The 71,404-nt window shown below is 41.4% G+C and overlaps 3 protein-coding genes across 4 annotated transcripts; 2 read left to right on the forward strand and 1 right to left on the reverse strand.

The window, feature by feature from the left end:
• The first annotated feature begins 478 nt into the window (after positions 1-478).
• XPC (XPC complex subunit, DNA damage recognition and repair factor) lies at positions 479-16,115 on the forward strand. 2 transcript variants are annotated; one of them, XM_024207523.3, is made up of 15 exons: positions 479-683; positions 1,749-1,870; positions 3,460-3,583; positions 4,984-5,068; positions 6,576-6,733; positions 6,959-7,079; positions 8,716-8,805; positions 9,623-10,516; positions 11,015-11,175; positions 11,312-11,393; positions 11,889-12,023; positions 12,704-12,873; positions 13,270-13,363; positions 14,155-14,244; positions 15,693-16,115. In XM_024207523.3, exons 1-15 carry the CDS (start codon positions 502-504, stop codon positions 15,903-15,905), a joined length of 2,721 nt encoding a protein of 906 aa, XP_024063291.1. In that variant the 5' UTR covers positions 479-501; the 3' UTR covers positions 15,906-16,115. The 2 variants fall into 2 exon arrangements, with proteins under 2 accessions (XP_024063291.1, XP_024063293.1); XM_024207525.2 differs by lacking the exon at positions 8,716-8,805 and having other exon boundaries at positions 496-683.
• A 2,870-nt stretch (positions 16,116-18,985) lies between these two features.
• TMEM43 (transmembrane protein 43) lies at positions 18,986-36,221 on the reverse strand. The gene is made up of 12 exons (XM_024207510.2): positions 36,006-36,221; positions 34,933-35,082; positions 33,068-33,202; positions 32,018-32,112; positions 29,531-29,580; positions 28,066-28,135; positions 25,771-25,841; positions 25,433-25,554; positions 24,605-24,679; positions 24,411-24,512; positions 22,508-22,625; positions 18,986-21,110 (listed from the first exon to the last, which is right to left on the reverse strand). Exons 1-12 carry the CDS (start codon positions 36,015-36,017, stop codon positions 20,908-20,910), a joined length of 1,203 nt encoding a protein of 400 aa, XP_024063278.1. The 5' UTR covers positions 36,018-36,221; the 3' UTR covers positions 18,986-20,907.
• A 382-nt stretch (positions 36,222-36,603) lies between these two features.
• Positions 36,604-56,238, forward strand: CHCHD4 (coiled-coil-helix-coiled-coil-helix domain containing 4). The gene is made up of 3 exons (XM_024207526.2): positions 36,604-36,743; positions 43,362-43,460; positions 55,058-56,238. The coding sequence occupies exons 1-3, from the start codon at positions 36,722-36,724 to the stop codon at positions 55,348-55,350; spliced, it is 414 nt and encodes a 137-aa protein (XP_024063294.1). The 5' UTR covers positions 36,604-36,721; the 3' UTR covers positions 55,351-56,238.
• The last annotated feature ends 15,166 nt before the right edge of the window (positions 56,239-71,404 follow it).

The raw sequence follows: 71,404 nt of genomic DNA on the forward strand, positions 1-71,404 counted from the left end.
CATTTGTGTATAATGCACCCATCACAGTGGGCACAGTGGTTTCACCCAGGTGTGATGAGGAAAGCGTCTTGCTATTGTTACGGGAGAATCTTCAGAAAAGAGGTGCTTTAAATCAGTCTTGCTAAATTCCACTTGTCTGGGGAAAAAAGCCTTTTGCAATAGGTGATTACAATATTTGTTTTTCATCCACCATCAAAGGTGAGGGTAGGTATTGTCTATCTTGTGTATTTTGGGCTGCCAAATTTCCCTGATGGGGGTTTTGCTTCAAATGTACTTTTTGGAAAACACTTCACATTTGTTATGAAAATATTCTCATAGGCAGTATGTTCATTTTAAGCCTTCATTTTTCCCTGCAGCCTGTGAGTGATATGCTGGCTCCCTTGAAGTTGTTGGGAGTTTTATTATTATTGACTGAGTTCTGTGGAGCTAGGATTTCACTCTTTGACATGTATTTTTCCCCTCTGATCCATTGCAGATGATTTTGAAGAGGAAAAGCCCAGTATGAAGAAGAATCTCTCAAAAGTTTCTGGTAGAAATAAGAAGAAGAAAGGAGATTGTGACACTGAAGTTCATAGCCTACCAGGTAGATCTTCAAGGCAAAAAGGAGCAAAATCAGTAGCGAAAGAGGAAAATAACATAGATGTAAAAAACAAAGGGAATCGTAACAAAGGGGAAATGTGCAGGTAAGTTAATCTACAGCATCAGCATAACAGTCTGGAACAATATTGTATTCACTGTTAAATGTGTTTAGTTAGAGCCTGATTTTGCACATACGCACAGGTTCCTTTACTCACACTATAACCTCATAGTTCCAATATGCACTTGAGCATAATTATTCAGGTGCATGGTTGTTTGCAGGATCAGGCTGTTGGAATTCATTTTGGGTGGAAAGCTAATATTTGAGACATTTCCAAGTTTTAGTGCAAATAATTGTAATTTTATATGGAAGTTGTCAAGTAATTTAGGTCAAAAATTCAGGTTTGTTTGTCTTTAAATGAGGGTAGGGAGGAGGAATGTAACCTATGACAAGAAGAAATGGGCTTAAACTGCAACAAAGGAAGTAATAATCCTGCCTTCTGTGCAGGGGACTGGACTAGATGACCTATTGAGGTCCCTTCCAGTCCTACACTTCTATGATTCTATGACATTTTGTATTTAAAAATGTCAATAGAAGCTTTTGTATGGACTAATAGCAGGAAGTGAAACTGATCAGTCTTGTTTCACTGGCCAACCTGAACAAAATTTACTAAAATAGCAAAACAGACACCGTTCTAATTCCTATTCTTTTTATACTGATGAGGCTTCAGCAAGGTTAACAGTTCAGTGCATGAATTCAGTAAGGCCATGATCCTGCAAAATGTTATATGGAGACAGAACCTCTGCATCTATGTAGAGCCCCGTTGATTTCCCTGGGATCTTTTGAGGGTGCAGGTATCCATCTCCATGAAGATCCTTACAAGATGGGGACCTAACATTACATACTGCACTGGGAAGAATATTTCCCCATATTTACTGTTCTCCCTCTATTTATGGCAGAGATGTTTTACTTTACAAGTACAGATACATTCTTTGCATTTGTGCTTTGCTTGTCAAATATTTTAAGGCTTTGCAGCTGTTATTTTTAATACAGATACATTGTATTTGTTTTTCTATTTTAATGTTGTTTTCCTCCAATTTTTAAACAAACTAGCAAACTACACACTGCAACTCTTAAAGCCTTTTTTTGTTGTCTTTTGTAATCTTTATAGTGCTTTACCGAGCCCCTCTCAGAAGGAGATGACTTTGAAGAGACAATCAACTATTAAAAAAGAAATGGATGAAGATGATGATGATGGAGATGGAAGTGAGGATGAGTGGGAGGATGTGGAAGGTAACAGTCTTTTACAGTGGCCTTATCAACTATTCTGCTCTAAATATTGTCATATACTGTTCTCCGTGATGATTTATTTGATTTTGGTGCAACCTCTCTTGGATTCAGATAGTTTCTACAGTCACTATTACAGCTATAGATTTTTTTTATTGAATCTCTTATATAAATATTTATAAAGGATCTAATCTAATATACAGATCAAGATTTTGAACATCCCAGTGTTCATGGGTGTTTAAAGATGGGTCCAAACTAAAATCAATATACTTACCAGCAGGTGGCATTTTAGCCTCATATTATTCATGCACAAACAGTGGATAAAGGGGCAGCCTTACCCCTTTTCTGGAATTTCCTTTACTGCTTACTTAAATAACACAAGGTTCCTAGCAGAATTTGCCCCTGAGTTTAGGATTGCTCCCTGCAGAACCTCTGTCTTGGCCCTCATTCAGTCTGCCTCAGAAAGACAGTAGGGACCCTTTTATGTATGGTAGTTGGTGTTACTAAGACCCACCTAGTTTGGCTGCCAGTGTCTGTGAGCAGAACAGCTCTGCATCTTTATGCACCTGATACCTATTAACATGTGTAGCAATGCTGCTACCCAATATGTGGCACTCTGAACTATTTGTAAATATGAAATATCACCTTATGCCGAGAGAAGCTTAGAATGAGTCCAACAGAAGAATCAGACTGTGATTTCCTAGAGATGGGGACTGGGCAAGTTAAGTCATTCAGTCAGATACCAGTTAGTTGGCCATCAAACCAGGCTGTGAAGACCAGAATTGTATTGTAGCTGTAAATGTATGCCTACTGAAGTGAACTCCCTACTTAAAAACACTCCTGAGTCTTGCCAGTCCTTTTGAACTGATACATTCAGGCTAAATCTTTCACTAAGACTAAGGCAGCAAGGGAAGAGGAGCTCCAAAAGCCAGAGGGTGAAGTCGAGAATACCAAGGCTATGGTAGAATTTTGACATTGTTACCGTACGTAATAATATCTCTCTACCACAGGACACATGGTAGAGTCCCAGAACATGTTACTTTAAATAGGGCTGCAGTGCTGTAGAGAAGGCTGCATTCTCAGCTCCTACCTAATGTGGAGCACCCAGTCCACAAAAATATTAATGAAGATTATTTTACAAATAACTGTCTACATGTAGTGTTCCTGTAAGGTGCCATAGAGACAGATCTGAAACCCAAGTGCTTTGTCCCCACAATGAACGCAGCATGGCCCATAGCAATGCAAAGCTTCCCTTATGCTGCTCCACCAATGTTCCTCAACCCACTTCGGAAGTAATTATTTGTTCTTTCGACTTTTTGCTAAAGTGATGTGACTGTGATGGTAGTGTAGTGAAAGGGAGACCTGTCTGCTAGAAACTGGACTGAGTCAATACCTTGATACTAAAGCGACTGGCATTCCATGAATACCTTAGATACAGAATATCCGCTCATTTAACATAGGTTACTGAAAAGACACCAAATGGCAGCGACTTTTGGCAGTCTAACTTTGGCTATGTTTGAACAGATGAACTTGAGAGGAGAGACTCCCCAGGGCCATTGATTCCATGGGTATTAATTTTAACTTTACATTTCCAGAGCTCGAAGATCCTGTCCTGGATAAGTCAGGAGAAGCTGCTGCCCTTCCTGCACTGATGTTGCCCAGCAAACCAGTTGAGATAGAAATTGAAACTCCAGAGCAGGCAAAGAAGAGAGAGAGAAGGTAAGATCAGTTATACAGGGGAGGCAGCATAGGCCAGTGGGTAGAGCAGGAGGGGCAGGAGTTGGGAGACCTCTCAGGTTCCAACTCTGGTCACTGTCTGGCTGTATGACTTTATCATCAGCTGGGGTAAGTAAATGGTCATAGCTCCAGTGACTTGAAGTCACTGGAGTTATGACCATTTAGACCATCTGAGGATCTGTCCCCTGATCTTTAGATGTGCTGAGCATCCAAAACTTGAACTGAAGTCAATGGGAACTCAGGGTGCACAGCACCTTAGAAAAATCAAGCCCTTAACTTTACTGTGCCTTTGTGTGTCCCCATGTGTAAAATAGGGATAAGGATACTTTTGTAAAGCGGTTTGAGATCTGTGGCTGTTGTAATGTAATTATACAGTACTATAACTGTATATATCAGGGGTGGCCAACCTGAGCCTGAGAAGGAGCCAGAATTTACAAATGTACATTGCCAAAGAGCCACAGTAATACGTCAGCAGCCCCCCATCACTTACTCCCGCTCCTAGCGCCTCCCACCCACTGGCAGCTCCCAGCGCCTCCCGCTCCCTCCCCGCACCTTCCGATCAGCTGTTCTGTGGTGTGCAGGAGGCTCTGCGGGGGAGGAGCGAGGGCACTGCAGACTCCGGGGAGGGTACCGGAAGGGTGGAGTGAGGGCAGGACCTGTGGCAGAGCCGGGGTTGAGCAATGAGCATCCCCCGGCACATTGGAAAGTTGGCGCCTGTAGCTCCAGCCCCAGAGTCAGTGCCTATACAAGGAGCCGCATATTAACTTCTGAAGAGCCACGTGGCTCCGGAGCCAGAGGTTGGCCACCCCTGGTATATATCTCCTTTGTCTTTTCCCATTTCCATAAGATTTTTTTTTTAATATAGTAGTACCCCGTCAGTAAATTCAGTTAGGAACAGCCCTCTTAGATCCTGTCACAAATTTGGGTAGCCAGGCTAAGAATTTACATCTGGTCTTATAGATCTATGAATACTAGTTACAGGTAGAATCTTGTTACCTGTATGCTGAATTTTTCTTTCCTAATTCACATGGGTATTGGGAGAAATGAGTAGTTAGTTAGTTAATGAAAAGTGCTAAATAAGTACTAAGTATTTTTTATTGTTAGTTTGCTGTACCCCCTTACACTGACAGCTCTTTAAATTAAGGCACTAAGTTTCAGTAGTGAGGTAGGTAGAGCTCACGGTTTTTTAATCACATCTGCACCTCATGACTGTTTGCATAGAATTGACTGAATTCTCCCAAAGCATGCACGGGTCTCCGTGTAAAACCTGGAATTGGTTCTCTGACACATTTTTTTTGATTTATTCAGAGTCCTGGTCAGAAACCTGGAATGGTAGGTCCATAGGGCATTACAGCATTCATTTATTTTATAACACTTTGCAGAGAGAAAAGGAAAGCCGAGTTTGAGACTTATCTCCGGAGAATGATGAAACGCTTCAGCAAGGCGGTTCATGAAGATACGCATAAGGTGAGGGTCACAGAAGCAACATGGCAGAGAGGGTACAGATCATGAAGACTTCAGAACAGTTGTGGTATGTGATTGAAAAGGCACAATGACATTTGGAGCCAATTCTAATCTGTATGATCCATGGACATGCCTAGAAATTAAAAGGAAAAAGGAAAGCAAAGTTCCAATCAAATTCACATACAGGTTTCTCTCTGACCATCATTTGGAATGCCCTGCCGCTTGGACAATCTGCATTACTGGAATTCAGGAACAAAATAGATGTCAGTGGTGTATATAGGATTAGCTACTGAACTGGGGTGATTCCTGCTCATATTCGTGGAGTTAAACTGTTCATCCCATTTGGGGCTGGCGATACTGATGAGCACCAAAGGGATTTTGATCCAGATCCTCAAAGGTATGTAGGCACCTAACTTCTATTTACATCAATGGGAGTTAAGTACTTGCATACCTTTGAGGATCAGGGCCTTTATCACCTTCCTCTGGAGCACTGAAGGGTAAGATGGCCTTGTGTTCAAGGCACTGGGGCTCAGGAGATCTGGGTTCAATTTCTGTTTTGACACAGATTTCCTCTATGCCTCAGGTCCCTATTCCTAGATCCAAGGATATGACTTTCCTACTTCACTAGAGTGTTGCAAGAATAAACTCATTATTGTGTAGTGCACAGGTATGGTGAAGGTAGCCAGATAAGTACCTAGATACATTGAGTTAAATTAGGAAGGCATATGTACATGATTTTATCATTGTTTTGTTATTGGCGGATCTCCTTCCAGCTTCTGTTTCCGTACTGGCTATGGGAAAAGGGTGGGAAATCCAGTACAATGAAAAGTATTTAAAATAAGGACTAGCTTTTGACATTGAAATTGTCTTTGGAACTGAATATTGCTTCTGCTCTCAGGTGAAGCAATGACAGTTGTTTCAAATGAACAAGACACAAAGTTGGTTTTGTATCTGTTTTGTGCCTAGTCCTAGAAAACAAACGATGGGAAGTGTTTAAATCAAAGCTCATCAGTGTTTCCAGATGGTAGATGGATGCATGGCTGTCAAAAAGGGAACTTAACTGGCATTTCATTTTGCATTAATTTCAGGTATAGTTTAAAATCTGCTCCTCCTATTTTAGCTATCGTTATTTCACTTCCCTAATAATTGTGTCATGGAGAGGGAATTGAAACAAAGATCTTAGAACTGATCATTTGAAAGACAGAATTTATGCTGTTCCAACGGAGGCTACAGAAATTGTAGTCACAAAAGGCCACGTTCTCCTCTGGCTTACATGGCCACAACTCCTTTGAGAATCTTGGCATCTCCTTCCTCATATAGCTATCGGGTCAGATTCATGCTGGTATGTTAACTGTAATGGTGTTGCACCTGAATTAATATGGCTTGTTGTATTAGCTGAAGAGCCTTTGTATTTGCCCTATCCCTGGCTGTTGATGGAGGAGTAAAGTCATTAACTGTACCAAAAACACTGGCTGTTTCAATCTTAAAACCTATTTTCTATCTCCTCCAGGTTCACCTACTATGTTTGCTAGCAAATGGTTTCTATAGGAACAGGGTCTGCAACCAGCCAGATCTTCAGGCTATTGGCCTTTCCATCATCCCCACCCACTTCACTAAAGTGCCTGCAGGTCGTGTAGACCTTCTCTACCTCTCCAACTTGGTGAAATGGTAAGAATCTCCCTTATAATCCAGCTCTCTCATGTTAATTTTTGATGCAGCACAAGGAGAGAGATCAAGGTTGATGAGTGTAGTCACCCAAGCTCAAGTGATTTATCTTGTTAAATACTAGTTTGGGGAAAATCCGCCCCCCCCCCTTTTTTTTTTAAGGGGGGGTGAACTATGAAGAAGTTATTCATTAAACTGAACACTAAGGTGAATTTGTCATTCTTCAAGGTTTGTTGCAACCTTCACTATCAACACTGAACTCTCTGTTGATGATCGAGAGAGCCTGCAGTCCACTTTAGAGAGACGCTTCGCCATCTACGCTGCAAGAGATGATGAAGAGTTGGTCCATGTGAGTGACTTGAAGTCTGGAAGCTCCCGAGGTTGCTTGCTGGGTTTGGATGCCAGATCACTGGGGCAGTATTGCTGCTGTAGAGGTCGCAGGTTAGGCTCAAGGGGTGGGGCTGGATTTGAAGAAAACTGATAGATCATCTCTGGGCCTCGGCTTTCTCTTTATTTTTTTCTGTTTTGAACGTAGCCTCTGTGCTTTGAATGACATATGTGCCTTATAACCTGAACAAGCACCCACTGGGGTTCTGCTGTGATTAGGCCCTGGTTCTAAGCTGTACCCAACTGAAGGCCTGGTGATTTTGACCCTCTGTTCTAGGCAATATCCAAGTGGGTTAATGTGTAATTGGTCCTGATGCTGGTGGCTTCACAGATAAGTATGTGCATTTGTTCAAAATCATTACCCCCGAGTCTGCTCTGGCAGTGCAAAGCAACTACAGAGACAAATTAACCAGCTCCCGAAGGATTCCTCTTTTGTAAAGCGATTCCTGGGGTCACACAGCCCCTTCTTGGTCCCTGGTTTAAGGGGTTTACCTGAAAAAAGAGTTGTGATCAAGGTGTCACTGCATTGAGGCAATCCTCAGCAGTCAGAATGACCCCTTGAGGCCAAGGCAGCCAGGTGTGATTTAGAGCAGCCTGAAGGCTTTAACTGACAACTGTTTTTTAAGGCATCTGGCAATAAATCAGCCTGTGACTTTGGAACTGGGGTAGGGGGGCAAACTAGAGTCATGTCTTTCCAGTTCACATAGGGGTTGCTGGTTAAAGAAAAATAATTCATGAGTATAAAACTGAACATTGAGGGAAGGTTTCCCATTCTTTGGGAGAGCAGCACGTGAACTGCCATTTTGCAGGCATTCTGCCCACAAGTCCATCATGGTCCTTGGAAACCTGGGAAACTGCAGCCTTGGTCTAGTTGTAGAATGTCTTCGCTGTGGCTGGAGATGTAGAAGTACCTCTAGCTAGGAACTGAGGAATCCTGCTTGCATACATTGGCGGGAGAGGAGCACAGACAAAGTGAACCATGCCTAAGTTTGAACGCTTCTGGTTTGAATTTATCTGTTCTTGCCCATTTCTGCTGAACTCCCACATAACAAAACAGTCAGCGGGTCACCACTGATACTAGGTTACAGTTACTAAATTACCATTGCAGTGTCCACATGAATGGCAGATGTTTCTGTAGAGTAACATCTTGTTAGCATACATAATTTACTCAATCCGTCCTTGAAAGAGGTGCCACTCTGTCTTCTTTAGCTCCGTTTACCTCAGGAATGAGGAACAACGGTTCAGTTTTGGAGCACTAGACTAGGACCTGGGAGAACAGGGTGCAAGGCCCTGCTCCACCACAGACTTCCTTTATAATCTTGGGCAAGTTATTTAACCTCTTTGTGCCTCTGTTCCCCATCTATAACATGAGTATAAACACATATATTGTGAGACATTGACGTTGTGGTAATGGGCTCAGTGTAATTACCAGAAATGAATCTTTATCAGCACACATTGAAAGATCTGGATGAAACTCACTTTTGGGTTAAAATCTGGCTCCAATGTGGTTTTAAGCTGGCTGTTTATACTTAAAAAAACCAACCCCCTCTCCCCACCCTCCACCCCCAAACTCAAGTCTTTTCTTTTTTCTTAAATAGATGTTTTTACTTATTCTACGAGCGTTACAGTTGCTGTGCCGGCTTGTGCTGTCTCTGCGACCCATTCCCCTGAAAGAGCCAGCGGGAAAGGTAGGGTTCATTGGGATTGTGAAAGAAAGGAATTGACTATTTTAGGGGTCCACACTCTGGCCCAGAGGATGATCGTTTGGAGTCACATGATGTTAATGAAGAAGAAAAAATTAGGCTGAATATCAGAAAAATCTTTGACAATGAGTTGTATTAGGGCAGAGTTGCCAGGGTTTACCTTAAGGTGTGATGTTAAACTGATTTAGCTAACAGTAAAGGCTGTGTGGACACTCTTATTTTGGTTTGAATGTCTTATTTCAGTTTAGCTTATACATGTTTCTATTCAAATTAAGATGAATAGAAATAAGCCAGGTTTAAACTGAAGTAAGAGTGTCCACACAGCCTTTGCACCAGTATAAATTAAATCAGTTTAAAGCCACACCTCAAGTTGAACTGGTGCGATTGAGACAAGGATTTAAGCTGTAGAATGTCTTCCACCACTTTTCTTTGGAGACCAAGTTGCTTGGGACTTTTAAAACTAGGCTGGATGAAACACTAGAGTTGGACTGAATGATTGAATAGGTTTTTTCCATCTCTGACATCTGTGATGGAGACTAATTAAGAAGCTCAGATCCTTTAAAGCCAGCCAGCCCGTGTATCTAGCCAGTGTTTTCTTCTCTGGGGTTAGGAACACAGAGTACAGCCTCTTGAAGCTCACAAATGGCCCTCCCCAGCTGTTTGACTTATGGTTCCCTAAAACCTGCATATTAACAGCAGTGTACTGTACTCACAAAGCTTTGTTCCGCTTCCACCTACCCCAGTTAGTAGAAGTTGGAGTTATTTACTCTAGAAAAATCAAGATCGCCTCTTTTGTTTTCAGGGCAAGAGCTCCTGCAAGAAGCACTCTGCCAAAAAACCTAAGGCTCCATCAAGAAAAAGCTCCTGCAAAGGAGCCAAGCAACAGGAGACTCTATCAGGGAGTGAAGGAGCTGACAAGGAATCAAACACCTCTGGAACCAAAAGGAAAAGTAAGTCAAAGGTGATCAAGGATTGCCAGGAACAAAAGGAATCCAGTGATGATGAAAGCAACCTGGGGGAAGAGGAAGGAGCACACAGGCCCAGAAACAATTGCCGACGAAGAGTGACCTTGAAAGTGTCTTACAAAGAGGAGAGTGGAAGTGATGAGGGCAGTGATTCTGAGTTTGAGGCTTCGGAGGAGGAGGACAGTCATTTCTCTGATGAGGATTTTGAAACTGTGTCTAAGAAGCAGAAAAGATCATCGGGGCCCCATAAAGCAAGGTTAGCGGTTGAAAACAGCAGGAAAAACAGGTCTCTGGAATCAAAGGGGCCCAAGAATTCAGATGGAAATGAGCAATTGCTGGCAAAAGCAGCTTCTCCAGGCTCTTCTAATACACCCAGGAAGAGGAACAAAATCATATCTAGTGACGATGATGGGGAGCAGGAGGTGGTGAAAGTGACAGGCACAGATCAGTGGTTGGAAATCTTTGTTGAGCGGGAAGACAGGTGGGTGTGTGTGGACTGCGTTCGTGGCATCGTTGGCCAGCCCTCTATGTGTTTCAAATATGCCACCAAGCCAGTTTCCTATATTGTGGGGATTGACAGCAACGGGCACGTAAAGGACGTAACACAAAGGTACGACCCAGCATGGATGACTTCGACAAGGAAATGTCGTGTGGATCCCCAGTGGTGGGAAGACACGATGGAACCATATAGAAGCCCCTTTGTGGAAAGAGAGAAGAAGGAAGAAAGGGAGGTAAATGAACACCAGATATTCGGGTCATTTCATACCAAGAGCCAAATCCTGACATCCTGAATCTGGCAAAACTCCCTGGGAGATTTTCCCTGAGAAGGGATGCTGGGATTTGGTGCCAGAATATTTGCTGTATTCATATGTGGGTGTTTTAAATCTGGGATCACTAAGGGGAACATATATATGTTAGTTACAAGAAATAAAATAAAAAGGAGGCTGTTTAGGAGAGAACAAATGCAGAGGACAGACCCATTTGTAATTTGTCGCATAGAACAGCATTGCCCTTGTCGTTAAACACTTTGGACCAAGTTCATCTGTGGTGTAATTCCATCAACACCAAAGGAGATACACCAGGGATGCCTTTGGTCATTTGGATTACCTGCTTTTGTATGGGTTTCTGATTCTTTTTGGGATCAAGTTTATAATACAATCTTTCTTCTTTTTGTAAAATGCTGGTGCAAAAGACCATTGAATTCACTATTATTTGCATGGGTCATGCAGTTTCTAGTTAAGCTTCAAGACCAACCGCTGCCGACAGCCATTGGAGAGTACAAAAATCACCCTCTTTATGCATTGAAGAGGCATATCCTGAAATATGAGGCCATCTATCCTGAGAGTGCTGCTATCCTAGGATACTGCAGAGGAGAGGCAGTATATTCCAGGTGAGACATACATGCTTGTCCTATTGTAAAAATTATATAGGTAGCTAAATCGATTGAACATCAGCAAGACAGTTCTGTGTATTTTTGCAATCCATTGAAAGAGTGTAGACAGTTGCTTTTGTTCTGGCCTCTTTAGAGACTGTGTGCACACACTGCACTCCCGGGACACCTGGCTGAAGCAAGCTCGAGTGGTGAGGATTGGGGAAGTGCCCTATAAGGTAAGGGAGCTTGGAATCACGTCATTGCACTGCCCTCTCTGGATAAATAGTCATTGCTTTTATACCTTTTACACAGACAAGATTTGCACTGGGGGGCGGGATTCTTTCTCTCCAGGCTGCAGGGAGATGCCTTGCTGCTGTGGATCCATCAGCCAGCCATGCGCCAGCTCTAACCAGAACTCCACTATGTGCTCTTCACACTCTCAGGGACCATCCCTGTTTGGAGGCCTTCCGCCTAGCAGAACTGCACTCGTTAGATTCTGTTCAGAGCCTTCCAGGATCCTTCCTTGAATTGGAGGATTTGGCCCCAACTTGCTCACAACGTGCCTAGGTGCATCAAGCATAAGCTATAAGTTACAGATGTCAAAGCTATAGAATGAGCGCTCCTTTCCTCCCATACCCTTCTCTTTCGGTCTCCCAAATAAAATCGGAGATCCCTGATTAGTGTCTGTTTGTTTCTAAAGTGTGACAAATGCAGCCATTGTGTTTACACAGATGGTGAAAGGATTTTCCAACCAGGCAAGGAAAGCACGACTGGCAGAGCCTTCAAACAGGGAGAAAGACGATTTGGGGCTGTTTGGCCTGTGGCAGACAGAGGAGTACCAGCCTCCTGTGGCAGTGGATGGAAGGGTAGGCAGGAGGGAAGAGAGGGTGGTGTGTGTGGGGTGAATGCAAAAATCTGGAATGAAGGCACAGGCTTTATTTTTCTAGAGCATCTTTATGTGTTAGAGGTAGATCAGTCTGCAGCTTCTGGATCCCAGAGTTCTGGGATTTGTAGATTATATTGGTTAACTGCCCAAATTTTAGTCACATCTTAAGTAGGCCTCCATTTTTATGATTGGAAATAATTATGGAGTTCTGTGCCTGCAATTCAGGGCTTGCAAACATGGGGAGTTATTCTCGATGAACTTCGGAAGTGAATTAAGTTAATTTGGAATAAGGCACTCTTGTTCTGGTGTAAGAGCATCCACCTATGGAGAAAATTGGAAATCGTTAATCTGCTTGAAATTCACACCCCACCATATTCTGGATTAATTTTAATTTTTAATTTTCAAGCCCTTAGTTACGAAGCACAGATGGTAACCATAAACCAGGGTTGTCAGTGTAGTTGCAAAGTGTAGGCCAATGCCTGAAAATATGGCTTGTGTCCTGAATATTAAAGAATTGTTGCCAGAGTGTTGCTAATCTGACATTCAGAATAAGGATAACTAAGCAGACACTTGTATCTATTTCTGAATAAGAGGAGAAATTTCCATTCATCTTCTGACTGAGCATGAGCTTCACTTTTTATTTTCATTTTTCAAAAACAGGTTCCCCGGAATGAATATGGAAACGTGTATCTCTTCCTGCCCTGTATGTTACCAATAGGCTGTGTGCAGCTAAAGCTTCCCAACCTGCATAGAGTGGCACGGAAACTGGACATTGACTGTGTTCAAGCCATCACTGGATTTGATTTTCACGGTGGCTACTCACACCCAGTGTATGTGATGTGCCTGCTTTCTGGTTTGTTTGATTTGTGAGGATTTTGTAAACTGCATGGTGGGTGCTCCATGCTAAGGGGCTATCCCATGCCATTTTCACTGTCAGCTGCTGTAGAGGCAGAACACCTCAGAGCAAGCTGTGGCACGTGATATCACAGAATTCAGCTCAACAGCCTGTCCTTTCATTTCCATTAGCAGCCTGCTCTTGCTCTGGAAGAGTAGGGAAACCACCCTTGCAGATGCGTCATGTGAGATACTCTGCTTTCTCTGTCAATACTCAGTAGTCTTCTGTCTATGATGCATCAATATGTATTGGCTGGCTTCCTTTCTTCCTCTAGCACTTGGCCTGTTTTGCGGGTGCATAAACTGATAGATGAATGTATTCTCCTTTTCAGTACTGATGGCTACATAGTCTGTGAAGAATACAAAGAGGTGCTCATCGCAGCCTGGAAGAATGAACAGGCGGAGATAGAAAAGAGGGAAAAGGAGGTGAGAATTATTTTCACAGGGTCTTTATTTTTATATTGAACAATAAGTTACCTTCACTTAGTTATTTAAAGTAACAGTCAAACGTGGGGGCTATGCAAGCATTAAACACAGAGCTGAGCCAATGTAAATGTGTAGTGGTCATAATCTTACATTTCAATAGAACCACTTGTCCAGCTGGATCCCAAAGCACTTTACTCTGTCCATACCCTGGGCTAAATTTTAGGCACAATATAATTATCCAAGTTGGAATTTGCCAGGGAACGAGGGCCAGCATCCCTGCTCATTCAAAAATAGTTATAAATGGCCATGACATCAGTGTTATATTTAATCCAAATGACGGCCCCTCCAGCAGTCCTGGTTAGTGGGGCATTGATTCAGTACTTACTTTGAGAAAAGTGCCCAATTCAGTATTGACTCAGAGATGAATGCCCCATATCCTGCAGCATCTATTGACATGTTCTTTTGGGGCTTCCTATATAAGTACTGGCCAATCCTGACACTGCTGGGCTTGTGAGATGTGACATTGCAAAAAGCCATACTGGCTGCTGATAGTGAGTAAAATGGTATAAAGTTATATGATGGAATAAATACAATGATTCCTGTACAGATACCTCTTAAAATATAATGATGATTGGTTAATAGTGAATGCTCGGGAGTGATGCAATACATTTAAATTAATATACAGAATTTTTCTGTTTTGTTTAAACACCAAAGACTGTTTATATGGTTCTGAATATATCAGAATTCCTGACTTTAAGGATTTATTTTTTTGAAATAATAATTGCACATAGAAAAGAGAGAAGAGAGCACTGGGGAACTGGAAATTGCTGGCAAAAGGACTTCTCATAAGAGAGAGACTGAAGCAACGCTACTGCAGAAAGGTAAGAATCTGTGTGTATATCTGCTACTAGTAAAGACTAAGGAAAATGATAGCAGTAGAATTTGCACTGGATTCTTGAGTCAATTTTTTTTCTTTCTCATTTCTTACAATCTCTTCTTGCTCATGGGACAGCTCAAATGATTAATGTGAGCAGGCTTTGACCCTTCTGAATGTCAAAGGTGGGGAGGGGCAAGAAGCCCAACTAAATGCTTCCTCGATTCATTTTAAAATATATCTAACATTGTAATTTGTCTAGTGCTCCCTTTGGCCTTTCCATGTGTTAGTTGCAGCCTGTGAAAACACTTCTGGGCTTCTCATAGCAGATGAAGCTAACTGAGCACCATTGCTGTCCTCTCTATTAATGCAGCCTAATTACATCTCTTTCAACACAGCTACTGGTGGTCAAGATCACTACATGCTTAGTCATTTGATGGATGACGCATGTAATCTTTAGCAGCGTTTGACCGTGTCTTGCTTTATACCCAAAATCTTAAATTTTCAATTGATACATCAGAGAACTTCCAAAATCTCTTCACGCAAAGCTCTCTTCCCCTCTTCTCACACTAACTTTGAATAGGAGCTCATACTGGGTTTTGAACAAGAATTCAGCTCGATCATGTCAGTTGAAATCTCATCCCTATTTAACATCAGATGAGCACTCCGCAACCAGGCAACATGGTTTTATATTATGGCCCTATTCTTCTGACTGACATCCACTTCATATTTTGGATTTCTTAGTCCAAACCACACATGTAGTTTTCAGAGGAGCAAAGTGACCTGTGTTGGTTTGGGTTATGAAGTGAAATGATTCTGTCCTTAAATATGTTTTTCCTCATGCTTGGTGATAAGTCAGATTTTAAAGCCGGTTTATTCTTACAGGCTCTTGACTAGTGAATATTCTTTCTGAACTTGAATTAATGCTGCACATATGAGACATGGACTGATACTGCTTTGTGTAGAGAATTACATAAAATGTACCGCTTGTCTGTTATAGATAACTCCTGCTAACTACAGCAGCATGTTTCATGGTGATAAGACTATATTATGACAAAAAAGGACCCTTAAAAAACACCACCTAACCACAGTTGCCAACTTCACGTGGTAAATAAGCACCCAGACTTTCACAATAAGCCAAAAAATCAAGCTAATCCCATTTCAAAACAAGGCCCAAACAAGCCAATCCCTAAGAACCCCAATACTCTGTGACTAGATTTCCCCGCCCCCAGGGTGCAGTGTGGGACTGTGGTGGGCCTGCATCCCAGATACTCTCCCGCTCCTTACCAGGAGCCGATCAAAAAAAAAAAAAAGCTACAAGCCAAACAAGCTACAAGCCAAAAACTAGCCAACAACAACTCACAAGCCAATTAAGCCAAAAACAAACCCAATTTCTGTGGGTTTTTTTGTGGGTTTGGCATGTCTGCCCCTAATATTCATGCTTATTTTTTCCAGAGTGAGGCATCCGGCTCCATGATGGAGAAAGGAGCTGGATTTTCTTCTGATGAAGAAGGGGAGCCAAGTTCAGAGACTCCAGCCGAAGATGTGGTTGTTTCTTGGCCTCAGAATCGGCAAGTGGATGAACAAAGAAAAGAGAAAAAAGGCAGAAAGAGCAAGCGTGAAAAGAAAGGAGAAGTAGCGCACTTGTTCCCCTTTGAGAAGTTGTGACCAGAACTGAGTGCTAAACTCTTTGCATTCAATTTCCCGATGCAAGGACGAAGGTGGTTGGTTTCTTTAAAACCATCTTGTAAATAATTTCAGAGCTAGAAAATGTTTGATGTTTTCTACTAGCTGTCTACTTGAGACTGAATGAGTCATAATTATATAATTAGAGCAAAGAGCAGATGTGGCAGTAGATAAAAATACATCACAACAGGAGCATACCAGCCGGTGTGTGTTTTCAGCCCTCCAGTGTATAAGCATATCTGGTGGTCAGAGGTGGACTCTCTCCATAGTGTAATCTCAAGCCTCTCTCGCTGATCCAGCATTAAGAGCTCTAAAAATATGAAACTGGATTTATCATTTCTTTTTGCAGTCATGGGTAACCTTTTTATTTGTGGAGTTTTGAGGAACAGACTTGTAGCTATCGTATACCTTCTGAGAAGAGTGACCCATTGCAGCTGTTCTTCCCCTTTGACAAGTATTGTCACCCCTGCAGTATACCTATTTCTGCATCACTTTCACGATCTCCTTCCCCCAAGTCTTGTTTACTGACAAACAGAAGCATGTGTAGCTGCTATTCAGGAGTCCCCTGTGTACTCTATTATTGGCCTATTATCGCTATAGGTAGTTAACCCATATTGTTTCAAATCAGCAGTGCAATAGATTTTTATTCACATTTGTAGTCCATCACAAGGGAGGAAATGTAAAGAATCAAGTAGCACCTCAGAGCCTGGCAGATCCCTCATATTTACATGTTTTGCAAAGGACAGAGATTTCTTAAGCGTAGTTTTGACTTATTTTACTTTCCCTGCCTCCATAATCCTTTCTAGAGAGAAAAGTCTTGAGATAATTTGGGACACTGTCATGTTGCATTTTTTAAAGATTTTTTTATATTGTCACCACCTTATCATTAAACTAAAATAACTAACTTGTCACCCTTAATGTTTATTCACTGTCTGCATATGGCATAGCTTAGACAATGAAAGCAGACAAGGAACGTTTAGTGTGGTGCAAAATTTGCAAGAGCACCATTGCCAGAAGTAAAAGTCTGTGGTACTTGGGCACTTTTGAAACTTACCCATTGTTTATAGCAAGTTTCACTTTCTCTGCAGCACAGTGTTGGGTTTGTATTCTAAACACTGTAAGGGAATGTTTAAATCCATGCAAACTTTTTATGGGATTTTTTTAAAAAAATGAAATGATACTGTAATTATTTTTTAGAAAACCTATAGTTGGGCTTAAATGGACCTAAATTTCTCTTTAAGAAAACTCCTAGTTATGGTGGGAATACAGTAATGTTAAGAGCCTGCTGCTTCCTTGCCTTATGCCACAAGTTCAAACTCATTGTAATCCTAGTGGAGAGGCTAAAAATGCAAGAAAAAAAGCTTTAGTACTTATGTATATTTAGAAAAATATTTTTATACTGAATTTTTGGAAAAAAAAGTGTTTGCAAAGATCAATCTTGTGTATGGTCCCTCTTATTGCTATGGGTCATTTATCTGTATTCCTAATGAACAATTATTAAAGGGAAAAAGCAGTGACCTCAGGTAGCTTAGTTTTCACACTTTTGTATTACATCAGCAGTATCACCAGTCCTAAGTGTTCAAAACATGTAAATTTGGGTTTCTTTACATTCTGCTCTTGAAGCTTTTAGGGTTCATATTAAGCTTTTTTAATGAAAAAACAAAGATTAAAAACTTTTTTTAAATGAAAGCTGACATTCTCAGGTAATTACTTGACTGCAGATGAGGCTTCAAGAAAAACTCTACGTATGGCAAGATTTGACAATACTGCAGTAATTACCAGAGGGCCCCTTCAGGGTCTGGCTCCTCCTGTGCAAATACATACGAGGACATGCTCATACCCTGAACCATTTTCAGTGTAAGGGCCAGAATCCAACTCTAACTGAAATTTTGGCATCTTTCCATTGCTTTAAATGGGTCTGAAATGGAGTGACAGCTAGGCATAAATGGAAGATTGAATTTTGGACTGTATCACTGGTGGAGGTTCCTAGCCTGTACAACCAGCATACGAGAAGTTTTATTGCTGCAGTTGTTACTATAGAAACCTTGGTTGTATAGATGCAATGAAAGCACCAATTCTGGCTATGTTGCTTAAAAAGAAAATGCACCTTCCATTACATGGAGTTTTGCTTCACGTTATTTGTGTACAAAGTAAGCTATTGGGGATTCATACTTAAAATTGTTCTGATTGTAGAATTAAGCCCAAAGCCCTTAAATATTTAATCCAATAGAACTAGAACCATTACAGTAGTTCTAGTTCCATTGTATAATGCCTTTCAAAGAGTTGTGGTGGAGATAGAAATGTTGCTGCAGTTAAATAAGGAAATGTATGCCAAGGTTTAAGCAACTTGCTCAAGGCCTCACAGCAAGTCTGTGGCAAACTAGGAAACAGACCCTGTCTCCAAGTTCTAGTGCTCTTAAACCACTCCACCATGCTGCCTCTAGTATAAAGTACCTTACCATGGATATTAGTAATTCAGTTAATATGAACATGCCTCCTGCTAGTGAAATATTTGAATGCAAATCTACAATTAAACAGTTGCCTTTTTCTTCAGTTTAGTTTTAGTAATGAGCTCGTTTGTCTGCAAGCTGTATATCTCACTGTATTTAACAGTCTCCAGAAGAGTTTGGACCAGCTGTGGTTACAGCATCTTTAGCACCAAAGCCCAGTTACAAAACCCAAACACACACTTAACCATCTGAGAAACTTTTTTTAATAAAACATACAAAAATTCAGCACTTTGACAGAAAACTGTTTCAAGAGTCTCCATTGTACAGTAGCTGAATGCTGGTTGGGGTTTAAGTTTTAATATATGGAGATATACTTATCTCATAGAACTGGAAGGGACCCCAAAAGGTCATCGAGTCCAGCCCCCACCTTCATGAGCAAGACCAAGTACTGATTTTTGCCCCAGATCCCTAAGTGGCCCCCCCTCAAGGATTGAACTCACAATCCTGCGTTTAGCAGGCTAATGCTTAAACCACTGAGCATTGTTAAACACATTGTTCCCTAAAAGGAAAAACACAATTTGAGGTACTGGAAGATATACTGCAATGATTAAATAGCAGACAAACACTGCATACGTTTATTAATAGACTATTTGTATATCCAGGCAACCTGCCTAAGAGCCTGTTCCAATTGACTTCATTGGGAGCAGAAGAGGGTCCTAGAGACTTGAAACTGAACCAACACTGGCTGGATACCAACAGGAATAAAAGGGCACCACTTAACAATGATTATTGTTCATTCAAGAAGTAGCAACTGTCCAAAGTTATGTTTTACAAGCCATTCTATTTTTAATAGTTTTGTGGAAAAAAAAAAAACACTTTCACAAATTGCCCCATCACTAAAGCCTTGAGAATCTTGTACAAAATGACTACATCTCATAGTCAACTTTTAAATAGTCCTTGGGCTGTTAGATAAGTTACTAATGCTAATAAATCTAGTACCTACAGAAATTGATTTTAAAAATCACATGGCCTGATTCCTTAAACATGTCACCTGTATGTGTTAAGTGGATTTAAGGACTATGCCTTCCACATTCCTCAGCTTTGGTGTAGTTTCTCCTGTATAAGATCCCAAGCAAGCAAAATCCCCTTCTCCATCTGTTAGATATATTCAAGTAAAATATTGTAGCAAGGGGAAGGAAGCTTTCTTGAAGTTCTTAACTGGACTTTAAGGGATACGATTTTGAAAACCAAGGTTGAGGTCAGTGAGCTGCCACGTTCCCGCTTTGTGCATGGAATTAGGTATTCTTAAACATCAGTTGTGCTTACAAAAGTAGAAGCATAGGAAAAGGCAGGCTGAAAGACAGCCCCAAGTTGTTAGAAGCAAATGCACTTTTTAAAATAATACAGAAGAGGTTAGCAGAAAAATGTAAACATGAATCAGTGAGAGGTTAAATGTGGAGTTACTTCCCCCCCTAACATGACAAAGCTGAACATTTAGGTTACTAAAGTTTACAAAACATTAACTAATTTTGTAATGATTTAATTTCAATTAAGGTGTTTAAGTATGAGGCAGTTGCAAACCCTGCAAGAGTGTTTAAATCCAAACACTACAGCTTATACAAGTACTCAGTTTGTCTCTGATGCAGCTTTCATTAGCCAAATGAAGTGAAATAAATGGGAAAACATTACATCAGTTTTTAAGTACAGGAGTTTACACTAGTTTTACAGGTTACATCAGTTCTTAGTTTCAAGCTGTTATGATTTTTGACATTAGACTATCCCTTTAAGCAGGAGGAATTTGAAATCAGTTTTAAAGTTTTACAAAACAAGGTAGACATGCTAGCAACTTGAAGCTGTCTCATTTGGGCACCCAAAGGGTTCTGATTCTGAGTAGGTGAAGGCTTTCTGAAAATCAGGCCCCTTTAAAATGTAACAAGTTGAGCAGCCAAAATCACTAATTACTTTTGAAAACCTTACACATTATACATGGCTTTTTAACTACTGAAAACAAATTAAATGCATAACACAGCTTTCACTCAGATGCAAGCAGCATTGTCTATGAACACGCATTTCAAAACATTGTCAACATAAGTATATTTCTCTGTGTACATAAGAAAATAGAGGGAATAGTTAAATGAGAGGCAGGCACACAAAATCTGCTAGAGATTGCACATCATGGATTGCTTAATTAAATCTGTCCCTATTCCCATGTAAATAGCACACACCATTGTTCTTTTAACAAGTAAGGATTGGTAAATAATTAAGTAACAAATGCTGTTTCCTCCTCTAAATACACAGAATATCACCCACTCCAAACTGCAGCTTCTACAGTTACATTTTCTCATGGATGTATAAGCATAAAAAAACTGCATCTTGGTCTTCTACTGGACTCGCTGGTGCAGGGAGTCAAGATTCTGAACTGTAATGTGCCTTAAGCATGTTGTAATAGCTTGAAACATGATAAATGCCCTCGGCTTCAAAGGATTAAAAAAACAGGATTCAAGTGCAAGGGAAAAAAAGGAATTCTTCCATCTTCACTGATGCTTCTTTGGTGGAACCCGGGATTTTGCAATCACAATAGGAACGGCAGACAGCAACCCAATCAGTAGAGCCCATAGTGGGCGGTAGAAGAGCCACCCCACAGAAATAGTTAGCAGGGAGAGTGAGGTGGCTATACAAAAAGCAAAAGCTTTAAGTCCAATATTAACCAGATCTCGAACAACAGGAAACCAATCCACTGTGGTTAGGAAGAAAAATTAAACAGAAAATGAAACATTCGACAATGTGAATAGCTGTAAGATTTAATACTGCTAAAAAATTGTGGTTAGAGTCCCCATACAGCTGCCAGTGAAATCAACGGAAAGACTCCCATCCACTTCAATGAACAATGGATAAGGTCTTTCCACAGTCCTTTCAACCAGAGGATCTCAGATCACTTTACAAACATGGACAAGGAAAGCCTCAACATCTCTGGGCGGCAGTTAAGGGTCATTCCCCTTCTCTTCAGATAGGGAAAGTCAGGCAAAGTAGTTAAATACCTGTTCCAAGATACAACAGTAATTGTATGGCAGAGCTGGGAATAGAATCCAAAGCCTCCTAATAGCCAAGCCTGTCCCATATCTAAATTAAATTAATGGAAGTATCCTATCTCCTAGAACTGGAAGGGACCTTGAAAGATCATCAAGTCCAGCCCCCTGCCTTCACTAGCAGGACCAAGTACTGATTTTGCCCCAGATCCTTAAGTGGCCCCCTCAAGGATTGAACTCACAACCCTGGGTTTAACAGGCCACTACTCAAACCACTGAGCTATCCCTCCTCCCTCTACAAGGCCATCCTTCTGCTTATGTTTAATATACATAGAATAGATGTGTGTGAAAGTCACAAGAGGAAAGACTAGGTATAACTGGTCACATTTCACTGAGAACTGGAAATTGCATAAACTTCCCTGAAGAGTCTCAAGTACCATGAATGTTTTTTTCAAAATATGGGATAGATGCTATTTCAGAGCAAGAGGTAGCTCTGGAATTCAATTTATGCAAGTTTAATGTAAAAAACGCTCTTTTGCCACGTTTCTCCTTGTAACATTTGCCTTAAACTAAAATACAAATAATTCAAGGCCCATCTTTTTGTTCTGTGTTTGTACCGCGCCTAGCACAGTGGTGGCCTGGGACTCAAGGCATTACTGCAATACAAATAATCACAACAAGTCGGACTTCAGACATGGCAGTTCTGTATTTGGAAACAATAGCAGGTCTGATAGAGATGCATGGGGAAAGTCTTTAAAGAACCTGCCCAGCTTGTGTTATCAGTCTCTGACTTTGGTAAGCACCCGCTGGGGACTAGACTGAGAGACGAGACCATGAATTGTGACCTAATCCACGTTTTAAATTACATGGGTTCAAGTCTCAAAGTTCTGATCCAGATTTCATACACCCACAAAGCAGACGTTTGGATCTGGGATTTTGGGTCTGATCATTATCAATTTAGAGGCCAATAGCAAAGTTCAGATCCCGATTCAAATTCTCCTCCCTCCAAAAATTCATTTGTGTGTGTCGGTCATTTTATCATTAGGATCCAGTGTTTTGAGTCAGGTCCAATCTCCAAACCGAGCTCTGTTTCTAGTAACTGACTTACCCAAAGTGTAAAGGATTCTGGTCATAAGGTTGATGCCTACAAACATCGCCAGCCAGCCAGCTGCACGGAGACCCCAGGTCTTCATGGTGTTACTTTCATGCTCTTTTTGAAACACCTCCTGAAACCCAAACACTGTTACACATTGCCCATTTCTGGGTTCCTCCAAGCCCCAAATCCTGCTGCTTCCTGAACCTTATGAATAAATACATCACAGCTGATCATGCTTGGAAATATTAATGCTTCCCAAGAGATACAGGGCCATTTGCAATACTATCTTGGCTGCTAAAAGTGTGGCTTTTTTTCCTCCCTCAACAGCAGCCCAACATGTTACAGCAGTGGCCAAACAGCAGGGCCAAGGGCATCTTTGTGGAGTCCTAACTTGGTCCCCAAAATTTTCTGTCACACCTGTAACTAAAGGTGAGGACACACCTGAAAAGTGCACAATTGTTGTTGCTGATGAACTCAAATAAGGAGCATCCATTTCCCTATCAAGAAAGAATCAGATAACCATTTAATCAAAAACTAGTGTGCTTACACCTCTGTAAAGATTGCTGCCTTCTCTCTTTCCTTATTCAAACACATGCACTAAAATCAGCAACCTCCATTGGGACCAGGGGAAATTGTAAAAGAGCTGCATATAAATTAATTTTGTTGTTTTTATTCAGAAGAGATATGTGTGTTTTGCTGACTAGAAATGTGAGCATGTTTCAAAAACAAGACACTGCCTAGCAAACAGTTTTAGTAAAGGAGATTTTCAGAACCACATGTACTACATTAATGAATTAAGTTCACACATGCTTTGAGATGCTCTGCAACTGCTTATAAAGATTTTATAGTAGTAAGACACCTCCTGGAAACTACTTGTATCCTGTTTGGACCAATTTCTACATTGGTGGTGTCTCTGTTTCTGCTGAAGTAAAAATATATTAAGGTTCACATCTTACAACGGAAGTTGTTACTATTTCTTATCTCTTTCCAGATCAGCCTGAAGCAAGAGCCAGTTCACTTGCTTTTGGAAACTCAAATACTTGGCATCAAGGATCTTTGCAGCAGGGCACAAAACAATCACTAATGGAAGCCAACCTGCCAGGGGAGTAAGTGAATCACCAAACTGCTGGAACATGCAGGGTTTATTGGAACCCAGTTAGTTGCCTGAGGGTTCCTACCCAACTTTACTAACAAATTGTGTTTAATGTCTAGGTCCCTTAAAAGGGAAGGATTTTGGAAGGGGTGGGGGTGGAATTACAGGCTTTAATTAAAGAACTAACTTTTTAAAATATCACCTTTAGAAAGTATTTGGGTGATCATGAAACAAACAGATGGCAAACAATGGGGTGGGGGCAAAGAATTTACAACAGAGTTGTTGTAGCTGAGTTGGTCTCAGGACATGAGAGAGGCAAGGTGGGTGAGGTAATCTCTTTGGTCCACTAACAGACATTACTGTACCCACAGTCACACTCTCATTTACAGCAGAAGTAAGCAGTAGCAGAAGGAAGTTATTTTGTGTGGTAACTTTAGCCACAAATCACTATTTAATGAGCAAGAATGAAACAGCCAAACTGGCTACTGCTAATAGGGTAAGAGTACACAGAGTTTGCATTCTTCTGAGACAGAGCAAAGGTTAGGCATACACAAAGACCAGGGTGGGGGGGGATGAGGGAGGTGGACACAGGCTCACAACTTTCTTGCCCTCCAGCAGTGAGATTAGAGGCAGGAAAGGCAATACTCAGACCAGATTTCTCCTGTCCAGTAGCAGACTGGTAACTTACCACCCGATCTTTCCCCTGCAAATGGAACGTGAAGAGGGAGGAAACTCACTGTCCCATTCCCTGCTTCTTGCTACCTCCTCCAGTTTCAATGCTAGCTGTCTCCAATAGTTTACTCATGCTGCGGGATAACTCACCTCAGCAGAGAGATCGCCAGGATAAAGAATCTGCAGAATGTCTCCAGATTTGGTTTGGTACGAAACCAACTGGTCCCCTCGCTGACGAGCAATCACAGTCACCTTACAAGAGGCAAAGGAACCAATCAAAGAGCTTTACTTATTACAGCACTGGGGCCTTAGGGAGAAAATTACTGGAGAACCTGAAGATTTACCACATCTGCTGGGCCCCGGTGGGACTTGTCTCCACTCAGACCCGCATAGAAGAATGAAACACGAAGGTCTCCCACCTGAAAATAGGGAAATCATCATAAGTTCATAAAGATTTACTTCAACAAAAGATTCCCAGCGAAGCCACTCTGCACGGGAATGTCATGGGAGGATGCTGTGCCATAAGGCTTTGCACCAACATGTGAGACAGCCAGGTAGATTCCTGGGTTGTGATTTTTCCAGGCTGGGTTGGCAGAAGGGGAGGGCTGCAGAGACAGCACAGCTCAAGTCCCAAAGGAGAGCAAGCTTTATGCCACTTTCCTCTCGGTCTGATTTAGGAGTAGCAAGGATGGGCTCCCAAAGAGAGTTAGTTAGCTCTCCTCAGCCACAGGCAGGCCGTGCCAGCCAGCATCGACCTGGCTCACTCATTACTGCGCTCAGTTCACTTGCGCTGAGCAGACCTAACTCAGACAGACCAGTTAGACACCGATGAAACCCACCTATGCGAGAATAGCAGTAGCCCTGCTCCTGTTTCTTTAAATTTAAAAGCATCTACTTAGCCTGTCAGTCTAAGACAGGAAGAAGACACTCGAGAAGAGAAAGAGGAGGGTGAGGGCAGGATCAGAAGTTCCTTTGATACACAGAAATTAATCACTCTTCCATTAGCTCTGCAGTCAGAGCTAAGTTGGCAAGCCGCTCAGCCCTATGACTTCCATTGATTTCAATGGGAGACGAGAGTGGCGTGCAGCTTGCAGGATAAAACCCTACTTTTTCTTCGATGAATAGATTTTAGTTGCTGCCTTGATGGTCTTTGCAAAGCCCCTTCATCTTACTTCTGGACGCCCGGGATTCTCGCTGTGATAAAAGTAATCTCCTCTTCGAGTAATGTCAGCATGCGGATCCTCCAATTTCGACAGGCTCATCTGCTTAAAACTGTCAATTTTCTCAACAAGACCTGAGCAGAATAAAGAGCCAAATGTAGGTCTCAGGTGGCGCATTGACTCCAGGATCCATTTTGTTAGCCCTAGACAGCCATTTAAAAGTCCGCCATCCCAAAAGATAATGAACCAAAAGCCATCCGCAGTGCAATGCCAGTGAGCTTAATGGTGTTACACCATTGATGTACTTGACCCAGTGTGTATTTGTTATATAAGTAAAAAACATCCCTTACCTTTTGAAAGAAAGAAACTGCCCACCTGGACATCAGGAGCAATTGCAGTGAAAGATTCCACAGCCATGGCACTTGGGGGAAAGAAATAACCTCTGTATAAATTCTAGTATTATGAGCACACTCTTGACCAACAATATAGAATACACAGAAGCACAAAATACTGTACGCATGCTGATAGAGACAAACAGACAAAGACGAGTGAGAGTGTCCCTGTGAGTTAAATAACTGCCATGATGTAAGGATAAATACATTAGAAGATTGTTAGGTGCTCAGATACTACAGTAATAGGACCATTAGTAGTTACTAAGGTTAGAAGGGGCAATTATGATCATCTGGTCTCATTCCTGCATAACACAGGTCAGAGAATTATACCAGGTGATTTTTCACATCTAGCCCATAACTTCTAGTTGAGCTAGAGCATCTCTTTTAGAAAGCCATTTAAGACTTCACATGATGAAGAATCCATCACATCCCTAGGTAACTTGGTCCAAGGGTTAATTACCATTATGGTTTAAAAAATGAATCTTATTTCTAAGTCTGAATTTGCCTAGCTTTAGCTTCCAGCCACTGGATCTTGCTATGCCTTTGTGTCTGGTAAATTAAAGAGCCCTCTATCAGAAATCTTCTCCCCAAGTTGGGACTTAAAAACCATGATCAAGTTATAGTAGTAGCTGAAGCCCCAGTAGTTCTGGAAGCACTTACACATGTGCTTAACTTTACTACCATAAATAGTTCCATTGATAACTCAAGGTAGTAAAGCAAACAAACATGCATAATAAGTGTTTGAAGGATCAAAGCCCAAGATACATATAGAGAGAGCACCCTATAAAAGAAAGAATAAATTCAAAGACCATATCTTTTCCCTACAAACGGTTTCTTAGAATTTGAGTCTCTTACACTTATAATAGCTAATGAGGGGATAAGGCACTTTGACACATTTAAAATGGACTTGAAAGACATAGGTTCCCATCAGAAAGGCATGAACTGTAAATTTTAGTGTTCAAATTGGTGGGTTTCAGTCAGGCATGTAACTCATTTACAATGGCATTCACAGCTTTTATGGCTTGCACCATTTGACTCTGGGCTGCTACATATTTTATTTCAGAGTAGCAGCCGTGTTAGTCTGTATCCGCAAAAAGAACAGGAGTACTTGTGGCACCTTAGAGACTAACAAATTTATTAGAGCATAAGCTTTCATGGGCTACAACCCACTTCTTCGGATGCATATAGAGTGAAACATATATTTTATTGTTATTCCTGTGGCAGCCCTACAAGCAGAATGTGATTTGCTTTCAAATAATAATCTTAATGGTAGATCTGGTTGGAAAATGTCAATAAAAAAAATAAAAGAAAACTGACACAACAGTCCCTCCACCCTGCCATGTTTTCTGACCAGCTCTAAGTTATTCGCATTGCTCATGGTGCCAATTTGTTAAAAATACATTGAATATATTGGAAACAAAATTCCACTTGCATAAAAATGCTTCAGTTTATGGGACATTTGTGAAAGTCCAAATCTCCAAAGCAAAGACGCAGAGATTTTGCAAAATCCCAAATGCCCGTTTTCCCACCTATCCTTATAGACATTCTTTGCCACATCACACCACTGGAAAATGCTCAGCTACTACCCTAAACATGGTAGTATAAGAACCTGTATGTAATATTATTTGTATTACCATAGTGCTTAGGAGCTTCTAAATCAGAACCCCACTGTGCTAGGCACTGTACAAACACAGGACAAAAAGAAGGTCCATAACCCAAGGATCTTACAAGAATAACTCAAAAGTTAATAACTCAATAAGTCAAAATGTGGCAGCAAGGAGTAATTAAAAATAAATTATGCCTTGAGTGACTGACACAAACCAATCTGTGATCTTGCATATGCGCTGTCAAAAGATGCGTGCACTATTGCATCTGGCATGACAATCACACGGGATGTCATTCTATTTTTGTATTTTTAATAGCTCCATGCTTCACTGATGGATTATGAAAGTCAGAAAGGAATCCTTTCTAGTTTTCATACTTGGAGGCAGCACACTCCAGGGGCACAATACAGTTGAAGTCAGGAAGACCCCCTGCCTATTAATTATTAGCTATAATATAAATAACTTAATCTTGGCTCCACTGTTGATTCACTGTGGTACCCTTGAGCAAATCCCCTCCCCCGCCGTGTCTGTACTTCAGTTTCCCCACCTATAAAACAACAATAATTTTCACTACCTCACAGAGTGCTGTAAGGATTAGTCGGTTAGCATGTGTATCAAATTCAAAATATTATATTAAAGTCAGAATTACCTGGGGTTTTTATGGCCAATCTCTCGATCAAAGTTTCTGCTGTTCACAACTTCTGATTTCCATTCAGTGTCTAAGGAAAATGGGACAGAAGTTGGGAAGAGAAGAGTTAAAAACACTAAAATCAGGAATGTTCTGCTTAAATGCCACAGATGGAGACGACAAGCTTTAGGCAAGGTGCCTTATACTTGCAGTAACAGTCTTTACACCAAGATGTACATTTAAAAAGGTTCCCTATATACACCTACGTCTCATGACATATTTATAAAGGAATGGAAGGATTTAGGGAAAGACTACCTGGTGTGAAATCCTGGCTCCTCTAAAGTCAATGGGAGTTTTGACACTGACTTTAGTAGAGCCAGGATTCCACCCCGGTTCCCATCACTGGATGATTTCTGGCTGGCTGAGAAGGGATAACTGTTCTGCTGGAACAAGCTGGTTCAGTGTGGAGATCCAGCAGACAGAGAGGGGAAGAAGCCCCTGTAGGACACAAAGTTGTGCTACTGTCTTCACCGCAAAGAAACACAAAGCAGCTTCTTGAGATGCTCAGTATCTGGCAGCTTCCTTCTTACTCCTGCAGCATTATAATCTCTTCCCTCTTCTTTGTGCAGCTCATCTGCTAAATAAGGAAAGCTCCATGTTTCCATGCAAGGACAAAGACAAAGCAAGGGATCCACATTAAAGGGTGAAGTGGGGGTGCTTGCATGGAATGCTCTCGTGTGACCTACTGACAACTATTGGATGGAACACACCGGTCTAGTCTATATTAGTTCCCTTCTAATGTAGGGCAGCTCCTTTAGCTCACAGCCACCAGTTCTGGTCCTGATATATCTCTATATGAGGGAGCTCTATATTCCAATAGGCTGATGGTATTTTTTATAATCATGCACATGCATTGTTACATACCCACATTACATGCCCATGTGCTTGAATCAGGGACAAACGAGGCTCAGAGACTAATCTCCTGAGATGTGATGACTCAGAGTCAGAGTATTTATTTTCTGCCATCGGGTAGCTCAGAATAAGAGGAAAATAATCCTCTACACTGCTTCTGCCAGATGTGCATTATAGTTTTTGCCAAATGCTTGTCAAAAGGCGGAGGCACTCAAGATACTGGGCGTTTCCACTGGCTGACACCAGTGCCTGAGCAGTCTCTCAGTACATTACATATACAGTATGAAGTACACATGCCACTCCTCCCAGTCACCCGCTCTGAACTATCCAAGCCTGAAGACATTTTGGGATTTCTAGGTTATTCATGTACAGCGTCCCAGTTTGGTCCTCATCTCAATTACCTCATGGAACAAAGTCTCTGCCATTTGCTAAGGGAGCATGGAATGAATCTTTCCCTGTTGCTCCAAACTCCTTTCCTCTCTTCCTAGTAGGGCACTGTAGGACTTATTTTTAAATCAGCATGCAAACCACATTTTGAATTCAAAGGGGGAGTACTGTGCATTGATAAACTTACTATAAGAATATCTTGTTTCTTTCTTAACTTCGCCATTCTCCTCATATTCTCTGCAGAAGAAAACACACACAGCATGAAGGTCAGGACAGGGCCCACCGCACAAGTGAAACTTAAGGAAGCCCATGGGAAACCAAGCACAAGCCAAACTTATCTTTAGAATGAAGTGAACATTTCCCTAAATAATGGATTCTGAACAGCAAGGTCAGGGGGGAATCCTGCAGACAGGTATCATGAAGTGGCACACAGCCTGCCCTTCCCATATAGCTAACTGGAAGGGAGGTGTCCACTAGATTAGTGGTGGGGAGCCCGATATGGGAAGGTCTGAGAACCACTGCCCTAAACCAAGGACTCTTACTGCCATTAGCATCATATGCATATTATAGGTAGTTACTCTGATGGCAGTGTGTAGAGTACAGACACCTACTCTAGAATAGAGACAGTACCCAGCTAGCACAGGTATACGTAGCGGAGTAGACAGTGAGGCACAGCTTTGGTGAGTAGAGTAGAGATTCCTACATCCCTGAACCCTACAGTATATACCCCACACAGCTCTATACCACACCCAACCAATGCCCCCCATGTCTACACTGCTGCCTCCCTGCTGCCAGAGCCTTTCCCTCCTGCAGTGAAAGGCTCCAGCAGCAGGGAAAGGCTCTGGCAGAGGGGAGCTGACAGATCCTTTCCCCGCTGCTGAAGCCCTGGACTGTGGCGCGCTACACACTGCAGTGACAAGTGCGGATGTAGCTGCCTTTCACTGTGGCGTGTAGCTACATGTGTGGTGCCCGTACCTTACACAGTGCTGTAAATGTAGACACTCTCTAAATTGGGGACCTCTTGTTTTCTGCATCCTCATAATTTTCTAGATGATTGTTTTCTGAGTGTTATAACAGTTTCCCAAATAGTGAGTCCTGATTCCATACCCAAAGCTACAGACATCCATAACAAGTTTTTATGATAGCAAATTATGTTGTTGTTTAAATGTCAGTAAAATAATCAGTAAATAATAATAATAATGCTTTGCTCTTCTATTGCACCTGTCAGCAAAGCAGCTAAAAGACCTTTCCTACATTCACTCTTGAAAGCTTCACAGCCCACTGGGACGAAGGTGCCAATAAGATTATTACAGGCAAACTTCAATGAACTGAAAGTTTTGGATGACCCTGAGACATTCAAGAAACTAGAATTTACAGAAATTAATTTTGGTTTTTTATATGACTGTTGAAATTGGGGGGGAGGGGTAGGAAAAGTTTGGATAATCCAAAATTCAGATACTGTTTTTCTCGTGTAGCCGTTTTATAGATGGGCGAATTGAGACAGAGGAAATTAAGTGATTTGCCCAAGGCCACATACTGAGTCACGGCTGTTGGCAGGGCTGAGAATATAACCCATGAATCTGGATTCCCAGGCCTCTGTTCTAACCAGTATATCATACTAAATATATTTTAAAACATTTTAGGTTATGATAAGATCATGGTATTGATTAGACACTTTCACAGAGTTTAAGGCCAGAAGGGACCCTTAGATTATCTAATCTGATTAAGTTTCACCTAGTTACCCATTCACGGCATTCCAGCCAGTGATCAAGGGCTGTAGTTTACCACAGAATTCACATCTTAAATTGTGGGTTTTACTTGTTCTAAGAAAGTTCATCATCATTAAGGGGAGGAAAGGAAGAATCCACATTTAACATGGAAAGGTTTCCAGATCCAGCAGAAGCCATTTAAAATGTGTTTACTTTCTGGCAAAGGAGGTCAAAAATGAGCTTGTGCCTCCATTCTCGAGTTTGAGGGTTCAACAGTGGAGAGGGTTCAGCAGGGCGATACCAGAAAGTGTTCTCTACTCTGCAGCTAGACTTTGCACTTAAAAAACTTAAGACATCAGGAGCAAATGCTTCGAGATTATGGGCTGCAAAATGATCAATGCAGGGAGAAGTCCTAGGCAATACTGAGCCATAGAGACTCATGGAAGTCAGCAGGGTTCCGCAGGGGCACAGCCACATTGATCAGTCTGTACGATCCTTAGTGGCACTTTAAAAAATATATCATTGATTTCTATACTTTTTAGAAAAGTGTATTCAACCGTTTTTGTAAATTATTATAAGTTATGCATGTGTGGATTCTACGGACATCAACAAATTAATATTCCAGGAGCCTATGGAATTGTATCAGAAAATAGAAGGTAAAAGCCACAGCTGTATCTTAGATTTCAAGAGGTCTGATATAGTACTATATGAGGTTAGGGGATGGGGAAAACATTTCACATACTGCTGGAGGTTGTTGGGATTCTCCTGCAATTGGATCCACCCGCATAGAGCTCATTACAGGATTGGGGCCATAATCACTAAACCAAAATTAAATGAAATTGTAAAAACCCAAGGGCTCTAGGGGCATCACGTTATCAAAAAAAAGGGGGTAATTAGCCAGCGCCTTTTCCTTAAATTGTGATTGGATTCTGGTAAGAAGTCAAAATGATGAGCCTATGACTTACTTGGAGTCTTCATATTCTACCCATTGATACATTTCCACCTGACGTTTCAGTTTGACAGCCTGGATGGAGAGCCCATAGCTAGGATCAAACAAAGGCTATAGGATAGAAATAAAATACAAGTCAATCTAAAAAGCTGCATCTCAGACAACTCCAAACTGCATTTTTTCATTATTGATTCCAGCAGAGCAGATACTTGTGAATTTATCTTGGGGAGAGCTCACTTTATTGTGATGAAAAAGTAAAGGGGATGTCATAGGAAAAATTTTCCTTCAAAAACACTCTGAAATAAAAAGAAAAAGGCCCCAGTGACATACAGCAAGACAGATGATGGAATAAAAGTATAACAACGCATCAGGAACAGTTATTTCTCTGAACTTCTAAGCTGTAGCTTCTTTCATCTGAGGATCTTGAAGAATTTTACACACATTAATTAAGCTTCCCAAAACCACATGATAAGAACGTATCTCCATTTTGTGGATGAGACACCACATTTATCACTGTCAAAAGTATGTGAAATTTCATGAAGCCACAGAGATATCTCAGTGATGGATAGGATGTAAAAACCTTCAAAAACAGGGTGGACTACACCCTATTTGCTTATACCACTGGTGAATTTGACCTGAAGAATCCAAGACAGCAAGCCATTGGCACAGCAAGGAAATTGAGCCAGGATTCCTGGTTCTCACTTCTAACCATTAAACCATGCATGAACCCATTTGAAGAGAACCTTTTATTCTTTTCTGCTGGCCGCTATTCCATCACATTCTCTCTTGCAAAAAGAACTGACCACAAACAACATCACTATCTCTGGAATAACCCAGAAGATGCACAGCCTCTGCAGCGTAAGATCCTCAGGACTTTGTGTCTGCAGGAATGCACAGCTGGCTCCCAAACACACAGCACAGGAATGGGGAGGAACATTTCCAGATGGGAGGTTTACAGCCCACAGTAGTATTTCATATCAAGCAAGTATAGGTTTAATCTGGCAGTAAAGAGTTTTCCTTCCTTTTAGTTCATGCATTATTTTCAAACCAACTATTGTTTATTTACCTTTGATGTTCTAAGGGCACCTGACAAGTGCACTAGTTTTCCCTCATTCTGTTGAAACACGCTGTGAATATTGTCAAGAGGGACCACGAGAGAAAGCCCCTCATCAAGGGAAGTGGCTGTCTTCAAAGCTCGTCCCTGTAGTCAATTAAAAGAGAAAAAAGAACATGTGGAGGTACAGTAACAGAGGGCCACTTTGTTAGTTTAGTAGGAGTTGGGGCCACAGCTTCCATGAAGTGCTAATAGGTTCAGCCTCCATGGATGTAACCAAGGAACACATCTGCACTTCCAAGCTGTCACAATCTTATGTCTGATACTTAAGAGAGTAGTACTTATTTGTGAAACTAACCCCACCGGTGTTAATGGAACTACTCATGTGCACAGGAATTACTCCCAAGAGTAAGAGTTTGTGGGATAATTAGACTAGCAATAACAGGTGGCACCCTTAAAAAAAAAAAACCCACTACCCACACATGTAGTTCTACTGAAGAAAACAACTGCTCTTGATTTACACTAGCATGAGAGCTCAATCCAGCAATCCTTATGCATGTAACACTCACAATGACTTTGATGGATGTTGCAGGCACATACAAGTTGCAGGCTAGGACCCTAAAATTACTCTCTCTCACCTTTTACCTTACCTGTTGTTTTTGAATAACTGTAATGGTGGTACCATCGTGACTCTGTTCCACTGTCCAATTGTTCTGATTTACTATCTAGCCATTTTTCCTTCCCTATTTTCAGATTATTGTTCCTTGTCCTACAATCTCCTAAACCTGTGAACAGTTCCCTTCCTTCATTTATATAGCGATGGTTAGAAACTGTAGATGAAAATCTGAAATACAATTTCACAAAATTCTGCTCCCACCCCAAAGTTTCCAACCAGCTCTAAGTATAAATACCTTCAGGATAACAGATTATGGCCTCAATCCCGCAAACTCTTACGCATGCACTTAACTTTACTACCTATGAGTAGTTCTGTTGATTTCAACGGGACTTCTCATGGTAGTAAAATTGAGAACATAATCAGACTAGGAATGAATTAAAATAGACAGTTTGACATAATGCATTAAATAACCTTAAGGATAATTTATCTGCCCAGTTTAGCTAGATGTATTCAGTTCCTTTCATGTAAGTAGAATCAAGCTAACTGTAAATTTAGCCTTGCAATATACCAAGAGAATGAGGAAGCAATGAGAGAATAAAAACCAGGCTGGATAAAAATGATCACCCCGCTCGCTAATGGTAAGCCATTTTCTGAGACTGGTGAAACAAGTCCGCTAGACAACCTCCAATTCCCATATTCAATAGTGATTCATTCTGTGCTTCTGCAGCACATCAGCTCCCTCCTCACTACAACTGCCTCTCAGCTGTGCAGCACGGAGCAGAAATTATGTACACAAATGAGGTGCACTAGCACATAGCACACACATGCAAGTCCATGCAAACTCTTCCAATCACACTTGTCATGTGCTGTTGACCCACCTTTCTCTGCACTTCCCAGTCAATCCACTCCACTGCCAATGGATCTTATCTTACTCAGTCATATTCTCTCTCTACTCTCCACACTCAGTTCTAGATAAAATGTCCATATATGGCTCTACCATCCCATCTCATATCCCGCTGTAACACTCCCATCTTCTAGGGGGTGTTACAGGACCAGCCTGCAATTCAGGCTCTCCACATACATGCCACCTCTCTCAAGTGTAAATTACTAATGAATCCTGGAAACAATCTGAACAGTTCAGCAACATAGTGTTATAAACATTTTAGCAAGAAGAGCTTTGTCTTGAAGAGCACTGGACTTTGGGCATAGAGGTAAACATGGACTTGAAAAGAAATTCAAAGGTCAATAGTGTTTCACTTACCTCATTGGTAAAAAGAAGGTAGAAAGAGAGAGAAAATGCCGCAAGTCCAATTAGCATCCCTCCAGCAGTGTCACTGAGTCTCTCCAGAAACCCTGGCTTGGGCTCACTTGTGATTTTAACATTTTCTTTCTTGCTGCTTGTGTCAGAGAACTGGCAAAGAAAAACAAACACTAAATAACTTCTTAGCTAAGGCAGAAATTGCTTTGCCACTCACGGGGTCCCTTGTTTAAAAGGCACATCTCCTGATTTAGAGCAAACCTGATCTCTCTCCCAGTTAAACATTTGTCTCATCTCACTTTTATTACTTTTAGTTATTTATACCAGAAAAACTGTAAATAAACTGAGGTTTATTGAATGAGGTAATTTACACAATAATAGTCCGGTGTATTCTTTAAAGCTTCCTGAGCTATGTTTTGTTAGGTTTCTCATTTTGTGTCAGTAGCACATATTTGGGTGTTGGCAGGTTAAATTATATTCCTGGCACCTCTACCATATAAAAGTGGGGCTGTGACTAACAGACAATATTTTACATTACTATGGAATAACTGACAGTATTTTTCAAAAGTAAAGACCACTCTCCCTCTTATGAAGGATCTTGGGCAATAAATGGAGACAGCTGATTTGATCTAAACAGATATTATTCTATTGTCTTCAGATTAAAAGCAAAATAATATTGGAGTGGAGGCACTGGGTAGTTATATTGGTGGTGAGGAATAGCTAGAAACAGTTTTAGAATTGCTTTAGGTAGCTAAGTAAGATTTGCAGGTTTGGGGATTTTTTTAGAAAATGCTCAGGAAGGGAGTGACCATCCCATCACTTTTTGTTCCAATCTGAGCATTGCATGTAGGATATAAAAATTGTGTTATAGCCAAACTGCCTCTTACAACCACACACACACTTCCCGCAGCACCACGAAGCGACCCAGTTAAAATACAACACGGTAGAGGGGCGGGGAGACTACGAGGTGCCACCGCGTCCCGGAGGGAGAAGCAGCCAGCGGCCAGGAGCGGGGGGTGGTAACGTGAGTTATTCCCGGACAGACGAAGGCTCCCCACCCGGACTCACATACTTACATGCCCGGACATCTTCAGCCTCAGCCGGGTGCGGCTTAAGCCCGGGCTAACGCAGCGGAGACGGACACCCGCGCTGAGCTCCCAACCCCGCACCGCCCCAGAGACCCCTCCACTGCCCCGCTCCCCGATGCACAGACTCTGAGCGCAGCGCAGCGAGCAAGTTGCCGCCCTAGGGACACACTGTTGCACATAGAACTTTAGCCCGGCAGCTGAGCCCCAGAGCAAGGCATGCTGGGCAATGTAGTTTCAAGTTTTGTCGCCGTGGGGCATGCTGGGAAATGTAGTCCACGCGTTGGTTCGGGCAATCGAATCCGAGCCCTGACAGAAGCTCGCTGTCACAGGGCACGATGGGAAATGCAGTCCTGTGACTGTAAGAAGCGCGGCAAAACCCAAAGCACGCCGGGATAGGCAGAAGGGTGGCCCGCAAAGCTCCTGGTCTTTGCTGCGGCCCCCGCTTTCCTAACTGCTCCTCCGTGGAGCTGCGGCCGATAGAGGGCACCCTCTTCGCAGCCATCAGGATCTTGAATACGGCTCTCAATCAGGCGCGGTGCAGGGCAGCCCGGGGTCCTTCGGGGAGCGGGGTGAGAGGTCGCCGTGTGGTGCGCCGGCTGCCGCTGGTTCAGGCGCTGGCGGGGACGGACGGGTCGCTGGCAGGGTCAGTCAGTCAGTCAGTCGCCGCGGGCCGGAGCTGCGGAGAGATCACCCCATCCCTCACCATGTCCTACTGCAGGGAAGAAGGTGCGTGGCGGGGGGGAAGGGCCGGGTGGGTGTGGGTGAGAAGGGCCGGTTCTCAGGGGCAGGTGGGGCCGGGCCGGCGGTGGTTTGGGGGCTGCGGGCTTGGGGAGGGGCTGGGGAAAGAGAGCACGGGAGGGGGAGGGGAATCAGAGCAACGAGGGACCCAGCGTGGGGTAGCGGGCACCCGGCGCTGCCTTCCTGCCAGCACATGGGGATAGGCGGCGCCCTGCACAGCCATCAAGGGCAATACTCCTCCGGGAGCCATAATTAACGGGTGCAGTGCGGCTAGCCTCAGGGGTTATACAAATCAGGAGCCTTTTCTCCCTCCGTGTTTGCGTTCTGGTTTTTGAGCCTTTAGGGCTTGCTCGTGTCCCATTTTTATGCTTTCCCCCCTCCCAGTCATGACAGCTAGGGGCTTCTTTTATAAAAAAATACAGTTGAATCTCTTCATTCCAACAATGGCGGTGTTAAGAAATACATCAAATATCATGAGATTTGTGTTAAAATAATGGGCGTTGACAACTCACTGGCACAAGATGTCTCTGAGGCCAAGAGTTTAGTAGGCATCAAATAAGGCTTAGGCACACATACGCATGGTAAAAATACCCAGTTATGTTAGACTGCAATACATAAAACCCTTGTACTTTGCAGCATACGCCATTTTATAGCAGGGGTTAAGTAAGAACCTACTCTCAGGGCTCATCTACACGGTGCCTCGGGGGCTTGGGTGAATTCTAAAGCCTGCCAACATTCTGCCTTCAGCACTTTAGGATTCACATCCCTCTAGTGCGCATTGCCACACTGTGTAGATAAGACTTAATTGTCCACTGTCAGGTTACCTTGTACCTTCCTGCGAAGGGCTGGTGCTGTCTGTGCTGGAGATGTAATACTGGGTTATATGACCACTCATTAAATCTGGCATGGTAATTTCTGTGTCTTGTAGCCAGATTGCACTGTGGTTGTGCTAGATCTCACTATCTGAGCTGGGTCAGTACTCAGATGGGAGAACAAGGAAAACTCCAAAGCTGCACAGGATGGTGTGTAAGACATACTGGGAGCATGCCTGTTTGGCTCCACGTTGACTCGGATATCCTAGGATGGTGCTACTGGGTACAGTGCTGTATGAGGCATTTCAGAGACCTGATCACTCATCGCTAAGGTTGCCAACTTTCTAGTTGCACAAAACTGAACACCCTAGCCCACTCCTTCCCCGAGGCCCCACTCCTGCTCATTACATTCTCCCTCCCTTGGTGGTTTGCTCTCCCCCACCGTCACTGGGCTGGGGCAGGGGGTTGGGTTGCGGGAGGGGGTAAGGGCTGTAACTGGGAGTGTGGGCTCCAGGGTGGGGCCAGAAATGAGGGTTTCAGGATGCGGGAGGGGGCTCTGGACTGGGGAAGGGAGTTGGGGTGTGTGGGGGGGTGAGGGCTCTGGCTGGGGGTGTGGGCTCTGGGGTGGGGCTGGGGATGATGGGTTTGGGGTGTAGGAGGGGGGCTCCAGGCTGGGAGGTGGTGCTGAAGGATTTGGAGTGCGGGTGGGGTCTGTGGGTTGAGGCAGGGGATTGGGGTATGGGAGGGGGTGGGGCTGAGGATGGGGGGTTCAGGGTGTGGGAGGGAGCTCTGGGTTGGGGGTGTGGGCTCTGAGGTGGGGCTAGGGATGAGGGTTTTGGGGTGCAGGAGGGTGCTCCGGGTTGGGGGGCTCAGGGCACGGGGTTGGGGTGTAGGCTTATCTCAGACGGCTACCGGGCAGGGGCACAGCGGGGGTGCTAAGGTAGGTTTCCTGCCTGTCCTGGCACCGAGGACCACGCTGCGCCCCGGAAGTGGCCAGCAGCAGGTTCGGCTTCTAGGTAGAGGCTCACAAGCAGCTCCGTGTACACCCAGCTCGTGTAAAGTGCAGAGCTGGTGCTTGGGGTGGGGGCAGTGCACGGAGCCCCGTAGCCTCCCCGCCTAGGAGCCCGACCTGCTGCTGGCCACTCAGCTCTGAAGGCCGCACAGAGGTAAGGATGGCAATATCACAACTTCCCTACAATAGCCAGATTTCACAGTTTGTGACATGTTTTTCATGGCCAGGAATTTGATAGGGCCCTATATATCACACCTACTGCTTCACTGCTATTCACTAGGCCAGTAATCCTGTCAAGGAAGGAAATTAGGTTGTTTTGGCATGATTTTTTCTTGAAAAATCCATGCTGGCTGTTCCTTATAACCCTGTTATCCTCTAGGTGTTTACAAATTGATTGATAATTTGTTCGAGTATTATTCATGGCTGCAAAGTTTGCTTGACAGGGTGGAGTGTTTGCAGTCATGCACTCTACAGTGTTTGAAATAGCAGTTGCCATGCTTCACACATTTAACTGGTAAATGTCAGACACATCGAAATGAACATTAGTAAATGTTTCACCAAACCATATACATCTTGGGATTTGTATGTGTCCGCTGATGGCAATCACGTTACCAATAGCCAGGAAAGCCTTAATTTCTAATCCCACCCTCCCTGTTGACTCACTGTGGTAGCTTCATGGAAATGTGAGACAGAAGAGAGGCTATCGTATATCACCCTTTCTCTTCCCTCCTAAATGAAGGATTGTTTCCCAAGGAAGTTTCTGACACTCCTTTTGGGAGACTATTCTGCAGTCTCATAGACTTCAGTTAGAAAAATTTACTTTGAGAATCATCCTAAATTTCCCCTAAACTTTCCATTACTCTAGTTGTATACCCTTGGACCATCATAGTGAGTTCTACCTTTGTAGTGTTTACACCCTTCAAATCTTATGCAAACTGTATTTTTCTATCCTTGGTAGTGTTCACAGCACTTCCCAATTTAATATAATCTGCAAATTTAATATGCTCTTTACTTGTTCATTTAGATCACTAACGAAAATATTGAATCCATCCCTAATACAGAGCCCCTCAATAGCCTACTAGACATTTGCCTGGAATTCAACACATGTGCCATTTATCAATACCCTTTGTTTGTGTCCCTTTAGCCAACTCTCAGTCCATTTGATGGTTTTGCTCTCCAAGCCAGTTTTGAATTACTGTAACTTTTCATCTTCCCTGATCTTCAGTGAAGTGAGCTGTGACCTTAGATTACAAATTAAGAGCTGACAGTTTCCTGTTTAACTAGTTTTTAAACAGGATATATACAGAACTGCACCTGAGTTTTAGTTCTTATGGTAACTCAATTGCAAAAATAAATAAATTTTGACAAGTCACAGTTAAGACTGCCTAAAAGTGCTACCTGCCCTGTAGCAAATTACCTTACATGCATGCTAGAAAGACACTTCTCCCCTGTAGAGCAGTAATTCTTCTAGGTCACCTTGACAGTAGCTGTGCCTGCCAAGATAAGACTAATCACTTCGAATGCTTCAGGGCATAAGATAAACTCCTTCCTAACCCCTGTGGTGTCTGCCCTACATCAACCCCCAGCTCCAAACGTACAGCATTGTGCAACTCTCCTCCAGTGATGTGCACCTTAATAAAATCTGGCTACAACTGATTAGATATATTATGGGGTTTTCTAGCTTCCTCTGTTGGAGGAGGAATATTGGGCTACGTGAATAAATGGTGTAATGTTGTACATAGTTTCTTAGTAATTGACTGGTCATTGTTTTTTCTGTGCTAAACTTTAACCAGTGCTAGCTAGTTAATATTTTGAAAGACTATAAAAAAAAGTTATCTGATGTTTGACGTGTGGGAAAGATTAGTGGGAAGCTAGTTACTTTGCTTTTAAATTATGTTGTATCTGCATATATGGCGAGTGCAGAGGAGGTTTACAGGTGTTCTTAGCAAGCCAATGGTGCCTTATGGCTTTGACCTTTAAAGTTCACCTGAAATTAGCCAAACATTTGCCATTTTTAGCTGCCTTAGTATATCCTAGCGTAAATCCTGCCTATATGCATCAAGAGAATATGGTTTGGGTCCTGTCTTTACTGTCTAATGAGACACTAAAGTCCATTGCGGAGAAACTAAATGAATTCTTTGCATCAGTCTTCACGGCTGAGGATGTGGGGGAGATTCCCAAACCTGAGCCATTCTTTTTAGGTGACAAATCCGAGGAACTGTCCCAGGTTGAGGTGTCATTAAAGGAGGTTTTGGAACAAATTGATAAACTGAACAGTAATAAGTCACCAGGACCACATGGTATTCACCCAAGAGTTCTGAAGGAACTCAAATGTGAAATTGCAGAACTACTAACTGTGGTATGTAACCTATCATTTAGATCAGCTTCTGTACCAGATGACTGGAGGATAGCTAATGTGATGCCAATTTTTAAAAAAGGCTCCAGAGGTGATCCCGGCAATTACAGGCCAATAAACCTAACTTCAGTACCAGTCAAATTGGTTGAAACTATAGTAAAGAACAGAATTATCAGACACATAGATGAACACGATTTGTTGGGGGAAGAGTCAACAAGGTTTTTGTAAAGGGAAATCATGCCTCACCAATCTGCTAGAATTCTTGAGGGGGGTCAACAAGCATGTGGAAAAGAGTGATCCATTGGATATAGTGTACTTAGATTTTCAGAAAGCTTTCGACAAGGTCCCTCACCAAAGGCTCTTAAGCAAAGTAAGCTGTCATGGGATAAGAGGGAAGGCCCTCTCATGGATCAGTAACTGGTTAAAAGATAGGAAACAAAGGGTAAGAATAAATGGTCAGTTTTCAGAATGGACAGAGGTAAATAGTGGTGTCCCCTAGGGGTCTATACTGGGACCAGTACTGTTCACATATAAATGATCTGGAAAAGGGTGTACACAGTGAGGTGGCAAAATTTGCAGATGATACAAAACTTCTCAAGGTAGTTAAGTCCCAGGCAGACTGTGAAGCGTTGCAAAGGGATCTCAAAAAACTGGATGACTGGGCAACAAAATGGCAGATGAAATTCAGTGTTAAAAAATGAAAAGTAATGCACCTTGGAAAACATAATCCCAACTACACATATAAAATGATGGGGTCTAAATTAGCTATTACAACTCAAGAAAGAGATCTTGGAGTCAGTGTGGATAGTTCTCTGAAAACATCCACTCATGCATCCGAAGAAGTGGGTTGTAGCCCACGAAAGCTTATGCTCTAATAAATTTGTTAGTCTCTAAGGTGCCACAAGTACTCCTGTTCTTTTTGCGGATACAGACTAACACGGCTGCTACTCTGAAACCTGTCAGTGTGCAGCGGCAGTCAAAAAAACTGACAATGTTGGGAATCATTAGGAAAGAGATAGATAAGACAGAAAATATCATATTGCCTCTATATAAATCCATGGTATGCCCACATCTTGAATACTGCGTGCAGATGTGGTCGCCCCATCTCAGAAAAGGTACCAAAAAGGGAAACAAAAATGATTAGGCGTATGGAACAGCTTCCATGTGAAGAGAGAGTAATAAGACTGGGACTCTTCAGCTTGGAAAAGAGACGATTAAAGAATATGATAGAGGTCTATAAAATCATGACTGGTATGGAGAAAGTAAATAAGGAAGTGCTGTTTACTCCTCCTCATAACACAAGAACTACGGGTCACCAAATAAAATTAATAGGCAGCAGGTTTAAAACAAACAAAAGGAAGTGTTTCTTCACATAATGCACAATCAACTTGTGGAACTCTTTGCCAGAGGATGTTGTGAAGGTCAAGACTATAACAGGGTTCAAAAAGAACTAGATAAGTTCGTGGAGGATAGGTCCATCAATGGCTACTAGCCAGGATGGGCAGGAATGGTGTCCCTAGCCTCTGCTTGCCAGAAGCTGGGGAATGGGTGACAGGGGATGGATCACTTGATGATTATCTGTTCTGTTCATTCCCTCTGAAGCCCCTGGCATTGGCCACTGTCGGAAGAGAGGATACTGGGCTAGATGGACTATTGGTCTGACCCAGTATGGCCATTGTTATGTTCTTTTATAACTTTAATTCTGAAAGGTTTTTTAGCATAAAGGGTCCCTAATTTTTTTATTGTGGTTCCTAGGTGTCACTGAAATACAAATAATAGTGGGTCCCAGAGTAATTTCTAACCCCAATTCCATGAATCCTAGCAGTTGACTCCGAATCTCTGATAGATGGACACCTATGGTAGCCATGAATCCCTTCAATGAGGACCTCTCTACATCTCCCCTGGCATCAAGTTCTATTGCCTAACTGCGCTTATAAAGATGTGAATATTTTTCCTAAATTACCCTGCTGTATCTTAAGCTCATTATGTCTTGCTCTGTCCTTGTTGATTAATTAGAATAATTGATCCCTGTCCTCTTCATACCATCTTTTATGTATTTGTAGACAGTTATCCTGTCTCGCCTCAGTCATCTTTTTTTTCTTGACTGAACATAGCCTGATTCTCTTAACCTTTCCTTTTAGGTCTTATTTTCCAAAACCTTTTTGTCATTTTTTAGCGGCTCTCCTCTGAACACTCTCCAATTTGTCTTTTTTAAAATGTAATGCCCAAAACCAAACACTGCTCCAATTGAAGCCTAACCAAGGCCAAGTAGATCAGACTCATTAGCTCTTAAAATGAATGCATCTGTTTACATGCACAACAGTTCAAAAGCTTGTACTGTGCAGCGGCTTGATAAATGGCTTGTTTTGTCTCAGCTTAATCCTTTTTTCTGAACTCTTGCTTTTTGTCTTTCCTTAAAATGTTAGGAAAAGACAGAATTATATTTGTGACCAAAGAGGACCATGAGACGCCAAGCAGTGCAGAACTGGTAGCAGATGACCCCAATGACCCTTATGAAGACCAAGGTCAGTAACATTTGGTAAGAGGATGGTAAGACATATATTTAACAATCTAATTTATTTGTGTGGCTCCCATTCAAATTAGTGGAGTAGGTCCTCAGAGAATCTCTAAAAGCTAGGTCAGTCTTTTTCCTAAGGCAGTACCATTAAACTTACTCGTAACTTTACTTTAACTTACTTTTTACTTTTAAACTGAGATATAATCCTTGTCTATATGTGTGACGTTCCCCTTTGGTGTTATCTGGACCGTTGATCTGCTAGGTCACTCCAATCCTTGACTCTGGGAGCCAGCCTTACCCCGCTCTGCTGTGAGAACCCCCACTCCTGGGCTGTTCACACACAGCATCTAGTATATAAGCTGCTCCTTGGATTGTGCAACCAAATGACACTAGCCAATATCTCTGGCCCCAGACACAACCCTAGGAACCTCCGTCTTGCAGTGTCCAGTTATGCCCGCTGGACGTTGCAAGCTTATATGAGTTCGTCAGTTTAACAAAGAAATTGATATGCACCAGGCTTGTTATCCCAAGGGGAGTCTCTGACATGCTTCAAACCAAGCACACTGCTTCAGGTAGAATAAACAAACAGATTTATTAACTACAAAGATAGATTTTAAGTGATAGGTAAAAAGTCAGAGCGGTTACCAAAATAAAATAAAACATAAACATGCAGTCTAAACTCTCAACCCTATTAGATTGGGCAACATCTAGATTAAGCAGTTTTTCTAACCCCACTGGATATTGCAGTCCTTAATATACAGGTTTGTTCCCTAAACCTGGGCCACTCTCCTCTGTTGCAGTCTTGTCTTCTTCTCAGTGTCTTAGTTGCTTGCAGCGAAGGTGGGAGCAGGAGAAGGGCCCAGTATGTGTCCACTCTGTCTGTTTTATACCCTCAGTCCATGTGCTTGGGGAGCACAAGTCCAGGTATGTCTGGGGGGCATTGCTGAGTCTCTCCAAGCAAGGTTGAGCAATTCCCCTAGTGTGGCCTCATGCAGGTGAGTCATTGCATTGTAGTTCCCTTGCTGGACAATGGCTGTTGATGGGTTGTTTGACACCCCGCCTGGGTGTTGGTTACTTTCCTTGCTGTTGCCTCTGGGGAACTGATATCTGGCTGATTCCCCAATTTGCAGCATGTTTTAGTGCCTACCATACAACACAATTCTCATAACTTCATATGCATTAATGATACACATATATGGATAGAGAAATGACTTTCAGCAGATCATAACCTTTCCCCTAATACCTTACAAGGCATGCTTTATACATAAGATCACAATTATATGAAAATGAGGAATAGGGGGTTACAGTATGCTCCCCCAAGGTATAGAATGTCATAGTATGACCATAGTTTATTTGCCATTTTGGCAAACAATCAACAAACTTTCTGTAATTCCACAATTTAATTCTTTCTGAAGAAACCAAAGACAGTTAATCATGTTTTGAACAGGTCTAAGAGGAGGAGTTAACACAGTTTAATTCCATACAGTAGCTTAGTGTTTCTGTAACTTCTTTATTTTGCATGTTTTCTAATGGTCCCACCTTCAGCCTCAACTACTTCAGTCCCTCTCCAGTCTTTCAAAATGTTTAATTCTGCAGTCTATCACACATGCAGTTTGTTGCAGTAGTAGTCTGAGATTTTTCAGAAATCCCAATTAGTGTGAAAGTGACTTACACCCATGACCTTGTCATGTTCTGCACCCAGTAACCCATTTCAACAAGTACTAAAACTATTTTCCTCCTCCTGTCACATAATGACAACTCTAAAGGGATCCAATTATCACTAATGCCTTAAGAGGCAAGTAATTTAACATTTGCAGTTTGGAACTGAAGTTTGCCAAATTATCAAGCAAGATAAACCAGTACTGATGCTAAACAGTTCACATCTGCAAGTGAACAAATTTAAGAACTCTCTGCTTTTACTATTGCTATTTATTATCTTTTTGCGAGATGGAATAACAGGGGATTAAGCCTTGTAAAATCATGGTTGCCTTGGGCAAGTAATTTTTTTTTTTCTCTTAAAATCGGTGAGTAAAATATCTTAGTTTATAGTTATGGTAAAACCTGAGTGGATAGATTTTGACCCAGGCTAATAAATGTCCATGAAAATTTAAGACTGGATTTGGGATTTATTGGATTGCTTTTATGTTCACCAGGCACAAAAGGCAACTGTTTGTTTCCATTTAGGGCCTCATATTTCAATCTCATTTTTAGAGGTGCTGAGATTCACAGCTCCTGTTGAAATCAATTGAAACTGTGGACGCTCAAGCAATTCTGAAAACTGGTCACTTTTATTTGGGTGCATGAGTTCAGGTATTCCAGTTTGAAATTTGGCTATAGTGTCTACTTCAGTTTGCATGAATTGAGGCATACTAAGTCTCAAGTCTTGTTGCCTCCAACTTTGACTGAAGTTGAGCTAAGTTGTTTCTTTTCCCAGTTGAAAATCTGTTAAACATACAATAGTTAGCAGAAACTCTGCCCCAGCATTGTAATCTCTAGGGGGCAGTATTCATGCATCATTTAGCACCCAGAAAAGGATATTGGTGATGCTATGTTAACAAACAAACATACAGTACACAGTCTAATTTGAACCATCTTGTCTTGTATAATTAAACTCTTTTTTTGTTTTCGTACATAGATTTGTGCTAAAATGAGCATGCATCACCTACCTGCACAGATTCTGAACCTGTTTACAGCAGTATTCAGAGTGAACAGTTGTATCTGACCACATCCTCACCTTGGATTCCTTGTCTTTTGTAATGATCTAAATGAAAATTGGGACAAGGGATTAGAGAAAGCTTTCATGACTTTAGATGCCACATGTATGTCAGGTGAACAGATTTCTTTCAGGTAGAACAGTAACTTATCAGACTCCTTCCCATAGCATGCTTGATTCAAAGTCAAAAATTTCTCTTGAAGCTTAGGACAGTATGGTGAGAGATGCTCAGTACCCTACTTTCTCGGCCATCAATCAGTTCAGCCACTCAGAAGGCTGCTAGAATCTATGAAGTGAAGTGATATTCTGGGGCATTGCTCAATAAGGATGTGATAGCATATGTATGTTAGAAGAACATTTAACCCTGATGTGTGTGGTGGTTTAAACCAAGACATTATTAGTATTAGCCCAATATCTGGGAATTTAAGACTGTGTTATGTTTAGGGGGTAGGTTGAGAGAACAGCCCATGTGGAACTTCTTGTGAAAGCTAGTAATAAAAGATGATTAAACATAACTTCACAGTAACAAATAAGTAGAAACAGACATTCTTACACAGTACTTGATGATATACCTCAGATATGGTGCTCAAAATAAGTTTAATTGGCTTTCTCAATATATGGGACTGGCAGGCTTGGTGTGATTGAGGTTAACCGTACACCCTTTCTGAGATGAAAAGAAATAGCTGGTTCCCCCTTAAACTTTCCAGTGTGTGTGTCTTATTTCAGAAAGATGTGTAGAAGCTAAAGTTTAGTGTCTGTCAGGAGTTCCTTTACCCCTCGTATTTTCAGGCAGGATGTGTTATTGGCTAAGAGCCAATGCTCAAACAGCAGATTTGTTTTCACCAATCTGCACAATAAGATTTGTCAGCATCTCCACTTTGAAAGCAGTGCATCAGATTCTAAAGATTTCAGGTAGAATCTAGTACTGGCCATGAAATCCAAACTGTATTTGCATCTGTTTTCTTCTCAATTTATGTCTGTATACACAACTTCCTGACTATAGAGAGGAGAATAGAGCCCAAAGTATCTACAAATAGTTAGTTCTGTAGTACAGTTGACCCTTCTATGAAAAGCATTTTCTGAGAGAAGTTTATCTGATCAGCCAGTTATTGTACTCTGGGGAAAAACAATGAAGAAACATATTTAAATGCTGTCTCAAACATTTTAGAAAAAGCTGTTTTCTCTTATAGTGTTAATAGCCTGTGATGGGTGATTGTTTTCATTGATCAATATGGTGGTGGTAAGATCCCAACTCCCTTCTGCCTGGCCTGTCTCTCTTTTGCAAAACTAGACTGCCGAAAATAAAGATCCCACGACAACCTCACATCTGGAGAATATAAGCCCTTGGAGATGTTATAATGCATTTTAACAGTTCATAGAATGAAAAATCACCTTAAGTGGTGTGCAACTGAACAAAAAAGACTGCTGCTTTTATTGGCAAATTCTAACATTCATGCAGTCTTGGGTTATAGGAAGTTGCTTCAAGTCTTAGAATATCTCCCATTATCATTGTAAAGACAGTGTGTTGGAATTTTTTTTTAAAGTGACACTTCTGAACTGGAAGTCATGTCTTCAACAACCAGGGCTTCTCTAGTAATGGGGTGTGTGAATGTAAACTTATCTCATTGGAACTGAGCCACAACAGTTCATAATATTTTGAGTTATATTAATAATTATGGTCAAGCAAGCCAGTCAGGTTTGCTGTATTGTCAGTGCCAGCTCAAAAGAGGGAAGAAAAGGATCTCTTGGCATTGGTGTGACGCAGATACAAGTGATTCGAACATGAACTCTGAGCATAGTTCTTCTCTTGGGACCTGTAAGGACAAGTTGCTTTGTTATTCTTTCATGGCAGTGGTTGCATAAATGAAGTTAGCATGTCATAGAATCTAGTTCCTTTCCCAGTTGGACAGCCTGGGCAGAATTTGAAGATGGCCAAGACAACTCATCTGGAAGGGCCAGTGAAATGCCATGTTTATGTTGGATGTGGAAGGGCTTTGGTGGGAGGGAGATATGTATCCTCTCACAAAGCAGTAATTCCAGCACTTTAGACCACCAGCTAGCTGTACTCTGGATTTATATTCCCAATTTGGCCTTTCCAGGCCTATTATGGGTGGGGGAGGAGAGAGAAAAGGCTCGAAGCTAGTTGTGTTGGGGAAATCTTGCAATGAAAAGGACATCTTATCCCTGTCCTTTCCATTAGACATGCATACGATCCAACATGAAAATGGTTTTTGCATTAAATACTGTAGTATGGTTTTTTTGAACATGCCATGAGTTGCTGCCACAATTTAAGGGTTTTCTCAAAGTTTCTCACTTCAGCTCTCCAAAGCTACAACACAGCAAATCAAAAAACGATAAACAATTCACATATCACAGATTGCAGTTGTATCTGAGGGGAGGGGAAAGATATGGGCAAAACATTTTGAAGCATTGTAGGGCAGAAGCTCTAGTTTATTGTGTGATTTTTATTTAAAAGAAAATTGGAAAAGTCTTTAGCCGTTCATAAAGTAACATGCAGGTTTTTTTAATTTAGCTTATACTTTGAACAGGAGATCTGATTTCCAGTGTTCAACTTCTGTGGCATAATTCACAGTAATGGCCCTTTTGATCTTTTTTTACTGTACTATACATAGAATAATCACATTTAAGGAGGAATATGCTTATTATATAAATGCCTTACTCTGCACTGAGTACTAATATAATGTAAACCTTTAAATTTATGCAGAATGTGATCATTATTTTGCAGCCCTCCTGACACTTGTTATTACAATGCAAAACAATTGTTGTAGCTCTAGTTGTTAAATTCCTCTTTTACATCAAAAGATTATCTTTATTAAGTTTCTGATCAATAGATTGCATAGGAAAATCCTAATTATCGTGTTGTTTCTCTTGGGTAAGATCATAGAATATCGGGGTTGGAATGGACCTCAGGAGGTCATCTAGTCCAACCCCCTGCTCAAAGCAGGACCAATCCCCAACTAAATCATCCCAGCCAGGGCTTTGTCAAGCCTGACCTTAAAAACCTCTAAGGAAGGAGATTCCACCACCTCCATATGTCTGGAGCCCACTTTCTAAGCCAGAAGTATTAAAAGTACAATGGGCAAAGCTACAGCTGATTCCCAGCTAAGTGGGATGGCAAACTGAGGTAGATTTAAATTACAGCTTTTAGAACAGAAAAGCTGTACTAAAGTTACATTGTGACTCTCATTATAACATCCTCTCTTTGCAGGGATGGGCCGGGAAAATTGCCTAAGAATCTCTTCATCTGCTTTTGAATTACAGAAAGATGAAAAAATATTTTTCGCAATTTAAGACTTTGCTTTTTGCTTCCACGGTGCAAACAGATGAACATCACAGGTGTTGAATTTTTCAGGGTGACTATTCCTAACTGAGGACCTGTTTCTATTACTTGCAAAATATATATATATAATTTAAAAATTAAGAAACCTCTTATAATTGTTTTTAAATATTTTGTGCATGCCAGGTGACTTTTGTGAATGTTACAGCACTGTTAGCATAACTAACGTTTTAAGTAGAAGGCATTAATCACAAAAGATTCTCAATAAATAGATTTCAGTGTAAAAGCAGGTTCTGTATTGAAATCATTGTCTAGTGGCAGGAGTGGTTCCCAAAACTGCTAGTGAAGGCACAGGCCCTTCCCTGAAACTTCCCATTATACAACAAATGAGGATCATAAACAGACCCCCAAAAAGATGTTGGCGGAAGGAAAGGATACTACAAGATCACGTAGAGTACATGTCTTGACAGTTCCATTAACTTTAGTGCTTTTGTGGGTTTTTTAAACTTTCCATAGGTGAGACAGTAGAAGTGAGTTTTGAGGATACATTTAAATGGGGGGGGATCACTTGACTTCCTCTTTGCACTGCAAGAGACAATTGTGTGGCTTTCCAGGCTTGCTAAAGAAACTAGCAGAGCTTGTAAGCGCCCAGTCTTCAATAACGTAATTTTGAAGGGCCTACAAGTTCCTCAAGGCTAATTGTTTTGGGGTTTTCCTGAGGTTTTTTGAATGGGGAGCATGTCTGAAGAGGATTGAGAAACTGAAATGTTAATATTATGAATTTAAAATGTTCAAAAGTAAGGAAGTTAAAACAAAGGTTCTCTTAAGAATGCTAGTTCAGCATCATTGCACCTTTTGCAATTTATACTCCTGTGTTTTAAATATGTACAAAACATAAATGTTAAGTGTCCTTATCAAATATACAAGATGTGCCAAACTAATCTTTACTTCTTGCATTCTGGGTATTTTAAATTTGTAGATTCCAATGCCAGAAGGGACCATTGTGATCATACAGGCTCACCTCTGTATAACACAGGCCATAGAACTTCCTCAATATAATTCCTAGAGTAGATCTTTTAGAAAAACATCTAATATTAATTTTAAAATTGCCAATGATGGAGAATCAACCATGACCCTTGGTAAATTGTTCCAAGGTTAATTATACTCATTGTTAAAAATTTATGCCTTATTTCCAGTCTGAGTTTTTGTCTAGCTTCAACTTCTGGCCATTGGATCATGTTATATGTTTGCAAGATTGAAGTACCCATTATCAAATATTTGTTCCCCATGTAGTAGTTATAAACTATGATCAGGTCACCTCATAACCTTCTCTGTGTTAAGTTAAATAAATTGAGTTCCCTTAGTCTGTCACTATAAGGTGTGTTTTCTAATTCTTTAATTATTCTCATGGCTCTTCTCTGAACCCTCTCCAATTTATCAACACCCTTTTTGAACTGTGGACACCAAAACTGAACACAGTATTCCAGCAGAGGTGTCACCAGTGCCAAATACAGAGGTGAAATAACTCTCTTCTACTCAAAATTCCCCTGTTTATGCATCCAAGAATCGCATTAGCCCTCTTGGCCATAGGATCGCACTGGAAGCGCGCATGCAGTGACTCTATCACAATCCCCAAATCTTTTTCAGAGTCACTGCTTCCCAGGATAGAGTCCCCCATCGTGTAAGTGTGGCCTACATTCTTTGTTCCTAGATATATACTTAGCTGTAGTAAGACGCATATTGTTTGCTTGCGTCCAGATTACCAAGTGATCCCATTCGCGCTGTATCAGTGACCTGTCCTCTTCAGCATATACCATTCCCCCGATTGTGTCATCTGCAAAGTTTGTCAGTGATGATTTTATGATTTCTTCCAGGTGACTGATAAAAATGTTCAATAGCCAACAACCAATCTTTGTGGGACCTTAATAGAAACACATCTGCTGGATAATGATTCCCGGTTTGCAGTTCGAGACCTATCAGTTAGCCAGTTTTTAATCCATTTAATGGGTGCCAGGTTCGTTTTATATCAGTCACATTTCTTAACCAAAATGTCATGCAGTACCAAGTCAAATGTCTTAAAAAAAGTGAACAGACTGTTGGGAATCATTAGGAAAGGGATAGATAATAAGACAGAAAATATCATATTGCCTCTATATAAATCCACGGTATGCCCACATCTTGAATACTGCGTGCAGATGTGGTTGCCTCATCTCAAAAAAGATATATTGGGACTTGGAAAAGGTTCAGAAAAGAGCAACAAAAATGATTAGGGGTATAGAATGACTGTTGTATGAGAAGACATTAAAAAGACTGGGACTTTTCAGCTTGGAAAAGAGACGACTAAGGGGGGATATGATAGAGGTCTATAAAATCATGACTGGTATGGAGAAAGTACATAAGTGTTAGTTATTCCTTCTCATAACACAAGAACTAGGGGCCACCAAATGAAATTTATAGGCAGCAGGTTTAAAACAAACAAAAGGAAGTATTTTTTCACACAATGCACAGTCAACCTGTGGAACTCTTTGCCAGAGGATGTTGTGAAGGCCAAGACTATAACAGGGTTCAAAAAAGAACTAGATAAATTCATGGAGGATAGGTCCATCAGTGGCTATTAGCCATGATGGGCAGGGATGGTGTCCCTAGCCTCTGTTTGCCAGAAGCTGGAAATGGGTGACGGGATGGATCACTTGATAATTACCTGTTCTGTTCATTGCCTCTGGGGCGCCTGGCATTGGCCACTGTCGGAAGACAGGATACTGGGCTAGATGGACCTTTGGTCTGACCCCATATAGCCATTCTTATGTTCTTATAACACTGTTGGATGATTTAAAAAAGCTAATGCCCAGCAGAATGCCACTTAAAAGCATTAATAAAGGAAATACTTTAGAGGTGCAGTAGATAATAGATATACAAGCTCACATTACAAGCCAACTACAACAAAAGTCAGTATTCCAAGAATGAATTTGTAATGTTAAAGGGAGTCCTAATGTAGATCTCTGCATCTCTGATACAACCTAATTATAGGCACTTAAGTAGGTTAGAGAGGACAAAACAAGTATTGCCATAAGTGCAGACATTTTTATTTGTGGCTGTGATATTATCAATTTCCGGTAGCTAAGAGGGTTTAGGTTGGATGAGCTCTGCAGTTAATTGCCAGTCTAAGCTCTGGACCTGTTATGATGCAAATTGAGTGGTTTTCGAGTGAGCCTCAACTAGTGCTTAACAGTAGGTCTGGATTAGAGGATCAATGTGCTGCAGACTACCTCCAGAAGAAAAAGTGCAACTTTCTATTAGTTCAGAGATTTAAAAAAAAAGCCAATCCTGCCCACTTGCTTCATGTAAAAGGATGTCCTAGGTGACCCTAGAGGTGTCTTCCAGTTCTAATTGGGTAGAATTCTAGTTGATCTACTAGATCACTTTTAGTGTAGGGAGACTTTTCTGTGCCTCTGGTCCACTGGGAACAAAGCTCTTATTCTTGTTCAGCTTTCTTTTAAAATGTGGTTTCTGTGTAGTTGGTATTAGAAGCTTGTGTCTTCTTAATGGGGAGATTAGTGGAGTTATACCTATTTTTCTACTTTTACAATATCCAGGAGTATGTACCAAAGATTCATGTGTGGAAAGTCATAATTTACAGTTGAACTTTGTGTCACCATGCAGTCTTGAGTTTTAAAACTAATAATTTCTGTTTCAGCTTGAGGATTATATGACAAGGAATTTTATTACTGCAATGCCCTGATCAGGTTAATTTCAGAAAACTTTTTCGATGCTCTTAAAGTATTTGAGACACAACCAGTCATTTTAACAGCTGATATTCCGTAATGTCCCTCAGTGACTTCAAATTCTAGTTTGGTCTGTTTACAAAGCAAAACCATATTTCTTTTACACTGCAAGATCAACCTACGTTCTTTCTGCTTTATATCCTCCCTAGCAAGAGAGAGTCTGCAACAGGCTATCCACATTTTTTATGACCTCCTGCTTCTCCCCTCCTCCCCCGCTTGGATCCCAGCCATGGTTTGCCAAAGATGATGGACTGTACTAGCTACATCTTATCCATGAAAGAGATTTTGTCCAGCAGGATAAGTGACAATTCTGTGAGCGTGTCCAAAAGACCTATGCATGACAATGTTCCAGTCTTTGGGTAGTAAATAGCACTTCCAACACGGAAATGGTACAAAGAGGACTGTGCAGTTTACTACTAGGCTTGGTGTAAAGCAGATAGTCAGAATTCAGTGCCTTCTGGGGTGCTGAACCAAACGCACTTTGCTTCAGTTGTAAATGCTGTTTTCTTCTGACCTGATCTGGTTGAATGGAAGTGAACTCCAGAGACTCTCAAGATTCTTGAGCAAAAAACAGTAAACGTTTTAAGTGTGTATACTACAATGAGTGCTTAGCTATTGTTTTTCCTACTTTGTTCATTTTTTTTTTAAAAATAAAACATGAATTGTGGTCCCCAAGCACTTGGGGTAACGTAACTAGTAGGCCCAGTGCAGAGAGAATCTTCAGAGATTTTAGATGTTAAAGGCCACTGCCCTACCAAATTTCAAGTCCCTGCTACAAACATAGGGGTCACTAGAGCTTTTCAAAGAAAAAGTCACCCAAATTTTTTAACATGGGCAAAACCTCTTTTCCTAGCCTTATTCTCAGCAATGGCTGAAGCTTTATGGCTTAAATTTTCAAAAAATAAATCCGACAGAGGCAGACACTCATTAAGGAAAATTTCAGTCCAAACAGTTAGTTTGGCAACATAATAAGCGACTGAAAACAGGGTCTTATAGCGGTAAGTATCAGGCAACCTTAAGTTATCTTCTTGGGGGATGAAGGCTAGTAGCACAACCTATAATAACATTATCAATTCACTTTATTTTATTTTTTTACAAGCTTACATTTCTTGATCTTGTTAAGCTGTTTAACTTCTTGCCTTCATGTTTTGTGTTTTCATTCCTAGAATAGATCCAGATATCTTTTTCCTGTGATGTTGTCATTGTGTCCTCTTTTCCTTATCAAACTGTCTGTACTGGGCTATCTTGATTATCACTTCAAAAGTTTTTTTTCCCCCTCCTACTTAATTGGCCTCTCAGAGTTGGTAAGACAACTCCCACCTTTTCATGCTCTCTGTATGTGTATATATATCTCCTCAATATATGTTCCATTCTATGCATCCGAAGAAGTGGGCTGTAGCCCATGAAAGCTTATGCTTAAATAAATTTGTTAGTCTCTAAGGTGCCACAAGTACTGTTCTTTTTGCGGATACAGACTAACACGGCTGCTACTCTGAAAATTGTCTTCTCTGTTTCCTTCCCTATGATTTCTTTATTTTCCCAGAGACTGAATTGGGCCATGAACTAACCTCTCCTCTTTCCCTTTCTCAGCAGTGAGTCATACAGGTCAGAGTTGAGGCACATTGGCTGGCAATACAAGGGTGGCTTGCATTGCCACTGTTGATGCTGTACTGGTTTTGTGGATGTAATAAAGAACCTCAGACTTCAGTGCTGTCACCCAGTACATTTCATAGAACAAAATTCACCTAAAAACCAAGAAGACAACCTATAGGACACCTAATTTTTATTCTGTCTTTTGTCTTTTTGTTCAGGATTGATATTGCCTAGTGGAGATATCAATTGGAATTGCCCGTGCCTTGGTGGAATGGCTAGTGGTCCCTGTGGGGAACAATTCAAATCGGCCTTTTCCTGTTTCCACTATAGCACAGAAGAAATAAAGGGATCGGACTGCGTGGACCAGTTCCGTGCCATGCAGGAGTGCATGCAGAAGTATCCAGACCTTTACCCTCAAGAAGATGATGAAGAGAAAGAAAATCTGAGCAAAGATTTGGAAACTACTCCTGCAGAGGCTGCGGTAGCCAAAGAGGAGAAGGGATCTAGCTAATGAAGATGCATGGAGGCTCTTGTCTCCACTCCTTAAAATCAGAGACATGGACGTTTTGAAAAGTGTCTGTCTTTTGAGTCTTCAAGAAGTGTTTCACCTTTAATGTTCTATACACTGTATTGTATGAAATAACTTATTACAGGAGCAGAGACCTCAGCCCTGTGGTCTTGCAAGTAAACACTGCAGGAAGAGCAAGTATATATGTAGGTACTGTGTAAAATGTTAGTGGGTACAGCCACTGCTTTAAAAAAAAAATTCTCCAGTTCTCAGTTTGCATATTGGGTTGAATAATGTCTGTAAAAGTATAAAACATACTTTTTTCAACCAAAAAGTTCCATTAGCCAGTGTGTCAGGTCTATATCCATTTCAGTTCATTCTGATCAGTAGTTGTTCCTTTTCAATGTGTTCTGTGCTGTTGATAGGAAAAGCATTTTGTGGAATTTCTTAAAGCTTCTCTGCCAGAGAGTAGCCCTTAAAAGGAGCGAAGCTTAGAAGTTGCAAACTCCATAATTTCAAATGGCACTAAAAGATATTGGCTGCATATACTACTGATTCCAGGTAAAGATTTCCTGAAAACTAAAGTTAAAATGTGTGGCTTTTTTAATTTTATGAACTGAATATGGCTCTTGCCTTTTGAAAATGGTGTGTTGAGCAGTTTTTGATAAAACTATCAAGTGAATGGGAAGAATGCTGATCACTGTGTTCCTTTGTTCTGAAAGCCCTGCTTTTGGGGTCCCTCTGTTAGCGCCTGTTCCTTCTGTATAGACAAGTTCTTACAATATGCCATTGACAATAAAATTGAAATGTTACCCGGAGTAACACCCTCAGAGCAGATACTGTGACTTGAGCACATATTAAAAAAGCAAAATCTTTTTACCTTGCTTAGAAGCCTGTCTCGTTGTTGTTGTTGTTTGTTGTTGTTGTTTTTTTAATTAGTAGTGCTTGGATTGAAAGTAAAGCCTGACATTCTCTTATATTGTAAAGAGATTTTGAACTCATCTGAAATTCCTCTTAGGTTAAAGTAGTTGACTTTTGTATTTACCAGGTGTATGGCTTATTCCTTCTTTCTCTGAGAAGCATGAGCAATGAAAGCACCTCCTCAGGCTGGAGTGGGATGGGTACAGGACCCATCTCAGAAGTCCATAGTGGCTATGAAGCAACAAGAACCTCTTGCCATAATCCATGAATCATGTGAAGTTAAGTATATATAAAATGAAAGATATGATCTGCTTTAGACTTGTATATGGCCAGTCTAATATAAAAATTACATTGGATTACAACTTGCAAGTCAAAGGGATAATACATATACCACCCTCTCCACTAGCAAAAAGACGGCCATGATAGACAGTGTGATACTGAAGCCTTGGGTAAGATCCCTTTCATAATATGCAATACCATGTGTAACTTGCCTTCACACTCATTGATCAGTTGTTGCCTAAATATAGCAAAGTACATTTTACAATAGCATTAATTCTCCCCAGCAGGTGTGATAATGTTTAGATACTTGCCTTGGTGGCTAAAAGCCTTTGGCTTCATCTCTCAACACTGCTGAGATGCCCTATATCAATACTTTGGTTTAGTGTTACTTGCTTATTAAGTTATTTCAGTGTAAATGGACCTATTTATTCTCTTCTGCTAGCCTCTGAAGTGCTGTCTGCACTCTTTGAATTTCAGTAGTAGTTGAATCTTCATCCAGGATTAGGCAGTTGGTAATAACTCAGTCCTAGGGGGATGGATAGCAAGTACTCTGGGCAGACTTTGCATTTAAAAGAAGCAAAGTGTGCGAAAGTTTCAGTCTGTGCATGAAACAGTCAGCAAAACAGATGCCAAATTAACAACTGAGAAAGTGGGCACAAAAGTGAGTGATAAACCTTGACGACTAGGCAATTGGGCCATGGAGAAATGAAATCTCAGGCAAACAGATAAATACTGAGCACTGATAACGAATCACGTGTACCTGAACCTTTGTTTTCAAAAGGAAACCCAGCTTGCGATTTGTTAAAGGAATACCACAGTGTGAAGGAGTGCTCTGTTCTAAGAACTGCTTGCCTGTTGTGCTTGTGTGGTGTGCTTTTCTTTCCCACGCTGCCTTGTCACCTTGCTACTTTAGGATTTATTATCTGTAACTGAGTATTTGGAGCATCTGTGTTCTGAATACAGAATGCATGAGTTCTAGCCTTGTATTTGTGTTGCATCTCAATCCATACTTCAGTCCCTTGTCAGCGTGTCCCATATTGTCAAAAATCATTATGTATTTGTTCTTAGTTGTGCCTTCTGTATGCTGTACAAACAGGAAGGAGCATATAGTCCTTTCCTCAGAGAGCTTACACTTTTAATTTCCTAACCAAAACAATGTCAACTTTCGGTATACAATTTTACAACTAAGAGTAGATTAAAACTAAGTTGCCTCCTGCTATTTCTAATGGCATTCTAATGCCATTTCCATTGTTCATAATTTCTTGTTCCAGACTGTGTGCACTGTCGATCAGTTACCGTATTCTACCCTAGATCTGTCTGCATTACACTGGATGATGAAAGGATTCTTGTATTTACACCATATAGCTTAACATACTTTAGGGTTCCTGAGTAGCAGCCGTGTTAGTCTGTATCCGCAAAAAGAACAGGAGTACTTGTGGCACCTTAGAGACTAACAAATTTGTTAGTCTCTAAGGTGCCACAAGTACTCCTGTTCTTTTTAGGGTTCCTTTTTGCCTAAATTATTTGTAGTGAGAGAGTGCCTAGGAGTCCCCGTCATGGACCAGGACCCCATTGTGCTAGGTGGTGTATAAACGGAAGAAAAGGATGGTCCCTGCATCAAACAATCTAAGTAAAAATTACGAAAGTTTCTATATGTACACAGGATGTGTAGATAGCCAGCCACTTTTAAAACCTCTTGAGTATTTTATAAAAGGGAATTCTGGAATTGCAGGAGATGATGGTTTACCTTTTAAAGAGAACTCAATAGAAGTTTCATTCTTAACCAAAAATCTAGAAGTTAGTGGCTAAAATAATTGAGCCACCACTCATTTTTCATACTGTCCCTTAAAATGCAATTACACTTTGAAAAGTGGCTTTAAAAATGGAATAATGACATTTTTATTTTTCAGTGACTTGCAGATCAGTTCTGCTAATTTCCAAAATTTTCTTTATTTTTGACCATTTCTAACTGCTAGCTCTACAAACTTCACTTGAGACCTAAAAGTCTGCTAAAAGCTTATTTAGTGGAGAGTGATGCACAAGCCAAAATATAGTATGCAGTTCATTCTGTGTAGGTTCTTGCACTGCTCTCGTCATGGTATGTGGGCACGGTACTCTGCTGTGTTAACAGGAATAAAACAGTGTAAAAAAACCTTGCTTTTGGGATTTAAAATCCATTAGTCATATAATGTTTTTTGCACTTTTATATAAGGTGGTATGGGGACTCACTAACAGAGCAGATGCTTAAATATTACCATTTTACAGCTGAAACAATTGAGGCACAGAGAGGCTAGCTGACTTACCCGTAGTCCTGTTGTCACTGGTAATTGCAACTAGAATCAGTCTCCAGAACAGTTCTGTCTTCTGATTAGTATCCATGTCCTTAGAAAAATTGTATGAAGATGCTGCCTGCTCAGCATAGGAAGGAAACTTCCTAGTTTTAAATGGCTGATTTCCACTTGATTATCTGTTCTGTTCATTCCCTCTGAAGCACCTGGCATTGGGTCATTTTCGGAAGACAGGGTGCTAGGCTAGATGGAGCTTTGGTCTGACCCAGTATGGCCGTTCTTATGAGGAGAGGGGGACAGATAAAAGAAACAACTGAGTGTTACTGGGCTAGAGATTGTTGCTATAACCTTTCCTTTACTTTATATGTTAATGTGGGTATTTGTGCAAGGCTGGTACAACTCCCTCATACTACACCTTCATCAGTACTACCTTTTGTTGGTGCTGTTTCTCTTTTATAATGCAAGTTCCAATTTAATCAATCAAGGCTATTTTAACAAGTAACAGATGATAAAATGCTTCCCAACATTATGTGGCAGGCTGTTGAAATTGTAGACAAGGGGTCATTTTTATTAGTTGCCGGAGATGGAATGTAAACCTGCATGTGGCAAATATTGCTGCTTTTTCAATTTCTTTTGTTTACTACTTTTAACAAGATGTACTGGATCTCTGCCACAACCATATCTTATTTTTTTTAAAGTGGCAGATCTTCAGTGTCTGGTCTTGGGATATTCCTGAGTTTGTTTTGCAGGGGCCTAAAGGAACTGTGGACAAGTTCTATGTAAATGTATTGCATTACTTTCACATTTATCTTGATTAACAAAGTAAAGAGCTTATGAGTCAGACAGTAAAGAAGACGAAGTGAAGCTGCTGATCTAACCTACACATGAATAAAGATTTATGCTTGTCCACCTGGACTGCTGACATCTGACTTAGGGTTTTAGGTATGACCCACTTCCTTAGTGTCTTTCTTGAAAAATTATTTTAAAATATAATAAACAATTACTGATTCAATTAACCCTTTTTAAAATCTTTGTGAGAGACATAACAATACACCTAACCTTTGGAATGAATTGCCTGTTAAAGGGTTGCCAACAACTGCATCAGTTTTATGCAGTCTTAACCAGACAAAATCTAATTCAAAAAGTCTTTGAAGGACTTTTTGTTTGTTTAATAGTGGATAGCACCCCTCTCCACCCGGTTACCTCCTTTTACAGCAATCTCCTTACAGCTTTTGATTGAGAGGCCTGGGTTCTGCCTTCATCTCAGCAGGGTGTAACTTCCTTTTTTCCTTCCCATATGAATTTATGTGGCGGTGCCTCCACCCCCATCACTCCTCACTGGCAGGATCTCCAGGGCAGCTTGGCAGGAAAATTCTAACCATGGGGTAACCCCCCCTTACTTGCCAGATAGTTGGAAACTCCCAGAAAGTAACACAAACACACACAATATATTCAACAGAGTAATTATATTAAACATAAAGTAAATATGACAGGGTAAAATGCTATTCTGAGTCACCAGTACCACATTAATAAAACTGATGAATTTCCCCGGTCACATGACCTGAGTACAAGAGTAAAATTTTGTGTCCCATTGCTACATGTACTTTGCAGGGGCCCTTGATGACCTGTGAGAATGATATCGTCTGTAGCAGCAAAGCAGACTTGGTTCAGTACAGTCCACAAAACTCTCACATGGTTATAAGATGGTAAGTCCCTCCCCAAGTTTACTAGACAGCAGATAATAAAATCCCCAACCCTTTACAGCCTGGCTTGAGGACACAGTGCAGGGGGGACTATCAATTTATCAATTTCCCTGACTGACTAAAAGATGGTGTACTCACAACTCCGCAAATGATACTCCAGTTCAGAGATTAATCTAGACTCAGCAACTAGTTGGCAGGCATCTTCTTCATGCAGGAATCAGGCTGCTTCTGTTCCTAAGATTTCCCCTCACCGCAAAGGGATGCAGTGCTCAACGTACAAATTGTAGTTACTCTACTAAAATCTGAACTCCAATCTCCCACCATAGTGCTCACATACACTCACAGCAAGTAGGCAGCCCTAAACTAGCAGCAAGAGCAGTATTTGCTACATGGGAACTGAGTGGATCTAGGGTGCTGGAGGGCCAACTCAGCCTGGCTGTGTAGGGAGTTTTCCCAACAAAACTCTATATATGGGTGAGTCACCTTGAACGGGGAAAGGACCAAGCTTAAGGCTATTGCTGCCAGGTACCCAGAGGCCAGTTCTCAGGGGCACCCTGCATGCAGGCCTGGGACTCAGGGCCTCACCACACAGCAAGTCCTGCTTTTGCAGTGACTGGCTCCCGACGCCTCCAAAATGGCTTCTCCCCTCTCCAGTGCTTCCAGGACAGGACATCTCGCTTCCTATTGATCAAGCTAGCTTTTCTTACCAGGCTTTTTTCCCCTCAATCATTTGACTCTACCCCCCCTCCTTTTTCTCAGTCACTGCTCCTCCTCTTAGCAGGCATACTGGTGGCTATACAGGCACCCTGCTATCCTCTCTCAACCCAAGGGGTGCCCCTGCCTCTCCAAATAGTGTCTCTCCTCTCTCCTCCTTGGTTGCCTAGCAGACTGAGTCTGCCCTTGGCCCCCCTTCCTCCCAGGGACAGCATGCCTCTCCCTGAGTTACAAGCACAGCCAGCCAGGAACCAAGTAAGCTCCTTGGGGGTTACAGTGGGACTTTTGAAGTTTATTTAATCATATCCTTTTTATAACACTGTAAATAGGTATTCCTTTTTAAAATATGAAGATAGTATCAAAAGCCTAGATATATCAAATATATGGCTTTCTTCCTACCCACAAGGCTTGCTACCCTGTGGTTTCACATGATTTGTTTCTTACAAATCCACATTGACTGTTATTTATCACATTATTTTTAGGTGCTTACAAATTGATTGTTTGCTCCATTATCTTTCTGGGCACTGAAGTTAAGATGACTGGTCTATAATTCCCTGGCTTGTCCTTATTCCCCTTTTTATAGATAGGTACTATAGTTTCCCTTTTCCAGTCCTCTGGGATCTCTCCATTCTCCATCAATTCTCAAAGATAATGGCAAATGGCTCAGAGATCTCTTCAGCCAGTGCCCTAATTATTCTAGCATGTATTTAATCAGGCCCTGCCAATGTGAAGACATCTAACTTGTCTAATTAATTCTTAACTTGTTCTTTCCCTGTTTTAGCCTCAGATCCTACCCTACTTACCTTGATGTTCTCTATGTTCATCGTCCAATCACTGCTAACTTTTTTGGTGAAAACCGAAACAAAAAAGGCATTTAACACTTTGCCCATTGTTGTGTTTTCTGTTATTGTCTTTCCTTCCTCATTGAGTAATGAGACTACCCTGTTCTTGGTCTTCCTCTTGCTTCTAATGTCTTTGTAAAATGTTTTCTAGTTACCCTTTATGTCCCTAGCTTGTTTAATCTTGTTTTGTGTCTTGGCCTTTCTAATTTTGTCCCTAGATGCTAGTGTTATTTTTTTATATTCATTATTCTAATTTGACCTAGTTTCCATTTTTTGTATGACATTTTTTGAGTTTCAGGTCATTGAAGATCTCGTGGTTAAACCAGGGTGGTCTCTTAACGCACTTCCGATCTTTCCTACGCATTAGGATAGTTTGGTTTTGTCCCCTTAATAATGTCTTTTTTAAAAAACTGCCAACTCTCCTGAAGTTTTTTTTTCCTCTTCGACTTTCTTCCCATGGGATCTTACCTACCAGTTCTGAGTTTGCTAAAGTCGGCCTTCTTGAAGTCTATTGTCTTTAATCTGTTGTTTTCCCTCCTACCATTCCTTAGAATCCTGAACTTTATCATTTCATGATCATTTTTACTCAAGCTGCCTTCCACGTTCAAATTCTCAACCAGTTCCTCGCTATTTGTCAGAATCCAATCTAGAACAGCCTCCTCCAGCTGCTTTCTCAACCTTCTGCATTAAAACGTGGTGTCACCCACCTCTCCGTGTTCTGGACTTATCTGGGGGCTTTTGTCACCTGCCCCATTAGGGTTGCCAGGTGTTCTATTTTTGACCAGAAAGTCTGGTCAAAAAGGGGACCTGGCAGTGTCCGGTCAAATGTACTGACTGAACACCAAAAGTCCAGTTACCGCAGGCAGGGGAGGGAGGTGCTAGGTCATCAACCAGCCCCTGCTCAGTAGCCCTTCTTCTTTGAACAGCAAAATGGGGAAGGGATGGGGGCAGAGAGGCTCACCAATTTACTATGTGCCTGGTTTTGAACAGTAGAAAGTAAGCAACTGCAATGCATGGTTATTTTTACTAGTGGACTTTTAAAAGCTCAGGATACTATTAACATGTTAATAGTATCAGTAAAAGGTTGCAGTCGGCTTTGTACCCACCGCCACCAGAAGCACAAGGGTTTGTTTGGAGTACTCCATGCATTCTGCCAACGGTTCAAGCCAGAGCAATTTTTTTCATACATTTTGATCTACTAGAGGAGCCTGCGTAGCGCATTAAAATGCTTGGAATGTTGCTTTATTTCCTGTCATTTGCTGATTTAATTGAAATAATTAATAATGGGCCTTTTGTCCTACTTGCTGGGGTGAGTGCAGTGTTGTTGCTTTTAAAATAACACGTTTGCAATTCAAAGAAATTAGACTTTGGAGTTGGCAGTTTTCCACCACTGGTGTCAAGGGGTAATGTCTGATAGAGGCTTCCTCATAGTGAACTGTCAGCTTCTCCTTTCTGTTGTTAACTTTATTTTCTGCTAGTAGCGTTGGCCTTTATTTTTCTTTCTCTCGCCTGGCTCGAATTCCCTATCCTTAGCATAAACCGCACTCAGAGGCCGAACATAAAGAGACCAAAGGAAGAGGCGATCTCCAAAACAAGAGTAAATGCACAATAAAAGAAAAGCGTGTTACAGATTAGCGTCGATATATCAGTGAGCAGACAGCTCATGAAGGCTTCATGGCAGCCAACACAAAAAGCATTGGAAGATTTGTAGTGATTGCTCATTGACGATTAGCTCGGATCCCATAGCAGTGATGTGAAGGGGAAAGTGGGAGGAGGATTTGCTGTACCAAATCAGATTATTGGTCCAGCAGATTTGGTGTCCTATCTCTGGAAGTTACAAAAACCCGATACTTTGTAGGAAGTTGGGGGAAAAAAAACACCCCACTCATAATACACTTACCCACTTGTTTACTAGTGTATGTGGAAGGGGGAACAAGAACAAACATCCAAGTAATCAGTTTACATCCTGAAGCATCTCCATGACATTATTATTGTAGCTGGCATGGCTACAAAAGTTAATAGGCATTGTATCTCCTCAGTTAAAAATGGAAAAGTCCTTAATGCCTATGCTCTTTACTCTCTTTTAAAAAAGTTATTACAAATGCATTAAGTAGATATGGGTTTGAGCCACAAAGCACAGACCCAGATCTGAGCTTCTCTGAAATGTTCAGAGACTGTGTTGAGATGCTTTTTTTTATAGATGCTGAAGCTGTTTGTATTATAATGCACCACATTGTTCCTGTAATTTAAATTCAGTTAACGAAGGAGAGTCATGTACTTGAACAACTGTAACACGTGGAACTACTTTAGTTAAAGGTGTATATATTGTACAACTGTACTGTACTTAAGGGAGTATATACTATATATTACTATTGGAACCACTTCTGTTGGTGATAGAGAGACAAGCTTTCAAGCCACACAGAGCTCGAAAACTTGTGTCTCTGACCAACAGAAATTGGTCCAATAAAAGATATTACGTCACCGCCACTGGTCTCTCTAATATCTTGGGACCAGCCCCGGCTACAACTACACGACATATAGTACTACTTTTAGATACATAGGCACAATTCCCATTGCAAAATTCTGCTTTGGTAAATCAGCTACCATTAGCTTTAATGGGAGTCACACCTGTCTAGACAGAATTGATTTTATTGTAATAAATCCCCTGCAGTCTATGCCAGCAATGAATATTGCCCCACAGTTCAAAAGGTCGCCTCCTTATTAACATATTATGTTAATGTCAATAAGACATGGATTGACGCCTCAGTGGTGGTGTTTATTGTGTTAATCATCTGCACACAGAGTAAGGCCCACTGAGAATGGAGGTGTAAACATCTCAGTAGGAAGACCTGCAAGGATCCTATGAACTCATAACATGTCCCAAAGAGCTAGCACAAAATCAATGCCAAGTCTCTGTGATGCATTTATTTTTGTTTATTAAAAGCAAAAGTAATTATGAACCAAAAAAAGTAGTAGTTTTAAGCCTATATAAGTTTTGGGCAGACAGAGTCAAGGCTTCTCCACCCACCTTGAACTCCTAGTTTGTTGTGCCTGATGTCTGGTGTGGGCAATAATTAGGCTCCAGGGAGTGATTTTGGAATGTAGTGATGAGCTTTAAGGTCCCAAACTTGCAAGCATTTATACATGTGTAATGTGATGCTCCTAAGTGCTACTCATATTAGTAAAGTTAAATACACATATAAGGTTTTGAAGGACCTGGGCTGAAATTCTGAATTAATATGCTGTTGATACAAGTCATCAGAATCTATTTTTGACACCTTCTTTTGTGTTTTTATTATACATGCAAAATATACTTATATCTTCTATTTGCTACATATTAGTTTTTGATAGTGAGAATTAGCTTGCTAGGAAAATTATGTTTGGTACAATTTCCTTCTTAGCTAAATTCTTTCCTCTGTTTCTTCTACTCTGTGCAAGACTATTGAATCAAGAGTTTGATGTCTGGAATGTTTCAGGTTTATTAACTTCAACAGAACTAGTGTAATTGTGGCTTGAAAATCACATCGTTTAAAACATAAAAACCCAAACAAACCCAAAGTCAAGATCAATATACATTTCTATGAGTATTTTTAATCAAAGTTTTAAGTACAAAAAAGAAAATGTGCACAACACGTTACGAATAACACAATCATTTTTCCAGGTCCGAGGAACCCTGGAGAGAACACCATGTGAATTATATAAATTCAAGGAAAGCTTACATCAAGCGGCACTGAAACAATCTGAGATACACAGATGGAGAACACCTTGCGCTGTATAGCAGTTACAAGAATGAGCCATTCTTGCCAAAGCAATACAATATTGTATGTAGGTCTGTTTACCTTCCTTCTGCCTCCTTCCTCCTATCGGCTTGCTGTACCAGTGTGTAAGAGCAGAAGATGCAGAAGCATGATACTATGCAAGGTTGCTATGTTGTATTTAGAGTTCAGCACTCACAAAGAACTACCTAGTGAACTATTTTGATCCTTTTAAAGTTCCCTACAAAGACTAGGACAGAGGTGGCCACATTTTATTTGATACATGAGCTGCACAGCTCTCACAGATAGTTGCTCTGACTTGAAACTGTTCTAATGGTGCTACTGCCTCCTCTCTACATACGCGGCTGCATTCAGCCATTGCCTGTTTGCTTCCCTGCCCCAGTGTAACTCTTCCAGTGCTTTCCATACTTTTTTTGAGGGTAAACACTATTATTTCATCATTAGGCAGGGCCTACCAGCTGCCTGTGCTACTTCTTGGCATGTGATAACAGCCAGTGATAGGGCAATCTGTCGGCTATGGTACGGGTCGCATTGTTCATATGACCATTTTCAGTACGGATGCTGATGACCGGTCTGTGTTGCCTTCCTGCTTATTGCTTCCTGCTCCTTGTTTCTGTTTGTTTCCTGGTTCCCGCTCCCTGAATTCAGTGTTCCATTTCCTGTTCTGTGTGTGGGAGTGTGCGCACATGTGTGTATGTACACATAGCGTTGCGTGTGTGCAGTTACGCTGAGCCTGCTGCTACATACCTGCCATTTGGACTGTTGCTGACTTAACTGGTTTAGGGTTATTACATGTTTTGATTGACCACCTACCTGTGTGTCTTGCTTTGATTTCCTGGTGTTCGGGGCTACTGTTTGGGGTGCACCAGAATGCAACACAGCTGCCTTGTCTTTGCTACTTTTTGGCAAAGCTGATGATAGGACAACCTGTCAACTACTGCATGGACTGGATTGTTCTTGTGAACATTTTCAGTACTGCCCTGGGCCCATGGTAGAAAGTACTGGAGAGCTGTATTCTCTCCAGTGAGAGAGCAGGGAGAGCAACCCCTGAACTAGGCCAACAGATTTCTTTTCCCATTTCAATAGGTGCATCCTCTTTGGCAGATCCTCTTGTTAGTTCTATTGGGCCTTGTTTGTTCTGGTTACAGGAAATACATTGCAGTTATTTCTGGAAAGTATTGATAGTGTCATGCAGTCTCACAATAATCTTCTGAGCCTTCACAGTATATGAAAAAGTTCCCCATACCCAAGATAACCATCCCTTTATACAGTCTTAATTCCATTGCAAATAGTGAACACTGTTCTCACTCAAATCTGTGGAGTTCATTTGTACTTTGGATGTTCAATTTCAGGCAGGCTACATGCTTTATAGCACTGCAGAATGTGCTGGTACTATCGTTCGGCTAGACACTATAGTTCTGCATAATTCGCAGTTTTGTTCCCCATTCTTTGACTTTCTTAGGCTTGTTAATCAGAGATCTCATGAGCAGCTGGTAGTAATAGCAACATAAAGTCAACTTGCTCTTAGGCTGACCATATCTGGCTTCCATTCTGTACTTTCAAACTGTAGGCTCACCTGTCTCTCACACTGGTGGGGTATCTGCTTACCCTGAATGATTGCAAAGCAGAAGCCATCAGACATTAGTTAGCCTGACAGTCAAAATGCAATGTGTAGTATTTCTAAGTAATGGAGATTTTAGAATAGGAAGTAGACTCAGCTCTACAGCCACCATCAAATAGGATGAAAGGGAGGGAGGGGAAAAAAAACTATTCGTGTTTTTTCACATTTGTCCTCACTTGTTCCCCACTCCTTACACATTATTGTATGTGAGCAGATTCACTTTTGGAAACATTTGGCTACACAATGGCGAACGCACCTGAATGCAAAAAAAATTGTTAGCCTGATTGTTTTTATTACAATGGATCCCAAGGGAAGTGATAGAGATTATAGAAGAACCCTTGTTTCAAATCTCCCATCTAATATTGATAGCTAGAAACACTTGGGAATGACATTAATGAATATTTTTCATGATGAGACAGATCACTGGTTATAAGAAATGGCTGCAATAGATTCAGTAACATAGTAGCTTGACCATTAGTGACATAAATGTGTTGGTCCCACTCTGGTTTCCAGTGGACATTTGCATATACCACAAAGCCACCACAGTCTGACACAAATGGATGAATATGCTCAGGAATCACCCAGTTGAAAGTTGGCATTAAGGTGCATTGCAAAGCTGTATGTATAAGCTTGTGATGGAGTGTTCATTCCACACATCACCTGGGAGAGTTAAGGTAGCTGGGAAGGGGCTAATTAACCTAGTAGACTGCACCTGGGAGAGAATTAGGCAGGCCAGGCAATCCCTAATAGAGGATGAATTTCAGCTGAGCACGTATAGGCTGGTCTGATACAAAGCCAGCAAGCTGAGACCAGAAGGGGTTGTAGGAGAAGTAGTCTACAGTCACTCCCTGTGAGGGGGAAAGTGTGTTTGGACTATAGATTGGCAAGAAACTGAAAGGGGTGAAATAGCAGAGGGAGCTCTACTGATAACCTGGGGTGGGGGGTAGAGCGAGGGGAGAAAAGTAGGAAGAAGAGCAGGGAAATAGCAATGAGGTCTGGGGTAAGTGGACCACGGTTGCTGAACAGAGACCCTGTGCTGGAATCTGGAGTAATGGGCAGGCCTGGGTCCCCTACCCGCTCACTGAGGAAAGTAGCATCATCTTGAATTAAAGGATGGCTTGGGAAGGCAACTGGACAGTTGATCTGGAGAGACTTTGGTATTCTGGAAGGGGAAACATGTATAGTGACCTGGGCCAAGTCATGCAGAGGGAGCATGCTGAGTCCCAGAGATCAGGAGGGGCCACGGTGAGAGCAAACAATGGGGCATCAGATGTGGATGGAGCTAATCACCTGAACGGCCAGGAGGAGGCACGCTGGCGGTGTGTGAACCCCATTACAAAGCTACACATACAAGATTAAGCACACGAAACTGTAAGCGTGGCATTCGTATCCCCTTGAAAGGGTAGCACAAAGCCCTCTGAGCTGGTGATTCCCCACTTCCTGCAGTAGCCCTGCACGGAGTGGGTAGGCAGGCTGAGTGGATGCTGCATGGTGGGCTCCTACTGATGCCAAATAAACTGGCACAGAGGAGTGTATTGGTGGCAGATCAGAAGAAGGGCTTGACTGGACTATGTGGATTCAGCAGCCCTCATGCTGAAAAGAACAAAGGCACTGGTCACTATCCCAGCCCATAACCTGAAATGGTCACTGCAAGGGGTTCCTATCTCCATTTCCCACAAAAAGGGTGAGTTTCACCCCTGGAAAGTAAAATAGTTTTTTGGGGGGTGAACCTTCTAGTCCTGTGATTTACACCCTGTGCAATGCCCTTTAGCTCAATGGTATAGCACTTGAGGTAAATGAGAACAGAATATGACCCTCAGCAGATAAGAAGTACACACAATGGTAAATATAAATGCATTTGTTAAAAAGAGTGCTCTTGAACACATTCTCTCACCCCAGGCTTTACTTTATTGAAACTCTTCCTAACAGGCCCTTTGAGAATGGACTGTAAAGTCATCTAAATACATCCTTATTTTGAATGGTCTTTAAAAGAAGACTAGCTAATCCTTGTAGTAAGTCTATTTCTGGACACAGGAATGAAAACAATATCACTTCATTGCTAGTCTTCTAACTTAATGAGCTGACATTTTAAAGAAAGCCACTTTAGTGGTGCATAGTGTTTTATTACATTAATTAAATGTCTGATCAGAGATGCCAAATTCTTGGTTACTGCTTTAGGTAGCAACAAATCGATAATAAAGGCTTTTTTCCTCTTGACATTATAGGAAAAAGAAAACACAGTGTTTGTGCTCCTGAAGAGAAAACAAATTTTGGGGATGAGGTGGGGTCAATGTATATCATCAGATGGGAACCTCTATCCATATCATCATGTGTCCCATAAACAATTCTAGTTCTTAACTGTGAAGTGGAGATGACAAGTTCTATGCTAGTTTCAATGTGAACAGGACACACTTCTAGGCTGGGAATCTGCAAAGGTGCCCAAGGAAATTAGGCTCTGATGTGCCACTTCATTTCTATGGGAACTGAGTGCCTGGCTCCTTTGAAAATCCAAATAAAGGAATCCCCAAGGTACCATGTATATTTACTTAAAAGCATAGAAATCTAAAACAACTAACTACTGAAATAACCATGTGGCGTTTCCTTTCCCACAGGATCGCTTTAAAACTGGAACAAGCCTATAGTTAAGTGACAATATCCAAGGGCAGTTAGATCCACTTGTGTGTGAGGCAATATACTGTATGGACCTGATTTTGAAAGGAACTTTTATTCAGCTCCCCATTTTGTGCCTGCAAATTCGAAGGTATCACCAAAGTTATTTGCAACCAAACAGTTTGACATCTAAGTGATATTGATTACACTTGCACTTACAAAACTGCAGGCACAAAATGGAAAGTTGCTTTTAACAGGGCCATTGTAGGAGCAATAATGGGTTTAGGAATATTTGATCGGACCAGCCAGCTACCAGACTGAACATCCTTTGAATTCACAGCCAAACATAGGATGATGTCATGTTGGCCTGAGACAATATATAGTACATCCATAGATTGAGGGGGTAGGGTGGAGGGAGGAGAGAGAGGTTGTTTATGTAAACACACACTCTGAGTCAATTCAAGTTAATGTCCAATCCAGAATTTCCCCCAAGCTGTGAAGGGCTGGAAGAATATTCCAAGAAATTTCTGCTGGTCTTCTCTTTGTAAATAATCTGAAATGTGTCCTTTTGCTGTTCTGATATCTCAGACCCTTCCTTTTATGTAGAGTCTGATGCATAACAAACAATGGTAATAAAAAAGTAGCTCTGGCATTCTGGGATCCCTGGTCTTCAGATACTGGTCACCCAACTGCATTAATTGAACATGCCGATAATTTATCTCTTTCTCATCAGACACTTCATAACCCAGACCCACCACTTTCTTTTCATGGCTGTTGGGCTATCCGAGATTCCTTCATGTTACAGTGACTGAGTGGCACGCAGATCAAACCCCATCTCCTCTTCCTGTAGGCATAGACAACGATGGGCAAAAGCAGCATATATGAAGTTGTGTGCCCCTACACCAGTGATTCTCAAACTTTTGTACTGGTGATCCCTTTCACATAGCAAGCCTCTGAGTGTGACCCCCCCCTTAAAAAGTGTTTTTAATTTATAATATATTTAACACCATTATAAATGCTGGAGGCAAAGTGGGGTTTGGGGTGGAGGCTGACAGCTTGTGCCCCCCCCCCTGCATAATAACCTCACAACCCCCTAAGGTGTCCTGACCCCCAGTTTGAGAACCCCTGCTCTACATAAACCAAAAAAAGGATATCTTTGAACAAAGTTCTGATTTATGCTTTACTTATAAATGGAACATACTCCTTACCCTCTCAGTTTGGTCATAAGTTTTCTGTCACTTGGGCAGAGACTGGTAGGAGATCATTCCCTTCCCCCCACGGTACTCTGAGGAACTCACATTTC

This window comes from Terrapene carolina, unplaced genomic scaffold, assembly GCF_002925995.2.
Source record: "Terrapene carolina triunguis isolate 2854851 unplaced genomic scaffold, T_m_triunguis-2.0 Scaffold89, whole genome shotgun sequence".
NCBI lineage: Eukaryota > Metazoa > Chordata > Testudines > Emydidae > Terrapene > Terrapene triunguis.

Excerpts from the sequence above, each read along its gene's own strand:
- CHCHD4 (XM_024207526.2), top strand. The coding sequence starts at position 36,722 with ATGTCCTACTGCAGGGAAGAAG. Across the intron at positions 36,744-43,361 it reads GTCCTACTGCAGGGAAGAAG|GAAAAGACAGAATTATATTT; the intron begins GTGCGTGGCGGG and ends TTAAAATGTTAG. Across the intron at positions 43,461-55,057 it reads TGACCCTTATGAAGACCAAG|GATTGATATTGCCTAGTGGA; the intron begins GTCAGTAACATT and ends CTTTTTGTTCAG.
- TMEM43 (XM_024207510.2), bottom strand. Across the intron at positions 33,203-34,932 it reads ACCTTCTTTTTACCAATGAG|GGACGAGCTTTGAAGACAGC; the intron begins GTAAGTGAAACA and ends AATTGACTACAG. Across the intron at positions 21,111-22,507 it reads CAGAATCCTTTACACTTTGG|TGGATTGGTTTCCTGTTGTT; the intron begins GTAAGTCAGTTA and ends TCCTAACCACAG.
- XPC (XM_024207523.3), top strand. The coding sequence starts at position 502 with ATGAAGAAGAATCTCTCAAAAGTTTCTGGTAGAAATAAGAAGAAGAAA. Across the intron at positions 11,176-11,311 it reads GGAGAGGCAGTATATTCCAG|AGACTGTGTGCACACACTGC; the intron begins GTGAGACATACA and ends TGGCCTCTTTAG. Across the intron at positions 14,245-15,692 it reads AGCAACGCTACTGCAGAAAG|AGTGAGGCATCCGGCTCCAT; the intron begins GTAAGAATCTGT and ends TATTTTTTCCAG.